Below are 60948 nucleotides of genomic sequence, written 5' to 3' on the forward strand. Positions count from 1 at the left end.
GACAGTCATAGGAAAGAGTCCTTACTCAATTTCAAAGATGCACAGGATCGTGAGTGATAAAGGGTGGAACACTGCCAATCTTCAAAATATTACACGGGTCTTCACCCAAATAGTTTAGAAACATGGGTTTTCGCCCATATGATTCAAACAAAACATGGGTCCTCACCCAAGCGATGTCACATGGTTTAAACATCCGACTAAGATATAAATCATGGGTCCTGCCCAAGACAACATGAAATATGGACCTTTTCCAAAATAATGCAAAGGTAGAGGTCTTTACCCCAAAATCACGAAGAGCAAGGGTTCTCACCTCAAAAGTGCGAAACATGGATCCTACCTAAAAAGCACAGAACAATGGTCCGCACCATATTTGTTGAAAACGGGGGACCTTTCCCAAAAAACTTCATCACTCATAAGGGTCCTAATTCAAAAAAGACCTCAAATTAGCGGTACAATCATCACCTCCCATAGCAGTACTAACCATCTATGTACATCGCGATAACAAAAACCAACGGTCCTCACCGAAGCGTGACACAAAGTCTAAAGGCATAAACTCTAGGCCCGTACCACGAATTTGTAATGTGAAGCCTCACCAACATGAGAGTGTTGCTTCATTCTACATGCAAGTAACATGAGGCCTCGTCCCATACTACAAATGTTACACAGACTCCGACCAATTTATTCAATGTATCATAGTTCCTCCAACTATATTGCATTTGGTCTTAGCTGTAAACAAATTTGGTTATTTCATCTCATCTAGTGCTTGCTTGTAGACCTACATGGGGGCAAGTGGAGGCTAGTTGAATACACAAATTTATGGTACCATGACATCTAAGTCCATACTACATCTAAGAGGTCCTTGTTCCGTGGGTCATAGGCCTCACTGACCCAGGGACCGCCGACCAAAGGGTGTTCTAAAGGCAAAATGCCTTCTTGGAATATTTACACTCATTCAAGTACCCCACTCGGGGCAAAAGTTATGACTATCGGTCCGAACTCATTAGGAAAAGGTCCTATGATGGAAGATCTCTAGTTCAATAAAAAAAAAAAAAAAACTCTACCCAACATTTATTTTTCGAGCTATGTTGTTCGCAAGGAGTAAAATTTCGAAATTTTCGGCGAAATTTCGCCGAAAATTTCGTTTTTTAGGGGTATGGAAATTTTAAGACCATACCAAAAAAATTTCGAAAAATTTCGAAAAATTTCGCCAAAATTTCGCCGAAATTTTCCGAAATCCTCGAAATTTCGGCGAAATTTCGATGTAGTGTTCAACAAAACCAAAACCAGATCTATATGGGTGGGAGTCGCGGGGTGGGAGGCGTGGGTTTTGGGCGCGGACGGTGGTTCTGTGCGAGGTGGGGGAGGAGGCGAGCGAGCGGCGCGAGGCTGGCTGAGGGCGGAGGGATGAGGCGAGCAGCGCTAGGCTGGCTGGGGAAGGAGAGAGGAGGCCAGCAGTGGGTTTTGGTTGCGGGAGGTGGGCGCAGATCTAGTGGCTGGGGAAGGAGGGAGGAGGAAGGAGAAGAGAGAGAAAGAGGAAGGAAAAGAGAGAGAAGGCTACTGGAGGAAGAAGATGAAAAGGAAAGAAAAAAAAGTGGAAGTCACGGCCAACGAGGGAAGAAGAGGAAAAGGAAAGAAAAGGAAAGAAAAAAAAAAGAAGAGAAAAGAAAAAAAAGAAGAGAAAAGAAAAAAAAGAAGAGAAAAGGAAAAAAGAAAAAGGAAAAAAAAAAAAAAAAAGAGAAAAAAGGAAAGAATTTTTTTTTTTTTTTTTAAGGTAGATTGAGATTTGGAGTTTTTAGACAATTGGAAAGAAAAAAAAAAGTTTGGGATTTTATTTGGGGTTTGATCTGGTCTTTTTGGTGTTTCGTTTAGTTGTAAACATAAATTATGAAAAAGAAATTTATCTCATTATCATGAAATTTCATTTCCTTAATGTTTGGTTTTCTAATTTTGATAATTTGTAAAATTGAAATTTTAGATAAACCGTTGTCGTCGCTGCTGCCATCGGATTGGTTCTATTTTAACCCAATTCGGCTTAATTTAACTATCAAATATCATTTCCAAGTTCCTTTGAGTAAACTTGTCACTTTCTGTTGCCATATTGGTGATTTATTCGTGTAATTTTATCATGTAATTATTAATTAGTGAAGTATTTTTTTAACAGTCTTGTCTCTGGCGCGCATTATATTTATCACATATCACATGAAATCTACTATATTATTTGATTTCTTCAATGTTTTTTATCAATGTAGTAGATAATATGTTAAATAAACATACAGTCAAGTTTCATTCAAAATTTCCATATTTTAATAGCAATTTTAGTCATTTTTGTCTAATTTTATCGAAATCGAAATTTTAATCGAAATTTCCACGAAAATTTCCGTCGAAATTTCCATCGAAAATTTTCTCGAAACCGAAATTTTACTCCTTGGTTGTTCGTAAAATAAATGGGGGCAACAAGGAGGGGACCTTGGAAATATTTTAAAGGTCTCATTCCTTTGGAAACAACCCCCCCGCAGCACAATAAAAATAAAAAAAAAAGTTCTCACAACAAATTATTGGACATAGGTCCAGACGTGGTTTCTCACCAAGAATGGTGGACAAATGGGTCCTTGGTTTCTCACCAAAAATGGTGAACCAATAGGTCCATGGTTCCTCACAAAAAAAAAATGTTATAACATCCAAGAACAAGGTTCAAGCCATCCAAAGACAAAAGGGAGCGGACCTATAGGTCTGGTACCTCCCATAAACAAAGGAGCGGACCCATAGGTTTGGTATCTCCCATAAACAAGGGAGCGGACTCATAGGTCCGTTACCTCCCATGAACAAAGGAGCGGACCCATAGGTTCATTACCTCCCATGAACAAAGAAGCAAACCCATAGGTTTGGTACCTCATAAAAATAAGGGAGCAGACCCATAGGTTTGGTACCTCCCATAAACAAGGGAGCGGACCCATAGGTCCGTTACCTCCCATGAACAAAGGTGCGGACCCATAGGTCTGATACCTCTCAAAAATAAAGGAGCAAACCCATAAGTTCGGTACCTCCCAAAAACAAGGGAGCGGACCCATAGGTTCGTTACCTCCCATGAACAAAGGAGCGGACCCATAGGTCCGATACCTCCCAAAAATAAAGGAACAAACCCATAGGTTTGGTACCTCACAAAAATAAAGAAGCGGAACCTTAAGTTCGGTACCTCCCATAAACAAGGGAGCGGACCCATAGGTCCGGAACCTCCTCCCATGAACAAATAAACGGACCCTTGATGTCCTATGCTTCTCGGTGTTATCATCTCAATGTATTTACTCTATACAATTCAAGCAAAATAAAATAAAATTTTAAACATGCACAAAAACAAAATGTGCAAACAAGACAAGAAATCAAGAAACCATGAAGATCTTCGGGTCCGAACCATCTCGGTGGTACCACCGGCTTTCATCGGAGCGACGCTATCAACGTCCATGAAGGTAACCACCACCTTGGAGGGGGACCCATTACTATTGACCCCCAAATCATCGGAAGTTTTGGATGAGAAATTAAAAATAAGATGGTTGTAGGAAAGTTGGAGGTCAAAGTCCAAGGAAGAAGAAGAAAAGGAGGAAATGATCGAGTGAAGCAAAAAATTTCGGAGCCATGGAAATTTTCGGACACATAAGGTGGAGGAAATAATTTTGGACCTATATAGTGTGCCTTTTCGGGGGTTGGCATGGAAGATTGAGTTGTTAAAAATACATCTCTTATAAAAAGTTCAAGGAATGTATTTTTGGGGGCAATTATGGGACCATTTATAAACTTTACATGGGACCTATGTCACTCATTTGGAATGGGTCCGGAGAAAATAAGAAGAAGGCATAAGGCCCCTAGACATTACATGAAGGCGGGGTGCCTTAACTTAAGTGATAGGACCTATGCTCTTATAAATCTAATGGGATCTATAGACAAGATTATATCACCTATAACATTAGGGGTATGAAACACCATAAATTGGAGGACCCATTGAACACAGAGTAAGAGAAACAACCCCCACACTCATGATCAGTTAGGAAGGTCGGATGCTTCCAAGAACATGGATACATCCGAGCCTATGGATCTATCCGATCCGAGCTCGCGGATGTATCCGAGTTTCTATCTAATCTCACGGATACATTCAATTGAGAACCCGTTGAGGTATTTCCCAAATTAAGACCCACATGGGGCAAGTAGAGGCTAGTCGGATACACAAACTCATGGTACCATGGCATATAAGTCCATACTACATCTAAAAAATCACGGTTCCACTGGTCATAGGCCTCACTAACCCAGGGATCGCCGACCAAAAGGGTGTTCTAAAGGCAAAGCGCATTCATGGAACATTCACACCCATTCAAGTACCCCACTCGGGGGCAAAAGTTATCACTATATGTCCGAAGTCATTAGGACAAGGTCCTATGATGAAAAACCTTTAGTTCAACAAAGAAAAGTCATATGAAATTTATTTATGAAACTAAGAGTCCGGAAAATGAATGGGGGGCAACAAGGAAGGAACCTTTGAAATGTTTTAAAGGACCTAATGTGCATTTTTAAGGGATCGGGGCAATCCCTCATATAAGCAAGTTCAATGCATGGAAAAACTTTTGAAAAGCCCCCGGAAATTTCCTTAACATATATATGCCGACATGGTCGACCAATAGGTCCCTAGTTTTTTTACAAAAAATAGTGGACAATTATATATATAGGTTCATGGTTCTTCAATACAAATGGCGGACTGATAGGTCCGTGGTTTCTCACAAGAAAATGAGTGGACATATGGGTCCAACACTTCCGGCCAGTGAACAAACGAGCGGACCCCCCGCTGTATACAATGAAAATGAGCGGACCCATTGGTTCGATACCTCCCATGAAAGATTGAGCGGACTCCCCGCGACAAAGAAGAAAGGGAGCGGACCCATAGGTCCAGTACCTCCCATGAGCAAATGAGCGGACCTTCTGAGGCGAAGAAGAAAGGCAGCGGACCTATAGGTCCAATACCTCCCATAAGAAAGTGGGCAAACCCTTGAGATCTTATACTCCTCGGTGTGGTCTCAATGTGTTCACTCCACGCAATTCAAGCGTACAAAACAATAGACTACAAACATTCAAGAAAATAGAGCTTGTAAGATACTTCATGAAATACAATAGTACCTCGAAGCATAAAAGATAAGTAGTGGTCCCAATAAAAGGTTCTAAAACACCACAATACAGTCCCAACGGCCATTAACAGAACAAACAGTGCAAATAAGACATAAAGCAAATCAAGAAGTCATGGAACCTGTGGGACCATGGATAAATTCTACATGGGACCTATGTCACAAATTTGAAGTGGGTCCGAAAAGAATTAGAGAAAGGCATAGGGCCCCTAGATATTATATGAAAAGGGGGTACCTTGACTTAGAGGATGGGACCTATGCCCTTATAAATATAATGGGACCAATAAACAAAGGTTCTATCACCCATAACAAAGGGGGTGCCTTGATTTAAAGAATAGGACCCATACTTGTGAAAGTCTAAAAGGGTCCTATGGATGAGGCACCATCACCAACAACGCCGGGGGTACAAACACCATAAAATTGGAGGACCCATTGAGCACAGAGTAAGGGGAACAATCGCCACACACACTTAGGAGGGCTGGATGCTTCCAAATGTATGAATACATCCAAACCATTGGAACCACCCGACCCCATGGATCCATCCAAGCTCGCGGATGGGTCCATGCTCCTACCCAAACTCGCGGATGCTTCCAATTACAAGCACACGGAGGTATTACTATACAAACCACGACTAAAGGGACCTAAGAACTTCATGTTCTACTAGGAAACCAATTCCCATACGAATTAAATGGCTTGAATCCTCTCCAAACAAGGATTCAGGTATAGGAGTTCAATCCAATATGGATTATACTTCCCGGTGATTACAAGTTTAAATCAACTTACAATCCTAAGGCCATAGGGATTAAATCATCCCCTATAAATAGACTCTCATAAGATCATTCAAAGGTACGTAATTCTAGAGCTCTAAGCCCACTGCTTTGAGTTGATATTGATCTTGCTTACTGACTTGACCGTCGGAGAGCCTTTGGCCGACACCACACCGGTGTCACCATACCTCCGAAGGTTTTTCTTGTGTTTACAGGACCCATCGTTTTCTGAGTTTAGCTACTTGGAGAATTCGTGCTACAACAATTGGTGCTTTCATTGAGAGTAGAATCTAGAACTTCTCGTTTTCGGATTTTGCTCTTCGATCTTTTCAAACTCATTTTTTCCGGAACCTATGGCGGAAGAGATGACTTTGGGTGTTACTACAAATGGGCACCCCCTGACGTCAACTACTGTTGAGCTGGCGGCTCAACGAGTGGAAAAAGAGCTTGACCGTGTGGAAGTCCACACCACTGATGATGATAGCCAGCCGGACCCTCCTCGACAAGAGCCCAACGAGTACCAAGTCGCTTTGCGGCGCATGGAGGATCAAACTCATGCGGCCCTTGAGGCTATGAGGAAGGATATTCAATTGATGAGTGAGGCTCTAAGGGCTAGCAATCAAGAGCCCCGCGGAAGAACTTCTCGCCGATCCCATAGGGAACGAGGAAGGAGCCGCGTACGGGGTACAAGTGGAAGAACTCGGCTAACTCGCCAAGAAAAGCAAAAAGAAAAGGTGGGGGAACCCCCACAAGAATCCCTCCGCAATTTGTCTAGGGGTCCTAATCGCCAGGCAAGGAGCCCCCAAGGAGGCAATGAGCAACCAACGGGTCGCGGACCCATCGGGCCTGCTGCAGAAAGCCGTCGGACCGGTCCGATGTCGCCTATCCATGGAACACCCATCCGGGTTCCGGGTATGAGGAATGAAGGACCCTCACGGCAAGGTCCGAACCCGAATATGGGCAGCGTTGCGGATATCATACCACCCCCACGTCGCTCCCCACCTAGGACTACACGGTCCCGGCCCGATTCTTCATACTCATCTCACGCTTCTAGTGGACCCTCGAGCGATACGCGTCGCTCCGAAAGTTTAGTTAGTCACCGAGCGATGGAGAGGATGCTTAATCAGCGGATGGAACAATTTCGCGTCGACTGGAGGGATCCACATGAAGCTTGGTTGGAGAGCGAAATCCTTCGCGTAAATGAGTCCCCCCTTGAGGATCACATCCTCCGAGTTAGAGCCCCGGAGCGTTTTTCTATGCCAAGGTTCAAATACTTTAAGGGAGATTCGGACCCAATGAGTCACATTAGGATGTATCGAAACTCGATGGCACCATATGATGATAATGATGCCTGGATGTGCAAGATATTCCCCTCAAGTCTGGAAGGAGAAAACCTCATTTGTCATAGAGAGGGGGACCTATTGTTATAATGTGATGCCTTTCGGGCTTAAAAATGCGGGGGCAACGTATCAACGACTTGTGAACAAAGTCTTTAAGGACCTTATCGGAAAGACAATGGAGGTATACGTGGATGACATGTTAGTAAAGAGCCTACAAAGACATGACCATGTAAAGCACCTTGGGGAGGCATTTGAACTTTTGCGGAGGTATAACATGAAGTTGAACCCGGAAAAATGCACATTCGGAGTAGCCTCCGGAAAATTCTTGGGATATTTAGTAACTCAACGGGGTATTGAGGCTAACCCAGACCAAATAAGAGCAATCATGGATATGCGGTCCCCTCGCACTGTCAAAGAAATACAAAGTCTAACGGGCCGTGCTGCCGCCCTAAGCAGGTTCCTTTCAAAGTCGACGGATAAATGCCGCCCCTTTTTTCAAGCATTGAAAAGGAGCGGGGGCAGAATATGGAATGAAGAATGTGAAACGGCTTTTCAGGACCTAAAGACATATTTAAGCTCTACGCCTTTGTTATCCAAACCCTCCGCGGGGGAGGACCTATACTTATATTTGGGGGTTTCCAGTCCGGCGGTTAGTTCGGCTCTGGTCCGAGAAGAGCAAGGGGCACAACACCCGGTATATTACACGTCAAAGGCTCTCCTCGACCCAGAAACTAGGTACCCAAAGATGGAAAAATTAATTTTGGCTTTGGTAAGCTCCGCTAGAAAGTTAAGGCCATATTTCCAGGCTTTCAAAATCATTGTGCGGACCGTTAAGGACCATTTTGCACGGACCGGATGCATCCTCGCGGATAACAAAGTGGGCAATTGAGCTAGGGCAATACAACATAGTGTACCAACCACGAACGGCTATCAAGGCACAGGTCCTAGCCGACTTCATTGCCGAATTTACTCCATCTGAAACGGAATCGTCGGACCCAATCAACCCAAATTCAGAATCGGACCCAACGGATCCTTATGCGTGGCACCTTCACGTGGATGGGTCCTCCAATAGCAAGGGGGCAGGCGCCGGCCTAGTTTTGCGCACTCCGGATGGATCCATAATGGAGCAGGCCTTGATATTAGGATTTCGGGCAAGCAACAACGAAGCTGAGTACGAGGCTCTCTTGGCAGGCTTAAGACTAGCATCCGAACTACAGGTCCGTAAATTAAATATATTTTGTGATTCTCAATTAATCGTGAACCAAGTGTTAGGTGAGTATGCGGCACTCAATCCAACCATAACTCTCTACCTCACTAAGGCCAAAGATCTTCTCCAAAAGTTTCAAGAGTTCACACTCACACAGGTCCCTCGTAATCAAAATACCCATGCCGATACTCTGGCAAATTTGGGATCTTACTTAAACTACCAACTTCGTCGGACCATTCCTGTGGAGTACCTGAAGGAGCCGAGTGTTCACAAGGTGGGGGCTCCATGCCTACCTATAGCTCCAGCACCCTGTTGGATGGATCCAATCCTTGATTACATAAAGAATGGGACACTACCCCAAGACCGGGCGGAGGCTAGAAAATTACATTTAAAAGCGGCACGGTACGTGGACCATAATGGCAAGCTCTATCGTCAATCATATTCAGGACCTCACCTCCTTTGTCTCCACCCGGATCAGGTACGGTACGTTCTCGCAGAAATCCATGGGGGTAGTTGTGGGAATCATGCCGGAGGCAGGTCCTTAGCGCAAAAAGCCCTAAGTGAGGGGTACTATTGGCCAACAATGCACCAGGATGCAAAGGAGTTCGTACAGAAATGTGACAAATGCCAAAGGTTTGCCATTATCCCAAAACAACCGACAGAGGACCTAACCCCGCTTCGATCCCCTTGGCCGTTCATGCAATGGGGCCTCGACATCGTCGGACCCTTGCCAGATGCCACCGCCCAAAAAAGGTTTTTGTTGGTTGCTACCGATTATTTCACAAAGTGGATTGAAGCCGAGCCCCTTGCAAAAATTCGAGATAAGGAGGTAAAAAGATTTATATGGAGAAGCATCATTTGTAGGTTCGGAATCCCTCAAACTTTGGTGTCCGATAACGGCCTTCAGTTCACAAGTATGGAGATCACTGACTTTTGTAGATCTCTGAACATCAAGAACTTGATGTCGACACCCCGGTACCCTCAAGGAAACGGCCAAGCTGAAGCCTCCAACAAAACTATTCTTGACACGTTGAAGAAGAGGTTGGAAAGTGCCAAAGGCAAATGGCCCGACGAACTACCTGGGGTCCTATGGGCATATAGGACCACCAAGCGGAGACCCACATGAGAGACTCCTTTTTCTTTAGCATTTGGAGCGGAGGCTATCATACTGGTCCAAGTAGGGATGCCAACCCTTCGCACGGAGGACAGGACCCTTCAGCAAAATGCAGTAGAACTTCAAACGGACCTGGATCTATTAGATGAGCGAAGAGAGCAAGCACTGGTAAGGATTGCCGCCTATCAACAGCAAGTACGGTCCTATTACAATAAAGGCGTCAAACCAAGGACCTTTCAAGAGGGAGACCTTGTACTCAGAAAGGTGTTTCAAAACACGAAAGTCCCGGGCGCTGGCAAGCTAGGTTCTAATTGGGAAGGGCCATATCAAGTAATTGAAGTAGGAGGCAAAGAGACCTACTTACTCTCAAACATGGATGGCACCCCGATTAGAAAAAGGTGGAACGCCATCAACTTGCGTAAATACTACGCATGAGGGGCCCATAGTCCCCAAATAAATGCAAAAGAATGGGTGTTCACCCGAACGAAGGAGGGGATGTATTCATACTACACTCCACGAATGGAGCCGCATTCAACCTCAACGGCCGGACCTATCCTCAAGATGTACGGTCCTAACGAATCGTAGAAACGAACGGTCCTCACCAAAAGCAATGAAGTAAGGTCTAGGATAAATACTCTAGGCTGGTACCTTCAATTTGTAATGTGATCCCCATAGGAAACCTATAGGTACACGAGGAGATCACCCTACATGGATGTAACATGGGTCTCAGCCCATACTTCAAAATTGTAACATAAGCTTCGGCCATTTAAATTAATGTATCATAGTTCATTCAAACTATATTGCATTTGGTTTTAGCTTATAACAAGTTTTTAATTGTGTCGTTTGTCTAAATAATTCTATTGCTAACCCACCGGGGGCAATGGAGATTGAGATGAATTCTACAAATTTCATGGTACCATGGCACCTAAGTCCGTACTACAATAAAAAGGTCCGAGGTACCGCGGGTCACAGGCCTCACTGACCCAGGTACTATCGACTAAATGTGTGTTCCAAAGATGATCAGTCTACTTGGAACATCCGCAATCTTTTAGAACCCCACTCGGGGGCAACATTTGTTACTATCGGCCCGAACTCATTAAGGGCAAGGCCCTATGATGGAAGGTCTCTAGTTCAATAACAAAATATTGTCAAAATTTATTTTTTCGAGCTACGTACCTCGTAAAATAAATGGGGGCATAGGGGAAGGAACTTCGAAAGTATTTTTGGGTCCTATTTGTGCCCACAAGAAAGCCCCGGATGCATTTATTTAGCAAAATTATAAACGACAATTAATATCAGCAAATTTAATTGTCGAGGTTAATTCTTGCAAGTTAATAAACTAGTTCGAGCTGGCGAGCCGATTGAGTTTCGAGGTTCGATCCTCCGTGCAAGTAAGATTTTTTGCTTAAAGGGACCTCGAGATAGCTCCGAAAATCTTCCTTAGTACGGCCCGACTTGGGAGGCTCTATTAATTCAACGGTTATCCTCCGTGTTGCAACGGACCCATGAGATCGTTATTTTTTGCAAATAAATGGGCGGACCCATAAGGTTGGGATAGTCGTCATGCTTTGCTTACATCACATAAATTAAGCATGTGAAAATGTGAAGAATCCAAAGGAAAATAACTTGAAATTGTAAGTGCATTGGTACCTTGAAATAAAGGGTCCAACAAATAATTCTCAAATACAAACAAACAATACGGCCCCATCGAGCATGAACAAAATAAAAGTCTAGCATACAGGAGATCAAGGTGCTATAAAGGACTTCGGGCCCGAACCATCGGAGGTGCCGGCGGTATCCCTTGCCGCGGATGGGGTCCTATCATCATCGGAGAGTTTCTCCTCGGAAGCATAGGCGGTGGCATTAGAGTTCAACTCGGAGCCCTCCAAGTCCTCGGAGGTATCCACTTCGGCGGCCCATTCTTGAATTTTATCTTCATCCCAACCATGTTTGTGGGGCTTGCCAACCATCCGGTAATAGTAACCCATATTAAATTCATCCACCAAAGCCTCATCAAGTTGTTTTTGATAAAAAGCTTGCATGGAAGTTTTGGCCCTTTCAACGGCATCCTTAACGGCGGCCCTTTCATGCACCGAGCATTCTTGAATTCTTTGAGCCATCTCCTCTTCCTTCGCATGCAAGGACCCTTGAGCTTTGGCTAACTCTTCTTTCAAAGATCGGATGGTATCATTAAGCTCTAGGATTTTGGCGGACCGATTGTCAAGTTCCGACCGGACCGTTACGAGCTCTCCTTCAATCTTAGTATGAGCAATTCGGTACTCCATGGCAGAACTTTGGCATGAATCAATTTCTAGGCGGTAAGTCTCAAGTTCGGCTCGGTCGTTTTCCTTGGCATCTTCCATGGCTTCGATGTATCTATCCATCATGGCTCCCATCTACACAAAACAAAACAACAAAAGCATCACTCCAAAGTAGATTAACAACAAGTCTAAAGAACCCAAAACAAAGAAATGGTTTCGGGAAGAAAAATGGAACGTACCGAATATCTGAGTGCATATAGCTTTTCTTTCGTTTCGGAGGCATCATACCTCCGCAGCTCGGAGGCATCAAGGGGGAGAACGGACCCTTTCATTAAAGCCATAGCCACCGAATCATCCGACAAGCCGGATGAATCGCATTTCACGGCCCCATCCTTAGCTATGAAATGGGGGCACCAAACCTTTGAAGAATGGAGGGGAGGATGGGACCGGATGGGGGAAGCATCCCCCGCGAATCCCCCGTCATCTTTCAAGGGCGACGGGCCGGCGGTAACATTCTCATATGGACCGTCTAACCCAAACTTTGGAGGCCCATCTTCAAGCATAAGTGTGGTGGTATCTTCATCTTCAAATTCGTCCACTAAAGGACTATTCTCTCCAACGGGGCGACCCTTATTTGCATTAAAAAGGATGTATTTCTCCGGTACTTCCTTTCCCTTTGCTCAATCGGCTCCTTGTTTTGGCTTTTTAATACGGCTCCTTTTCTTGCGATTCACTTGGAGGGGTGGTATCATTAATTCTAACTCCCCAATTTTAATGCCGTCACATGATCCCTCCGAATTGTTGGAAGCCGGACTATTCTTTTTTCCTCTCTTCCTCTTCTCCCCCGCTTCCCTTGGTTTGGGCAAGGATCCCATCGAATCAAATTGGGGAACAAGCATCTCCGCCGGAATGTCACGCCTTGACAAAGGGGTGACGGAGTCTAACCCGCCGGGGGCATCACGGTCCGGATGCAAAATCCATCTAATGTCACGATGTTCCGGACTCACCACATGATACAATAAATCAACAAGGTCCGCCCGGTAGCATTTCACAAAGTTCAATCCATCGAGGTCCATTACACCCTCCGGATTGAAAGTAGACGGGACCGGGGTGTCGTACCCATCAACCACGTCTCCCCAATTTCCGGAAACAATCACCACATCATCGGTATGACTCCCCTCTTTACGGTCTAGATTAGTAAAAAGATTGGGCCGCTTGTTTTCGCGCCCCCGAAATGCAACATACACCCGGCCATTTTCATGGGGGCACACCCGAAACAAACTCCAAAATTCAGCCAAACCCAACTCAATCTCATAAAATCTAGTCAATTTTTCAAAACCCAAAAGCAATTTATAGGAATTCGGAGTATATTGACAAGGAGCTAACCCGTATAACATGAAAAACCTCCGTTGGAATCGGGAAAATGGAAATCTAGCTCCAATCCGAAACAGCCAAGGGTAGAACTTGATGGGTCTCGCACCATTCACCACCTCACAATCAACTTCGGCTTTTCCGGTAGGATCGACTTCAATGGAGATGTCTTGGGGGCGATTTGGATAATGCTTGTCCAAAAATTTCTCAAGAATTCTTGGGTCTTTCAGCCCAGAAGCAGTCTTCGGATTCACCATTGAATACCGAAAATTATGTGGGATCCGTAAGAAAAAGATAAGGAGCAGCCGCTGGAGCAAGCAGCGGAATGGGCGGCGGTCGACGCACAGGCCGAGCAACGATGGCGCCAATGTGGGGCGCTGCAAGGGCGGTCGGAACTGAAGTGCTGGGGTCTTTGAAGTTTTTTTTAGGAGCAGAGAAAATTGCAAGGGAGGAGCAGCCGCCGAGACTAGCGGCGGGATCGATTGGGGTCAGCGGCGAGACCGGCAGCGACGGGCGTCGGCGGTAGTCGGCGTCGGCGACGGCGGTATGTGGGCTGAGCAACGATGGCACCGGTGTGAAGTGCAACAAGGAAGGCCGGACCTTTGGGTTTATGGGTCTTTGAAGTTTTTAAGGAAAAAAGGAAAGTTGAAGAATAAAAAGATGGGGGATGGTTCAAGGTTCTAGGAAATTTTATAGGAGGTGTGAGATAAGGAGATAAGGAGGCTTTGGAGTTTGAAATTCAAATAAAAGATAAGGTAGGGTTTCAAATTCAAAAGTTAGGATATGAGGACAAAGACCCAAAGCAAAAGTATATATATATATAAAAAAAAAAAAAAAAGGAGGTGAAAATTTCGGAGCTATGATGCACAAATCCGGAGGGGCGGCATGGCATGTTTAGTCAAGAAAAACACATCCCTTCTAATGGGTATTCAAGGGATGTATTTTTGGGGGCAATTGTGGGACCATGGATAAATTCTACATGGGACCTATGTCACAAATTTGAAGTGGGTCCGAAAAGAATTAGAGAAAGGCATAGGGCCCCTAGATATTATATGAAAAGGGGGTACCTTGACTTAAAGGATGGGACCTATGCCCTTATAAATATAATGGGACCAATAAACAAAGGTTCTATCACCCATAACAAAGGGGGTGCCTTGATTTAAAGAATAGGACCCATACTTGTGAAAGTCTAAAAGGGTCCTATGGATGAGGCACCATCACCAACAACGCCGGGGGTACAAACACCATAAAATTGGAGGACCCATTGAGCACAGAGTAAGGGGAACAATCGCCACACACACTTAGGAGGGCTGGATGCTTCCAAATGTATGAATACATCCAAACCATTGGAACCACCCGACCCCATGGATCCATCCAAGCTCGCGGATGGGTCCATGCTCCTACCCAAACTCGCGGATGCTTCCAATTACAAGCACACGGAGGTATTACTATACAAACCACGACTAAAGGGACCTAAGAACTTCATGTTCTACTAGGAAACCAATTCCCATACGAATTAAATGGCTTGAATCCTCTCCAAACAAGGATTCAGGTATAAGAGTTCAATCCAATATGGATTATACTTCCCGGTGATTACAAGTTTAAATCAACTTACAATCCTAAGACCATAGGGATTAAATCATCCCCTATAAATAGACTCTCATAAAATCATTCAAAGGTACGTAATTCTAGAGCTCTAAGCCCACTGCTTTGAGTTGATATTGATCTTGCTTACTGACTTGACCGTCGGAGAGCCTTTGGCCGACACCACACCGGTGTCACCATACCTCCGAAGGTTTTTCTTGTGTTTACAGGACCCATCGTTTTCTGAGTTTAGCTACTTGGAGAATTCGTGCTACAACAGAACCTTTTGGCTCGGACCCTTTGGTTTTCTCAGTGGCATCCTCTAGGGTGGTAGAATCGACATCAAGTGGTTTTCACTATAAGAGGACTCATCGTCAACAAAAGGCTTCTCCTCGGAGTCATCATTGGTTGCACTAAAGTCAAAGTCTTTAAAAATCCTCAGGCCGCTAAGTAGAGGTTTTTTTTCAAAGCCATGCTCTCCTCTTGGACGGACCCATAGTGCGCGCGAACCGGTAGCAAGATGGAAGATTGGAAGGAGTCCTATTAAAAAATACATCTCTTTCAAAAGATTTCCAAGGGATATATTTTGGGGGCAATTGTGGGACCATGAAATATTCTAGCATAGGACCATGGTTTATTCTAGCATGGGACCTATCCATTCTCATAAAGAAATGAGGGGACCTATCCGTTCTCATGGGTCCATTGGAAAAGGCATGAAAATATAGGACCCATGGTGTTAGAAGAATACGACCTATGTTTTGAGAGACCTACAAGTTGTGAACGTTCTCCAATAACATGCAAGCAAAGGGACCGGAGGTATAGATCACCACGAGTTGAAGGATCCATTAAATATAGAGCAAAGGGCAACTACCCTCACACTCACTTAGGGGGTCAGATGCACCCAAACACGGGAATACATCCGAACCCATGGATCTGTCCGTGCCTAGGGGCCGGACCTATCCGAGCTCGCGGATATATCCGGGTATGCACCCAAAACTCACGGAGGCATCCAAGTGCGAACTCATGAAGGTATTTCCATACCACCCGCGACTAATGTATGGGACCTAAGAACTTCATGTTCTACTAGGAAACCAACTCTCATACGAATTACATGGCTTAAATCCTCTCCAAACAATGATTCAAGTATAGAAGTTCAATCCAATATGGATTATACTTCCCGGTGATTACAAGTCTAACCAACTTACAATCCTAAGGCCATAGGGATTAAATCATCCCCTATAAAATAGACTCTCATAAGATCACAAAAAAGTAAGTAATTCCAAAGCTCTAAGCCAATGCTCTGAGTTGATAATTGATCTTGTTTTCTAACTTGACCGTCGGAGAGCCTTTGGCCGGCACCACACCGGTGCCCTTTTACCTCCGAAGGTTTTCTATGTTTTCAGGACCGAAGATTTCTGGACTCAAGCTAATTGGAGATTTCGTGTTACAACATGTATATTTGTCACAGTCCGCATTAGCATGATTCTCCCTCTTCCTCTTATCCGCAGCCCCATATTTCGTTTAGGGGCTCCATCCTCTTGATGATTCCTCCGTGTACTTTTATCTTTCTTCCTCACATATGCTCCTTGTTTCTCATCATCCCATCTAATGTACTTCTCCACCTTCATTAGTGTTTGAGTGAACGTGAGGGTTCCTTTTTTAACCAAAAATCCATATAATGCGGACTCCACAGGTAGTGCCCGCCTAAAGGCCATAGCCTCAAGGGTCGCATGGGTTTGATCCTCCACGCCCCGCTAAGCGACTTGGTACTCGTTAGGCTCTTGTTGAGGAGGGTCCGGCTGACTATCATCATCAGTGGTGTGGACTTCCACACGGTCATGTTCTCTACCAACTTGTTAAGTCGTCGGCTCAACAGTAGTTGACGTCAGGGGGTGCCCATTCGTAGTAGCACCCAAAGTCATCTCTTCTGCCATAGGTCCTAGAAAAAATGAGTTTGAAAAAATCAAAGAGCAAAATCTGAAAACAAGAAGTTCTAGATTCTATTCTCAATGAAAGCACCAATTGTTGTAACATGAATTCTCCAAGTAGCTAAACTCATAAAACGATAGGTCCTGTAAGCACAAGAAAAACCTTCGGAGGTATGGTGACACCGGTGTGGTGTTGGCCAAAATCTCTCCGACGGTCAAGTCAGTAAGCAAGATCAATATTAACTCAAAGCAGTGAGCTTAGAGCTCTGGAATTACGTACCTTTGAATGATCTTATGAGAGTCTATTTATAGGGGATGATTTAATCCCTACGGCCTTAGGATTGTAAGTTGATTTTACTTATATCACCAGGAAGTATAATCCATATTGGATTGAACTTTTATACTTGAATCCTTGTTTGGAGAGGATTCAAGTCTTTTAATTTGTTTGAGAGTTGGTTTCCTAATAGAACATAGACTTCTTAGTCCCTTTAATCGTGGCTTATATGGTTATACCTCCATGAGCTTATAATTGGAAGCATCCACGAGTTTCGATAGGAACATGGACCCATCCGTGAGCTCGGATGGATGTATGGGCTCGGGTGGTTCCATTGATTCGGATGTATTTATACATTTGGAAGCATCCGGCCTTCCCAAATGTATGTGGCGATTGTTCCCCTTACTATATGCTCAATGGGTCCTCCAATTTTATGGTGTTTATATCCTCGGTGTTGTTGGTGATGGCACCTTGTCCATAGGACCTTTCTTAGACTTTTACGAGCATAGGCCCCATCCTTTGAACCAAGACACCTCCTTTGTTATAGGTGATAGAACCTTATCTATTGGTCCCATCATATTTATAAGAGTATAGGTCCCATTGGATTAATAAGAGTATGGGTCTCATCATCTAAGTCAAAGAATCCCACTTTCATGTTATATCTAGGGGCCCTATGCCTTTTCTCTTATTTTCTCCGAACCCATTCCAAATGTGTAATATAGGTCTCATGTAGAATTTATCCATGGTCCCACAAACTCCTTAATATATTATGGTGGTATGCTGCTGAATGAGTCTGGGTGATTCCATAATTTTTTGTAAGAAAGTGTAAAATAGAAAAAATTTGCTCAAAATATATTAAGGTAGTTAACTCAGCAATGGAGGGTAGTCGAAATAGCTTATGTTTTTTTAGTAATTATCTTTAAATAATAAGGCTAATTCTTTCTATCTTATGGCTTACATTATAACATCAATGCACATAATATCAACTTTGACGAAATTCACGTCATCTTACTATCGTTACAATTATCCCAATTAGTTGGACACTAGTGCTTATTGAAAAGATAAGTTGACAATATTTAAAAAAAGAAGAAGAATAAATTTGTGAAATAATTTCTATTGGACCGGGAGACGCACATGTGCCTTGTTATGGCGGTTTAGTTTGTGTTAGCCAAGACGGGAAAATTCAAGTGAAGGAGCACTTATGACATTATTTATCAGCAATATCGACCTTATTTATAATTTTATCTTTATTGCGCGAGGGCTTGCAGGAAGCAGGCGGGTTCGTTTCCAAAAACAAGTGTATAAATTTTGAAAAGATGTATATGCGACTACATGGGGATGAGGTTGTAGAAATGAATGGATCTTTTATTTCAATTTTCTCATTATTGGTCCATCCGGACTAATCCCTCAAATTTAAATATAGGGCAAATTACACGTAAGTACTTCAAGTATACATTGTTTTTCAAATTGGTACCCCAACAAAAAAAAGTTGCTCAGAGGTACCTCAACTACCATATTTTGACACCCAGGTACCTCCGTCAACTTTTCCGCCATTAATTGCCTACGTGGCGCACTGACATGACTTAAAAAAAATGCCACGTAGACAAAAAAATAATAAAAATAAAATAAACTTTTAAAAATAAAATAAATAATTATATAAAAAAATTAAAATACTCAATAATTAAATTAACAAAACAAAAAAACAAAGAAGCAAAAATAGCCCTCATGTAGATCGATCACCTCTTCCTCCTTCTTCTTTTTATAATTATCAAGTGAGGACTTTTCAATGCTAATAGTTTTCTGCACCTAATGGGTTAAAAACTATTGGCTTCTGCACCTAATAGTTTTCTTAGGCACCGTTGATTTTAGTTTATTGACATGGATCAGAGATTGGTATATTGGGGATGTCTTTTTAATTGTGGGTTACTCTGGTTACTATTAAGCTTGTTTCTCTATTCAAATATGGAATTCCAAAATGGTTTAATTTGCTGTTATTCAAAGTAACCATGCTTTTCTATTTTTTTTTTTCTTCTTCCTGTTCGTAAGTGCAGATCTCCCTCACCTCATAAATGCAGATCAAATCAAAGAGATCTCCCCCGAAACGAAGCCGTACCCAGCAGAAGCAGATCTCCCGCCCACCCCATCTGCACTTATGAGATCTCCCTCGCAAATCTCAACTACCCAGTAAAGAAAACCCAAAAACCTTTCAACAAAAGAAATGAATTTGGGAATTAAATCAAGAAAAAAGAAATAGAAGTCAAGCACACCTACAGCCCGCAACGCCCCACCCCACCCTCACCGGCGAGTCCTTTGGTTCCGGCGACACCTCCTCGCCGATCCGACGACCCCTTCCCTTTCTCTCCTTAAAAATCAATCAAAGAAAAATTCTGTATTGTTTACAAAATTTATTTAAAAAAAAAAAAAACCTAGATTTGAAACAAGAAAAGAAAATGCAGAGCAACCCAAATTTGATCTAGTGGAGGGTCTCGTCCTTCTAAGCGACGACTTCGGCGGACCTCGGAGGTGAGTTGTCGATGAGTGTGGGGAGGAAGGGTGGCTAGGGGCAAGGGGTCTCGGCTGTTTTTTTTTTCTTCTAATTTTAGACGTTTGAAGTTCTTAGTGTTCTTGGTGTTCTTGGAGTTCTTGGGTTTATTTTTTTCATAGAAAGAAAAAAAAAGGGATAATGATAATGATTTTTTAATTTTATTTTGATTTGGGTGGTTAAGGGTGGATGAAGATGATGATGATGATAATGAGAGTAGCAGAAGAAAGAAAAAAATAATTGGGGATTGATTGAGGAATCTGCGATCTGCATAATGATGGAGATGTTTTTTTTGTTTTGTTTTTAATTTTTTAAGGGTAAATTACAATTATATACCTTAAATATACACCACTTTTCAACTTGGTATCTTAAGTTCAAAAAGTTGCATTAAGGTACACTAACTACGAAATCGTGACAATTAGGTACCTCCGTTAGTCTGATCGTCAAAAAGTCTGTTATCTGTTGACGTGACATACCACTAAAAAGTTTCATTTCAATTTAGTACCTCAACTTTACAATGTTTTTCAAGTTCATACCTCAAGTTAAAAAACTTGCAAATAAATAAATGTTTTCTAATTTTTATCTAAACTTCACCCCAACTTTTGACCTATCAAATCTTCACCAAAACCAACAATCTTATACTCATTTTGAAGCTATGAATCTTCTCTTTATAACCATATAGAAATAATTCAAAAAGGAGCTATGAAACGCGAGATAAGTAGTCATAAATTAGGCTAGCCGAAATTGCCAATTTGTTTGAAAAATTTGACAATTTCGGGTAGCCTACTTTGTAACCAATCATCTCGGGTTTCATAACTCCTTTTTGCATGATTTTTATATGGTTGTAAATATGAGATTCATAGCTTCGAAATGAGTATAAGATTGATAATTTTGGTGGAGATTTGATGAGTCAAAAACTAGGGTGAAGTTGAGATAAAAACTGGAAAACATTTATTTATTTGCAAGTTTTTGAATTTGAGGTATGAACTTGAAAAACATGGTAAAGTTGAGGTACTAAATTGACATGAAGCCTTTTAGTGGTGTGCTACGTCATCAGATAACGACATTTTTGACGGCCAGACTAACAGAGGTACCTAACTGACACGGTTTCGTAGTTAGGGTACCTTAATACAACTTTTTAAACTGGAGGTAACAAGTTGAAAAGTAGTGTATAGTTGAAATATATAATTGTAATTAACCATTTTTTAATAATTATTTCATTTTTAAAAGTTTATTTTATTTTTATTATTTTTTTGTCCACTTGGCATTTTTTTAAAGTCATATTAGTGCGTCACGTAGGTAATTAACGGCTTAACAGACGAAAAAGTTAACAGAGGTATCTGAGTGTCAATAAATGATAGTTGAGGTACCTCTGAGCAACTTTTATTTGTTGAGATATTAATTTAAAAAATAGTATATACTTGAGATACTTACGTGTAATTTGCTCTTAAATATATATACCTAGTCTATTTAAATATGAAATTCAACTCAGTCGTTGGATAGCTAAATTGAACCGCCCCAGTATTAGTGAATTTGATGGATAGTGAACCCAATGACTTTTCATCAAGAAATTTTCAAGCACAGACAAATGAACTCTTGACGAGTAGCAAGTAGCAAGCAAATTAAGGTACAATTCTGTTGTACGTGTCTGACTCAACTACTCAGCTCAAGTATCAGATTTTTGTGACTGACGTGGTAATGGATACTTGTGCAAGATTAGGCGGGAGTCCACCCTACGCACATAACACGTCAGCGATGACTGGTTCATTAATTTCTTCAATTGAGATCTTCTTGTCGGAGTGCCCAACTGTTTGATTTGATTCATCTTCTTCTCGCTCAGTTCTCCAAATTAACGAATTAAACGAAGAGGGAAAATTAAAATTATGGGATCGTTGAAGAAGGAAGAGGAGCTGGAAGAACTGGGGGAGGAGTCAAACGAGGCCATATTGTATGTAAATGGAATTCGTAGAGTTTTGCCTGATCGGTTGGCCCACTTGACCCTTCTAGAGTACCTCAGAGGTTTAATTCTTGATCAATCTGTTTTTTTTTTTTTTTTCCTTTCTTCTGAACTTGTAATCTAAATTGGGTTTGTCCAATTTTGCTTGTTTGGATTCTTGGCTCAAACTAGTTTGATATTGTGCTGCTCAGGCTTAGTTTTTGGTTCGATTTCATTTCTTGCGTGACCCGTGGTACACCTAGTTCGTGATTTCAATTGGGTTTCCTGGAAATTGTTGGATAGAAAAAGCTCAAATTAGTTGTTACCATGTGGATAGGCTCATCATTTTTCTCATTAATGTCCTTAATAGAAGCAATAAAAGCTTTAGGTTCTGTATGTCAAGTACACCTAATTAGAATCTGCATTTCCTTTTTTGGCAATAAAGATATAGGTCTGACGGGAACAAAGCTTGGCTGTGGTGAAGGTGGTTGTGGAGCTTGCACTGTTATGGTTTCCCATTATGATAAAAAACTGAAGAAATGTCTGTGAGTCTCTCTTTCTCTTGAATAATCTTGCACATGTGTCTTACTTGTTATTGGAGTTCATACATTCGGTTCAACCGAAATTATTGTTATTATTATTATTATCTTTTTATGGGAAATTCTTCTTTCAGGCACTATGCTGTCAATGCATGCTTGGCTCCTCTATATTCTGTAGAAGGGATGCACATAATTACAGTGGAAGGACTAGGGAACCACAAACAAGGCTTGCACCCAATTCAAGTAATATTTGTTGCCTTTCTCTCCCGCTCCCCCCTCCCTCCCCCCTCTTGTATGTGTTCTTGTTTAATAGTACTTGCTATTATAAAGGTATGGTTAGTTTAGCTAGTATCTCTTGCTTCATACAAGAGGATTGAGTTGTTTAGGTAGAAAAAGGACCTCTTACTGTGTGCCAATGATCTGAAAAAGCGAAATCAAGGCATGCCTTGAGGCACAGTGACAGAGGGATGCATGAGGTACAGTCTACAGTCATTGAATCCCTTCTATAAACAGGGAACACTCTGCCAGATTTTTGATATAAATCACCCAAAATAAAGTTTATACGTTATAGGGATAAATGAAATGACAAAAGATATAGTAGACCTAGTAGGTAGTGTTTGTTTTAATCAATTTGTTGTGGTGATTATACAGGATGAGTTTTTTTCATATATATATTAAATTTAATTACTTTTTGGGTATCCAACAATAGTCATATTATTTGGTTCCAAGTTTTCCTTATCGAGATTCTTAACTATATCTATTTCTTTTTCTAAAGGAATCATTGGCACGATCTCATGGCTCACAATGTGGATTTTGCACCCCTGGTTTCATTATGTCCATGTATGCATTGTTAAGGTCTAGTCAGACACCACCAAGTGAGGAGCAGATTGAAGAATGTCTTGCAGGAAATTTGTGTCGATGCACAGGTTACAGACCAATTGTTGATGCTTTTCGTGTGTTCGCCAAAACTAATGACAAACCATACACTGATATGTCTTCGCTAAACCTGGAAGGAAGTGTGTTTGTGTGCCCTTCAACTGGTAAGCCCTGTTCATGTGGATTGAAAAGTGAGACTTCATGCACCATTCATGAAAGTGGTACTTGTGATGAGAGGTATGAACCTGTCTCGTACAGTGAAATTGATGGAAGCGCATACACAGACAAGGAGTTTATTTTTCCTCCTGAGCTATTATTGAGAAAATCGAATTATTTAAAGTTGAGTGGTTTTAGTGGGCTAAAGTGGTTCCGGCCCCTGAGAATTAAACAAGTGCTTGAGTTAAAAGAAAAATACCCAGATGCAAAGTTATTGGTAGGTAATACTGAGGTAGGAATTGAAATGAGGTTGAAAAAAATTCAATATCGGGTTTTGATTTCTGTTACACATGTACCTGAACTCAGTATATTGGATGCGAAGGACGATGGCATAGAGATAGGTTCTGCAGTAAGACTTTCTGAACTACTTAAAGTTTTTAGAAAGGTCATAAAAGAACGTGCAACACATGAAACTTCTTCTTGTAAGGCCTTTGTTGAACAATTAAAATGGTTTGCTGGGGTGCAAATAAGAAATGTTGCATGTGTGGGTGGAAATATATGTACAGCCAGTCCAATATCAGACTTGAACCCCCTTTGGATGGCTGCTAGAGCAAAGTTTCGAATTATTGATTGCAAAGGGAACATTAGAGTGACGTTGGCAGAAAATTTTTTCCTGGGTTATCGTAAGGTGGATCTGGCAAGTGGTGAAATTTTACTCTCTGTATTTTTACCTTGGACTAGGCGTTTTGAGTATGTGAAAGAATTTAAGCAAGCTCACAGAAGGGATGATGATATTGCAATTGTGAATGCTGGAATTCGTGTTCATCTTGAGGAAAGAGGTGAAAATATGGTTGTTTCTGATGCATCTATTGTTTATGGTGGAGTAGCTCCACTCTCTCTTTCTGCAACAAGAACAAAAGATTTTCTCATTGGAAGGAGTTGGAACCAGGAGCTATTGCAGGGTGCTTTGGAAATCCTAGAAAAAGATGTATTGCTCAAGGATGATGCTCCTGGTGGGATGGTGGAGTTTCGGAAATCTTTGACAGTTAGCTTTTTTTTCAAATTTTTTCTGTGGGTTTCTCATCAAATGAAAGGGGAGCAATGCATTAAGGAGAGTGTACCATTATCCCATCTCTCTGCCATACAATCATTTCACCGGCCACCTGTTATAGGGACACAAGAGTATGAAATTAAAAAACATGGGACAGCTGTTGGGTCTCCTGAGGTTCATTTATCATCAAGACTTCAGGTGATACTCACATGGCAATATTATTTTTATTTTTTCTGATATACCAGTTATTCGTATTTGTAATTTTCTGGAGCCTATATTAATAAGTTTGTGATTGACAACCTTGATTCCTTGTCTTTTATTTTTCCTTGCTTATTTTGTTATCAAATATATGGTCTAACGAGCTAGAAAAAAGGGACTTACTAGATCATGTGTGCTCAGGTGAAGGTTGTTTTGTTGAGTTTGTCATAACTCATAAGTAGTTCTTGAAAAGTTGCTGCAAAATGTAAATGCTTGCAAGTTTGCAACTCTATTGTCATGACTCATGATTCACTATTTTTTTAGAACTTTATTGTCTAACCATTTTTCTCAGAAGATTAGAAAAGGTTTTTTTTCATGGTAAACATGCCTAAATGATATCTGATATACAAAGAAAAAGCCCATTGATATTCTTTTCGATAAGTAACAATCTTTTTCTGAGGGGAATCTTGAAGTGCAGAAAAGGGCATCCTTAAAAAAAGAAAAGACCATAAAGCTATCCAAAAAATTTTAAATAAGAGGAAATGGGGATACTGCCTAGAGCAAACATCTGGTCAAATAAATTTATCAGAAGCATGAGGCTGGGATTAGTCCAAGGTAGCTATGATCACCAAAAGTTCAACTCTTCCTTTCCATGTTGTAGCCTACATCATACAAGTGGAACATCTTTCCAAATTGTCGTTATATAGGCTGATTATTAGGCATTTAGATTTGGGGGTTACAAACAAGGAGAAAGGGCCTAGGCGTGCGGAAAAAGATAAAAGTCTTCCTTAAGAAGTGGTTGTGGAGATACCCTTTAGAGCAAACTGTTTGTGGAATCGGGTGATTAGGAGCAAGTATGGAGCAGCTGCTAATGGTTGGGATGCTAAATGATAAGAGATGTCATATGTAGGAAGTCCTACACTACCATTAGCACTAGGGCCTCTTTTGGAAGGCTGGAGGGGGCTGGACAGCACAAAACAGTAAAAATAAGTGTGAGGCAGTTTTCCTGGTGGAGGGAGAAGAGGTAGAGATGGCCAGATGTTTGGGCAAGTGTACAAAAGAGCTCAGGACATTTATACCCTTCAAACACATGGGTTACCTCAGGACATAATTTCTGCACTGATGATTTGCTTTGGCCATCTCTACCTTCTTCCTCCACCAGAAAAGCTGCCTCACAATGGGATTTTTACTGTTTTGTACTGTCCAGTCAGCCTTCCAAATGAGGCATGGGGGAAATACATCGGATTTATGGGCAGAGAGAAAGAAGCTAGCATAGATGGATGACAGGAAAAAAATTAAAAAGGAATGAGAGAAGAGAAGAATATTATGATATAGGAAGGTACATTTAGTTTGGAGTCAAGAGAAGAAACTATGATATGGAAGGTACATTTAGTTTGGACTGCAATTTTAGCTAAGGTTGTTCTGTTTTTGTCAGATTTAGGGTGTTTTTACATCTCAACAGCTTCACGGTTGTTTTTCCTCGTGGACCACTGGTCCACTTTGTACATCTCAAGTCTTATTAATATACTTATTCTGTTTCCTATAAACAAAAGGTTTTGGAGCAAAGAGGAGATTAATGAACTGGGATAAATTTGTCTGGCTATTGCAAAATGCGGGCACCCTAGGAGGCTTGTTAGTTATTCTTGTTATTATGAAGTCAGAGACAGTGTTAAAAGTCCTTTGTCAATTTGGTTGAGGAACAAATTTTCAATTTGACATTCTTTACTAGTGATGTAACTTTGTATTTGATATGGCTACTCCTTCCATGGTTCTTGGAGGTTTCCAATGCCTGTGGTCTCTCTCTCTCTCTCTCTCTCTCTCACTCCCTTTGTTGTACTGTAGATGTGTTGTGTGAGTTTAATATTGTAAAGTGGTCATTACCAGCTGTAATTCTCAGAGGTTGGAGGATCTAAAATCACTTGAAGATCAGCTTCTTGTTGGCAATATTTTCCCCTTTCTAATGATAATGAATAGTGATTCAATATTATTTTTGTGCACAGTGCATGGGTTTTTGTTTGTAGAGAGTAGCAGTATGATGTTGGTACTGATATGATAATTTCTACTAGGTTACAGGAGAGGCAGAATATGCTGATGACACACCATTGCCTCCTAATGGTTTGCACGCTGCTTTAATATTGAGTAGAAAGCCTCATGCCCGTATACTTTCAATTGACGATTCAGGAGCAAAGCTATCACCTGGGTTTGCCGGCATATTTTTAGCTAAGGATGTTCCAGCTGATAATAAGATTGGACCAGTTCTTTATGACGAAGAACTATTTGCTTCAGAATTTGTCACTTGTGTAGGTCAGGTATGATGGTTTACAAATCTCTCTCTCTCTCTCTCTCTCTCTCTCTCTCTCTCTCTCTCTCTTTCTTCCCTTGAGTTGGCCAAGAATCAAAGGGAATCATTAATTGTTGAGAACAGTGTTGTGGTATAAGATGGAGCCATCAGAATATGTCACTTCATGCTCTGCAGTATTCGAAAGATAAATCTACAATGCTGAAAAGTTGACTCATCATGAATATGCCATGGAATATATATTGGACATGAATCAAAAGCTATGCAGGCATGCTGGAATGATTCCTTCTATGGTATATTCAGTGCTGTGTTATTGTATATTTTATGCAGGTTATAGGAGTGGTAGTTGCTGATACACATGAAAATGCAAAACTAGCAGCATGGAAAGTTCATGTTGAGTATGAAGAGCTCCCAGCCATCTTATCAATCCAGGATGCCATCAATGCTAATAGTTTCCATCCTAATACAGAGAGGTGTTTTAGGAAAGGGGATGTGGATCTTTGCTTTCAATCATGTGAATGTGACAAAGTGATAGAGGGGGAGGTTCGAGTGGGAGGACAGGAACACTTCTATTTGGAGCCACAGTCCAGTGTGATATGGACATTGGATGGTGGCTATGAAGTTCATATGATCTCATCCACTCAAGTATGTTATAAACACTTCATAGATTGCTGCTTGAAACAATTTGGATTTGACATAAGTGTCCAATCCAAATTAAAATCTCATTAAAAGTTCATATAGTTCTATCATATATAGCTGGTTCACTTATAGTTTGCAGGGTTATTTGATAGTATGAAAAAACATTGTAAAACTGGTTGAGAGTATCACAAGAAGATGTGTATGAAAAAAAACTGAATTCGTACAAAGTATATAAAAACTTCAAAGAAAAAAAAAAAGAGACTTGTACTTGTTTTAATTTAGTCGATATAATGAAATTCATCTTGGGCATCCCTTAGATTTAGGGCTTACTATTTTTGATAGGCTGCCTTCATCTTTTGAACAGCTCCTCATTGATGACTGACTGTATTGAGCTTGCTCGAGGCAGGCTTGTAATTGTGTAATTGTTTTCTTTTCTTTTGGGCCTTTCCCATTTTACCACCAAAAAATAAAATAAATAAAATAATCCTCTTGCCATATTGATGTGCATTTCTTTACGACTACTGTTGATATCTTATGAAGATATACAAAGTAATGTGATTATATGGTTTTGATGCATCATGTTCTAGCATCCATGTCATATCTCCTGCTTTCTCCTGCTCTTAGTTGTGTACTTCTTGTACTGCTGTCTTAAAATAGCTGACCACGAGCAGTAGATGGCTGCCTAGAAGCAAACATGATATCACCAACAAATTCTCTAAATGCCCTTGGTTACAGACAAATCCAGTCATAGTCAGCTTCCTACCTCTCTTCATGTTAATTCTGGCATCATAACACTGGTTGCTTGTATTACAAATATTTCTGTGATGATTGCGGATTTTTTTTGTCCAAAAGTTTGTTAAGGACCAGTGTCAATCAAATGTCTATGATGTTTGTTTTAAGATTGATATTAACTGAACTGTAACACAAAATTTTAAATGTGCAGGCGCCTCAGAAGCATCAGAAGTACGTTTCTCATGTTCTTGGTCTGCCAATGTCAAAAGTAGTTTGTAAAACCAAGCGTATTGGTGGTGGTTTTGGCGGCAAGGAGACGAGATCAGCTTTTGTTGCTGCAGCAGCTTCTGTTCCATCATATCTGTTGAATCGTCCAGTTAAAATTACATTAGACCGTGATACGGACATGATGATAACTGGGCAACGCCATAGCTTTCTTGGGAAGTACAAGGTTTACTTCTGTTGCTATATTTGGATTTTGCCTAGAGTAAAAAACTTCTGTTTTTTCCACTTTGTTTTAGTTATTCAATTTGTTTGAAAAATGAAAGAAAAGCTATTAAGAAAAATAAGAAAAGATTTCTCATGGAGCAGCAAATATAGTGGGACTTAGTATCTAGTAGTAACAATTTGGCCTCTTGTATGGTTCCTTTACCACATTGCAACAAAAAATTTTGTAAAATGATTTTAGTCTTGTAAAATTTTGTAAAATGATTTTGTAAAGAGAATGTCTTTCGAGGTGGGGGAGAAATAAGGAAAGCTCCCTTTTCTTCAAGGAAAGGAAATGGAGAAGATGATGGAGAGGAGAAGGGCCTTACCTCCTGCACATATTGTATTTTGTTATACAAGATAATTATGCTATTATTGTTTTGGTAGATTTTGCTTTTTTCTTTGTTAAAGTTACACATGATGGAATATATAATTTGATGTAGGTGGGATTTACAAATGAGGGAAAAGTGTTGGCATTAGATCTTGAAATCTACAATAATGGTGGAAATTCACTAGATTTGTCTCTTCCTGTGCTTGAACGTGCCATGTTTCACTCTGATAATGTCTATGAGATTCCAAATGTGAGGATTGTGGGAAGGGTTTGCTTCACGAACCTTCCAAGTAACACTGCTTTTCGAGGATTTGGTGGTCCTCAAGGTATGCTTATTACTGAAAATTGGATTCAAAGGATTGCTGCAGAACTCAAAAAAAGCCCAGAAGAGATAAGAGTAAGTTAAGGAATCTTATCAGGTCGTGAGCGTATGTTGCACGGTTGACCTTCAGTTCATAACCACTCCTTTCCATCTTATGTGACCTTGTACTATAACCTACTTTCAGGAAATTAATTTTCAAGGTGAAGGATCAATATTGCACTATGGCCAACAACTACAACACTGTACACTGGCCCCACTCTGGAATGAACTAAAGCTATCGTGTGAATTTTCAAAAGCTCGCAATGAAGTTGACCAATTTAATACTCAAAATCGGTGGAGGAAGCGTGGTGTTTCCATTGTTCCAACAAAATTTGGCATATCCTTTACATTAAAGCTTATGAACCAGGTAATGTTTGCAAAATGTGATTGTTTCCAGATGTTAGTTTATTTTTCTCTCTATAACCTGTAAAAATGCAATTTTTTAACAAATACAGGATTTCTGAGGATTTTATTATATTTTCTCTCTATAACATGTTACAAAGAGCTTTCTCAGCTACAGGATTTCTTAAGAGTTTATTCTAGTATAAGATGTATGGCCTGGCATATCCTGCCTCTTTGTTTTGAGTTTTTTTTTTTTACTATTATTACTTACTGAAATGTATACAAACTTTTTGCCATAAGCATCCTACTTAATGTAGGACTAAAAATATGAAGGAAGAGAAGATAGACTCCGGCCTTTGGCATTGCACCAAAGGTGTATTGGAATCACTCCAATAGAAACTAGACAAATTTCGGCATCTCACTGAAGGAGGCTTGGAATCACTCCAAGTCAACTCATGCTTCACATACAAGCAGAAACTTTGATTTCTTTCACCATTAACTTATTAATTTCAAAGATTACAAAGTAGCCCTTTTATAGAGCCATTGGTACATCAATCATTTAAAAGACCCAAATTAATGCACTTAGGAATCCTAAAAGACATAACTTATGACAACTAATACATTGATTATAGGACATAAAGAGACTCAAGACAATGGACCTAAAATAAATGTGTAAATTGCATTTATTGAGTACATAGACTCTTCACGAGGTGGTGCTTGGAACTTGGATGGACTATACTTTGAATTTTGCTCCTGGCCTCCTGCATTACTACTTAGAATGCCACCCTAAGATGTCTCTGACTTTTGAGTACATAGACTCTTCACGAGGTGGTGCTTGGAACTTGGATGGACTATACTTTGAATTTGGCTCCTGGCCTCCTGCATTACTACTTAAAATGCCACCCTAAGATGTCTCTGACTTTATTTTGGCTTCTTTCCAAATATATCCCTTTTAATAAAATGGCAGTAGGATCCTACATATTCACCTGGCCGGTAGCCCTCTCATCCTAAAACACCCAACTCCATCTGCTTTGAAACAGGAGAGTTGCCATTTGGCTGAAAAGGCCATCCAAGTTGATTTTATAGATATTTTGAAGGCTTTGGATTGTGAACAGCCTATGTCGGATTTCTAGTTTGGGTTGCTTATTTTTATATCTTGTTATCAACGTTGAGATGCATTTACCCCTTCCTCTCACTGTGATTTTAGAAATCCTACTACCGCTACATACGTGAGTTAATTTTTGTTTCATTTTTCTTGCAATTTCTATTTTTCATATCAAAATTCAGGCCATTATTATTATTATTTTTTGGTTATTCATTTCTTAATTGGTAACACCCCCTAAGTTGTTTCATGAAAGGCATCCTTTTCATGAAAAGGATGCAACTCACTTATTGGATTGTTGGAGGAATTTGCAAATCATGCCGAGCTGGAAGTTGTAGACGATTGTCCAACTTATAATTTGATTTCAAATCTTTACCTTTTTTACAATAGGATATCATTTTTATCATTAGTTCTCAATGATGTTATTGATATCGCCCTTTCTTGTTTTGTTTTTTCTTTTTTTGAAATTTTCAGCCACTTTGATTGTATGGTCAGATTTGTTTTTAATGACTAGACTTATTTTTCCACTGAGACAACTTTATTTTTCTCCTTTTATTTCTTATATGCTATTTAATCATGCTATTGCAGTCTTGATAATGTATTGTTAAATGACTCTTAGGCAGGTGCTCTAGTTCATGTCTACACAGATGGAACTGTTTTAGTCACCCATGGAGGTGTTGAGATGGGGCAAGGTTTACATACAAAAGTTGCTCAGGTTGCTGCTTCTGCCTTCAATATCCCTCTCCGCTCTGTCTTTATATCAGAGACAAGTACCGACAAGGTATTTGACAGTGTTTCATTACATTGAAGTGAAAAAGGGCACTTTGGTATATTGGTGGGACCTTGATTATTGTTCCTGGTGAATCAAGTATTAGAAAGGGCTAGTACTCACATAATTTCTGGGGTACAACTGTACAAAGGAGCCAACCTGATAGTCTTTAAATCACCACGGAATAATGTGAGATCAAACTACAGTAAAATGTATGGAAGTAATCAACAAATATTTTGGTGTATTGATCGACATGTTAAACGTGTCACATGGGAGAGAAGCCTTGTGAACACTTTATTTGAATCTTGTATTTTCCCAAGTAGCAAATGGTTGCTTCCTTTTCTACTATTTCAAGATGCTTTAGAATTTGTGTTAACAGGAATACTGCTTGAGTTGCTGCTAGTACCTTGGGATAAATTTGATAAGTTTTATGGAATGTATCTAGTAAAGTCAAGTCTGTAATTCTCTGGAAATTAGGACAGGATTGCTTGAATTAATGTCTTATCAAATTCTCTGGTCATTTTCAACTGATTTAGATACCCATTCCATTTGTAATATTCTATTATTTGTATATGCCTAAACAGCTGATGCCCATGCTCATATTTTGTTATTTTTATGTTTTCTGCCAAATTAGGTTCCTAATGCATCACCAACAGCAGCTTCTGCAAGCTCTGACATGTATGGAGCTGCAGTTTTGGATGCATGTGAGCAAATTAAGGCACGTATGGAGCCTATTGCTTCAAAACACAATTTCAGCTCTTTTGCTGAGGTACTATTCCCGCTGTCATCATTTCTGCTCGCAAAATACTGCATGCTATAATTTGTGATTCTTTTCTTGGAAAGCAGAGTTTATTTCCTTCTTTCTTTTTAGGAGTAACTGACTAGCATTTAGGATGTTTTAGAAGTAACGTACAAGGAGTGTACTCAAAAAATTAAAGAAGGAATATAACACCTTCAATGATCTAGAAGTAAATCAATAAAACTGTGAGGACAATTAGAAAATAATTGATTTCAGCTTGTTATGATTTGGACCATCAAATAATTGATAATATGCCACTAAATAAGCTGAAATTGATGACCAAAAAAATTTATATGATCAGAATGTTTATTTACATGAGGTTATGAATTGCAAAAATCTGAATTCTGAGGATGCTCTATAGTAGTTTATCAATAACAAACTTCAGTGAACATTGCTTCCTTTTTGTAACTGTTGGCTCCATTTTTTCTTGATCAAATGCATAAGTGTTGATTAACTTTATACAATGTGTCTTCTGATAGTTTGTTATAGTTGTTATTGTTGTTGTTGTTGTCGTTTTTACCCTATATCAAGTTTCTCTATGTTTATGGCATTTCTTTGCTTCCAAAAAAAGTTTCTCCATGTTTAGACACTTATATTGAATCAGAATACTGGAAACAGCTTGCTCCAAATTCCAATTAACTTTATCTATTAATGCTCACCTAAGGGACTTAAAATGAGGGACAAGTGAGGGATGACGCATCTAATGGTTAGATTTAAACTCGACTGTTAATTCATTGAAGTAAATCCAACCCTTGAATGTGTTTTCCCTCACTTGTCCCTCATTTTAAGTCCCCTAGGTGAGCATCACTCTAACTGTATCATATTTGAACTAAAAATGGGTGTTGTACTTTTTCATTCTCCGTTTGACAGATATGATTTTACATCTCCCACCAACGAAGTATTTTTTTTGTCGTGTTTTTGATATTTTCTTTAGGCCACACAATAATCCAAGGGTATGAAGCTTTACCTAACAGTTTCATGTTAAGTATGATTCGACCTCTTTAGTCTGTACTGTATGAAACCAACCAAATGCTTGAACATGATTGCTTCTCTCTTCAGTTGCTTCACAAGAATGTTTCATGTGGTTCATAGTCTTTGTCAAGTATCCAAATGAGTTTTTTAAGAAAGCTAATTAAGTTAATGAAAGATGCTTTTGCTAACATAGTTGTATTGCATGTGAATTGTAGAAAGTGAATAGGTGAGAAAAGTACTGCTTTTGAATCTTATAGATATTCTGTGTTAGTTTTTATTCATGCGTTAGTTCCATTAGTGGTTGTATACTTGTATACGGGTTCTTTTATGTAAGCAACCTTGCACTGAGAATTTCTGATGATAAGCAAATTATTTTGCCTTCAAATTTCACAATTATTCTCAGCTGGCGAGTGCATGCTATGTGGCACGGATAGATCTTTCTGCTCATGGATTTTACATCACACCTGAAATTGACTTTGATTGGACGACTGGTAAAGGGAACCCATTCAGTTACTTCACCTATGGGGCTGCATTTGCTGAGGTTGAAATTGACACTTTGACTGGAGATTGTCATACTAGGGTGGCAAACATATTCTTGGATCTTGGATACTCTCTCAACCCAGCAATTGATGTTGGACAGGTGCTTCTCTCCCTTTTCCTTATCAGTTTTATGCAAATGTCAAAATGTTTTATTCATTTATTGATAAACATCTGTGCAGAATATGGGAATTTTAGCACTATCTCAAGCAACATTTAGGGTTGCCCATTGTCTAAGATCTGTTGCAATAGGAATCATTTTTGTAAAAATCAAGCTACATTTAGCACTTTCAAGTTACATTTAGTAAGCCCATTATGAGGTCTGTTTCAAAAGGAATAGTTTTCCTAGAAAGCAAGATATATTACAGAAATAGACCTTGAGAATTGACATAAAACAGTGCTAGCACTTGTTTTCAATTAGAATTAATGCTAAATACTGCATTATATATATGCATGTATGTATCTTAAGATTGTTACTTGAAATGGCTGCAAGTAGTAACAACTGGAAATGCTTGGCTTCATGCAAGAGATTGTTGAAAGCCTCTTTTTTGCACTTACAGCCATCACATGAGGTGGATATACCCCCACAAAACAGAAGTACGAAAAAGGCTGAAAATATATTCGATAGTTTGCATGTGCTTGTGTTTTCAAAATAGGTATACACAGAACACTATTCATCACTTATACATGGCAAATGCTCTTTATAAGAGACCATGAAATAAAATAAATATGTATTCCATTATGCAATGATTCTGGAAGGTTTTTCTTTTGCATGTGTTTTCAAAATATGTCTGCTTAGGGATGTACTGTTATTGACCACACAAATTTGTACACATGATGTCATGACTAGCATAGCATAAACCAACTTTGTTTTGAGTGCGCTTTGGGGAAGAGCTGTAAGTTTGATTTAGTGGACCAAAATTATCACCCAAGGGTTTCCAGTTAATTACACATCCAGCTGGACATTTTTTTGAACTTGCTAACATCATTTGGGTCTTAAAGCAATGTACAGGCTGTCATACTTATTGGATGCTAGTTTATGCTAAACATGTAAAGTACAAAATATGCAAGCATAGAAAGTACTACAATAATACAGAGATTGGTGACAGCTTCAATTGTTTCCTCTGGATATGTCAACAATGGTTTCATGTACATTTGCAAACATTTCATAAATAATTGACTCATTTTCATTACTCAAAAGGGAAGACAACTTATACTATATTAGACATTGGTAACAAAACAAATCTTCCACTTAATACAAATTGGTAAGAAACATTAGATCGGTTGACCACATATATTGAGTGGAAAAGTTCTCTGGTGTGTTTTGTTTCGATATTTATATATAAAAAAATAAATTAAAAAAAAAAAAAAGAAAGGAAAAGATCTATACAATTGCTATACAGCCGGCTATGCTTTATGGAACAGAATATTGGGTAATTAAGAAACATCATACCCATAAATTAGCATGGCTAACGAAGGATGTTAGTCACACTCATTGAACCAAATGTTTCTCCTCACCCATCTGACCATCTGAACATCCTTCTGTTAGCTGGTCAACATCCTCAAGTTAGCCACACTCATGAATGACTGTAGTTTGGCTAACTTAAGGATAATAAGGTAGATGGGCAGAACAGTTGAAGAGAGAACAATGAATGAAGACATGCATTTTAAGCTAGGGTCACACCGATGAGGATAATGGGGAATCGCTAAAGATGGTTCAATTACATTGAAGTGTATCAACTAAAAAGTGATTTAATTCAAGTTTGAGTGAGAAAGTTTATGTTGGGTCAGAAATGATATTAGTGGAAGTTATGGAAAATGATATAGTCATTTGGGTCAAATGGTGAAAGTTCATGTAACTTGTAAGTTGCTTGTATTAGGCTAATAGCTGCTACTGATTTGTAGTTTTAGTTGGTAAAACAATTCAGTCTATTCTTGGCCTCCTATTACTAAAGCCATCTAAAATAATGAACATGCTAACAAGTTCTTGATTCAGTTTGTGAATGCCAATCTTGCTGTTTATTTAGTGTCGTTTTATGAAATTGGGGAAGGAATGGTTGAACTATGGGGAAATATTTCATTTCGACTACAATAATCCTAGATTAGTTGTTCTATTAATGTTCTTTCTCATGGTAATAATATTATGCTTTTGTTTCCGGTGCAGATTGAAGGAGCCTTCATACAAGGTTTGGGCTGGGTAGCCCTAGAAGAACTAAAGTGGGGTGATCATGCTCATAAGTGGATCTCACCAGGTTCCCTCTACACTTGCGGGCCTGGAAGTTACAAAATTCCTTCTATGAATGATGTCCCCTTTAAATTTAGTGTATCACTTCTGAAGGTATGCTCATTCTCCCTGTAAGCGCATGCTATCGATTATTATTATTCTCCCTCCCTGGCTACCTATATTGATTAATTAGCTACCGCTATTATGTTCTTGCTAGCAAATACCACTATTTTTGGTTTTGGATCTTCCTAATAATTCCTGCAGGAGGTTTTGGACTCATTTTTCTTTCCTTTTTTTTTTTTTTTTTTTTTTTTTTTTCTAAACCTTCAATAAAAAATATTTATTCTCTTCATAAAAAGTAGGAGGTAGAAGAATCAATAAATATTTCTTTTTCAGTTCATCCCTGGAGTTGAATACCTCATTCAAGAATTGTTTTTGATCTAACCCGTAGGAATCAATACAAAAGGCAAAACCCTTATGATACACTAGATCCGACCCTCCTTCCTCCCGAAGATTTAATTCTTTGATTTCAAGTTGTATATATACAAATAGAATTAACTTTGGCTTCCCAGCATAAGTTATGATTCACTTTTTAAACTTAAATCAAGTAACAGTCTTGACCTGTTTGTGGTTTTATTTTCCAATTGATAGGGACATCCAAATGTGAAGGCCCTCCACTCATCCAAAGCTGTTGGTGAGCCACCATTTTTCTTGGCTTCAGCTGTCTTTTTTGCCATCAAAGATGCCATTATAGCTGCAAGAGCAGAAGTAGGGTGTAACGAGTGGTTTCCACTTGATAATCCCGCAACACCTGAACGAATACGAATGGCTTGTTTAGACGAATTTATAGCACCATATGTTAGTTCAGATTTTCGTGCCAAGCTTAGTGTTTGATTGCTTGTTGCTGCTTTTCCATATTTGCTGATATACTACTGGCATGCACTCAGATTATGCCGGCCAGACTGTACAGTTTTTTTATTTCTTATTTCTATTATAGACTCATTCATGCTTAATATGCATGCAATGTGTAAACCAGAAATATCAAATAGAAAACTTCAACCGTTGTTATCCATTGTGATGATAATCATGATTAATAATCAAAAGTAGTAATTATAAGGAGAATGGTTAGACAAGTATCATGGAACCTTAAGATTACGTTTGGTATCCTACTCAATTTTTTTTTTAAAAAAAAATTAAGATTTTTTTTTAAATGTGAGTTTTCAAAATTTTAAAACTTGTTTGGTATGAAATTTGAAAACAATTTTTAAATTTAAAAAATTATGAGAGCTAAGAAAGAAGTGTAAAAAAAAAAATGATGTTTTATCATTTTTTTTTAAAGGCATGTTTTTGAAAATTGTCTATTAAACATGTTTTCTTGACTAAAACTTATTTTTTTGTTTTTTTTTTTAATATAGTTCTAAAATAGAATACTAAACAGGTCCTTAATTTTCTCTCGGTTCAATTATTATAATCTATTATTAATGTACACAGCAGTTCTTTTTCTCAATTTGTATCCCGCTATTTTTTTTCTTTTCTGAAAATGTCATCATCAAAGGCAAAATAGACTTGGTCTTTTTCGCTGTTTTTCATTAAAAATAATATCAATTAGGCATTTTGTGTAACATATGATGGGACAGCATGAAGTTTTCAAGTAGAAAATAATACAACAACACCATCCGGTGATGTTTTGTTATAAGCAGTAGAATATATTACATTCTCTCTATTTGGATCTTCAAAATGTGAATGTAAGGAAAAAGCCTTGTCATCTTATGCGTTTCATGTTATGTAATATAGATTTTAGCTTCTTCACTTGTCTTGTGCATTGCATGTCACAACATTGCTAGAGACAGATTTGGTGATATGATGAAGTCCCAAATTTAGTGCAGGCTTCAGGGTTTTAAAAGATATAGTCATAAGCGAGTGATAAACTGAATTGTTATTACATCATGTATGACATTTTCTTATGAACATGGCATGAAACTGATATGGGTAGTTGGATTTAATTTTAAATTGTGTAATACAACTTTTTTTTTTTGTTTGTGTGTACTACAACTTCTAAACATGTTATTTCCTGTCTCTAGGATATAGGCAATTTGATATAAAGTATAATAGCTGCCTTATCTTCTTCACCAAGAAAAACAAAAACTACAATATCTTCATGTATAAGCAATTTATTTCCTTCTTTGTGATGAATTTGGCAGCTGGGAAGCATCTTTGGCATGGCATTGATGCAGAAAATATAATAATTCAATTTGTGGAGACTATAACGTGTGTCCAAATATGCGTGTGCGTGTTTGTGGAGACTGTAAAAAATGTAATTGCCTAGCTTCTGTTTTTTCTTTTCTTTTCTCAAGGATATATATGATTTGCAGAAATTTGATTAATCTCTCACAGGATATATATCTTTGGGGAGAAGGTTGGAGAATTGGTATTTATACTTCATACTCCAAACTCCATCAAACTCCACTGTTTATTGAATTTTATCAAAGTCAATAACTTTTTCAATACCGTCAAACTTTAATGGACTCTTTAAAAGTCTTGATTGAATACCTACAGACTTTTATAGACTTTTTAAAAGTCTTAATTGAATACCTACAGACTTTTATAGACTTTTTAAAAGTCCTATTTGAATACCATCAAACTTTAATGGACTCTTTAAAAATCTTAATTGAATACCATCAGACTTTTCAATTCCATAAAAATCCATTAAAATCTTAATTGAATACACCCCCCTAACTTTGAAGTTGAATAACCTTTTTATGTATTAGTACGTTACTATTCTTGTAGTTTTCTTTTCTTTTATTGTGACTGGTACATTAAAGAAAAAATTAATCCCCATTAGAATCCAGAGTATATGCTTTTTAACCTTCATCCATAAAAGAAGAATTCTTTGTTAGGCTATTAGCTAGAAATTATTTTAGTTGACCTGTTATTTTTTTGTCTTATTTTTCTGTTCTTTTCTATTATTAGAGTACGGTATTTGAGTTAGTCTAACTTTTCACTATTAATTAAATAATTATCATATCTATTAATCCATTTGGAGCAAACTATCTTCTTTTCAGGGATGCCAAACTGGGCGGCAGTCCAAAAGATCTATCTTCACATTGACTTTATCTTCTCCAAATAAATGCATGTTGCCATTGCAAAATTAGTCAAAGTTTCTTTGGACAACAACTATGATTTGCTTTCATAATGCATTACGTCATTATAAATTTATAATAATTCATTATGACTAATTTTCTTAGAAAACATAAGTCACACAAAAACAATGGAAAACAGCTTTATACATCTGTAATCGACAATGAAAATGAAAGCGTCTAGCTAAATCATTCTATTATCTTCTCCAAAAATTATTTAGTTATTAAATACTTTAGCATTATATGATTTTCACGCTTTGTAGTTGAATAAGCAGGAAAACGTTAAACTTAATGTTTGGGAGGTAATTTTCTGGGAAGCCTTGAACAGGTCATGCATGTGGTTCATTAGATTTTTTTTTTTTTGGAAGGAATGTGGTTCATTAGATTGATATCAGCATATTTTTCTGCTACCTTTATTGTATAGCATGACCATAATAGTTATATTGCTAGAAAATAATGCACGTTTTTGGTATTTTTGGACAGTGAGCTTATTGGCTGTTTAAACTTCAGTGAAAAAGATTTACTACCTAAAGGCTCGTGCCCAAAATTAGATAACATGTCTTAACTAATTACATTCAATATGAATTGAAAGAAGAGAAGGAAAGATGTTTTATAACTTGAAGGAAGAAAATGAACTAATCATAAAGGATTGATATCTAAAACTTATTCTCACTAATCTCACCATTTTTGTGAGAATTAAAAGGCATAAATTTTCTATTTCAACTCATTATAATTAGTCCATCTTTCTCCTTCAAGTTTCTTGAATACACATTGAATTTTGTCATTTAATCCTAGCACCAATGAAGCCAAAATGATCAATTAGTAAACTGGTAACTATTCTCTATGATCCACCAGTACTGATTCTATTTTTTGAGATTAATTGAATATGTGAAATTCAGATGCAGATAAAATTGAATTTTTACTTAAACAGCTGCCAAAGTTGCTAAATTCCAAATTCCAATGGAAAGTTCCAAGTAAACCTAATCTCAACTACTTCCTCTTACTAATTCAGAGAATTGCTCACGATTCTATGTCAAACCTTGTGTTTTTTTTTTTGGGCAAGATGTTAAACCTTGTGTTTATATGCATTTATTTTGAATGTTTCTTGACTATAGCTAGTTTTGCAAGTAATGAGACTATTTCAAGAATAGTGGGATCCCATAACCCATTATCCAATTGTTAATGGTTGAAAAAGGAAATGGAAAAATTTGCAGGACTTTAATTATTGTTTTGTTACAGGCCGGTCAGAAACTTCATATATATATCATTAAACAATTGCTTTGGTGGTTGAACTGATCACTATATAAACTGTGAACCTCTACTCAATAATCATTCACAAATAATCCTTTGATCTTTAAGCTATAATAGTCCCAAAATTGTGGGGTGTCTGAGTCCACAGTTATGCTGAAAATGGCCAATCTTTGGCCTAGCCTGCTGTTTTGTGCCTTGGCTATATGCTTGATAGCCACCAATGTAGCCGCTAGTGATGAGAAATCTTATGTTTATGGATCTCCACCGCCGCCAGCAACCCCGGCTTACCACCACAAGTCACCCCCACCCCCACAGCGGCATCATCACAAAACTCCACCAACCCCACCTTATCACTACAAATCACCACCATATTATTATAAGTCCCCACCACCTCCATCACCATCTCCTCCACCCCCATATCTCTACAAGTCCCCACCTCCTCCATCGCCGTCACCTCCCCCACCATATGTTTACAAGTCACCACCACCACCATCTCCATCACCACCTCCTCCTTATGTTTACAAATCTCCACCACCCCCTTCTCCATCCCCTCCACCTCCCTATGTCTATAAGTCACCACCACCCCCATCTCCATCACCTCCCCCTCCTTATGTCTACAAGTCACCACCACCTCCTTCTCCATCTCCACCTCCCCCTTACATTTATAAATCACCACCACCACCCTCACCATCACCTCCTCCACCATATGTTTACAAGTCACCTCCTCCTCCATCTCCATCACCTCCCCCACCTTACATTTACAAATCACCTCCTCCTCCATCACCATCACCTCCCCCACCTTACATTTACAAATCACCACCACCACCATCTCCATCACCTCCTCCTCCTTATGTGTACAAATCTCCACCACCACCTTCTCCATCACCCCCACCTCCCTATGTGTACAAGTCTCCACCACCACCTTCTCCATCACCCCCACCTCCCTATGTGTACAAGTCTCCACCACCCCCATCTCCATCACCTCCCCCTCCTTATGTCTACAAGTCACCACCACCACCTTCTCCATCACCCCCACCACCTTCTCCATCACCCCCACCTCCCTATGTGTATAAGTCACCACCACCTCCATCTCCATCACCTCCCCCTCCTTATGTCTACAAGTCACCACCACCACCTTCCCCATCCCCACCTCCCCCTTACATTTATAAATCACCACCACCACCCTCACCATCACCTCCTCCACCATACGTTTACAAGTCACCTCCTCCTCCATCTCCATCACCTCCCCCACCTTACATTTACAAATCACCACCACCACCATCTCCATCACCTCCTCCTCCTTATGTGTACAAATCTCCACCACCACCTTCTCCATCACCCCCACCTCCCTATGTGTACAAGTCTCCACCACCACCTTCTCCATCACCCCCACCTCCCTATGTGTACAAGTCTCCACCACCCCCATCTCCATCACCTCCCCCTCCTTATGTCTACAAGTCACCACCACCTCCTTATGTCTACAAGTCACCACCACCTCCTTCTCCATCCCCACCTCCACCTTACATTTATAAGTCACCACCACCTCCTTCTCCATCCCCACCTCCACCTTACATTTATAAATCACCACCTCCTCCTTCTCCATCCCCTCCTCCACCTTACATTTACAAGTCACCACCACCACCATCTCCATCACCTCCGCCTCCCTATGTCTACAAGTCGCCACCACCTCCTTCTCCATCACCCCCATCTCCCTATGTGTATAAGTCACCACCACCCCCTTCTCCTTCACCTCCTCCTCCCTACGTGTACAAATCCCCACCACCACCTTCTCCATCCCCACCACCTCCTTACATTTATAAATCGCCACCACCACCCTCACCATCACCTCCTCCACCTTATGTTTACAAGTCACCACCACCCCCATCTCCATCACCTCCACCTCCCTATGTTTACAAATCACCACCACCACCATCACCATCACCCTCACCTCCTAAACGCTACTACTACAGGTCTCCTCCACCACCTGTTTCTTACTAAGCAAATAGAATTTATGTTCACTTCGTGTAAGTGTCTTTTATCATCAAGTTTTTCATTTACTTCTCTTATCATTGCTCTTCTTAATTCATTAAATATATGTAACCTTTTGTGATTTTCCAATTTACTAACGTCTTGTTTTGCATTAATTGCAGGTTATAGATTGGTGAAACAAATAATTGCAGCAACAGAGACTTTTATCATTGTGACTTGTTTGCATGCGATCAATCAAAACGGGACCAAGAAAGCAATTTGAGAATAATAAGAGGGTGCAATATGGACGTGGTGTACGTGCTTTGCAGCTTTCATGCAATTTATAGTTTTATTATTTTGTTGTCGTCATAAAGGAATAAGTTACACACGATTTCTTTTATGTTGGTCATTTTCGGTTACATAAACCGAGATTTAATGTAATTAATTGGATATCATTTGTTCATAACGTATATTTTTTATTTTTTTAAAAGTGTTGAAGATTGTGAAATTAATAAAATGGAGCCATAATTAATTATTCCCCAAAGCTCATTCTCTCTCTCTCTCTCTCTCTCTCTCTCTCTCTCTCTCTCTCTCTCTCTCTCTCTCTCTCTCTCTCTCTCTCTCTCTCTCTCTCTCTCTCTCTCTCTCTCTCTCTCTCTCTCTCTCTCTCTCTTCATTCCACATCTCGGATTCCTAAGGCCCCAAACTGATTTGGATGCTGTGGGATCGAGCAAATTTCCACATAGCTGTTGAATTACTTGAATGACATACAATCAAGAAATTAAATACTAAGAAACAATATTGCAACGCTCTCCGATACCTTACTTAGTGTGATGTACACGAATCAAAGCCTAAATTCACTTGAATGGAAGTCATGCACTTTGGAGCTTGGTTGTAACTATTTATTCAGCTAGTGCTTGGTCTAACTATTATAGAGACGTGCTATATATATTCCAAAACTAACCGGTTAGATACTATATTTTAGTAAATTAAAGAAAACCCCTTTAAATTCACTTTTCTATTATAAAAACTCGTGCTATGTTTTTTTAATGAGTAAAACCCTTTGACTACTTGCCAACTCACCAAATTTTGATTTTTAGATTTCTTAGTCAGCATTTTTTTAATATTCACATATGATAAATTTCCAAAATACCCTCAATCCAATTTTCAAACGTTTTTTTTTCCTAGTTGACTCTGAATTTATGAAGCGTCTTGTTTATCTTTTTATATCTTGGGCCTTTAAATGCTGCTCATTCAATTCTTGGACGTTTATTTTTTTTTCTTTTACATTTTAAACATGAATTCCACCAAACTTCCATATGTCTTGCAATAATAATCATGCACACCAATTTATCTAAAAAAAAAAATTCTTAGAAAAATAAAGCAATATATATTCTCATGCATCAGCCTCCATAGATACATACATCCAAAGAACTTGCATAAACTATGTAAATGTCACCATTTACACCTCAAATTTCAGCATACCTACAATTCAAACATACACGTATACCTATTGTTAGGAAACCTTCTTAGTTTAGGACTTTAGGTTTCTTGTCCTTGTGGTTAATGTTAGTCTTGTATATCAAGCAGTCCTAATTGCTTTAGGTAACACGTATAGGACTGTATATATATGTACTTTATTCATAATGCAATTATCAAGTTTAACCTTTCTACATGGTATCAGAGGTTCTCACGAACTTTGTGGGCTTTTCTCTTTTCTTTTTGAAACCCTAGCCCCCCTCTCCTCTTTTCGACACCCTTGCCCCTTTTACTTCTTTCTTTGTTTCCATGGCGTCTGCATCTGCTCCCTTCTCCTCTTCTACTCCCTCGGGTCCTAATGTGGCTCAGTTTTTGAAGCTCTCTGAGACTAATTATCTCCTTTGGGAGAGTCAGATGCACCCCTTTCTTATTGGGCATGGTCTTTTTAAATTTGTTGATGGTTCTTATTCCTCTCCTCCCTCTACTGTGGCTATTCCTGCCGATGCCGCCACTGGTGCTGCTGCCTCCCTTGCTCCCAATCCGGCCTACAATCTTTGGTTTCAACAAGATCAGTTGGTGGTTAGTTATCTCCCTTCCACTCTCTCTGAGCCCGTGCTCTCTCTTGCTGTGGGCAAATCCTCTGCTCGTGCTATTTGAGACTGTATTCGTCAGCATTTTACTCAGGCTTCCATTGCCAATTCCACCAATCTTCGCTTTCAGTTGTTGTCCATGGAAAAGGGTTCTAAGTCCGTTTCTGAGTTTCTTCAACACGCTAAGTCTCTCGCTGATGCTCTCGCTGCCATTAATGAACCCGTGTCCAACACTGATCTTATCACGGCGGTGCTTCGTGGTTTGGGCTCTGACTTCTCTATGTTTGTAACAGCCATTCTGAACTCTCCGCCTCTGCCTGCTTTTCCTGATCTGCGTGGTCGTCTCCTTTCTTTTGAGTCACACGTCTCTCGCGCTGCTGCCCCCTCCCCTTCTCAGGCACTTCTCACGGTCCAGCCTCCGCGTGGTTCTCGCCCCTCTTTTGGCCCTCCCAATCACTACCAGGGGCCTCCCTCCAACCACTATGGCCGCAGTGGTGGTGGTGGTTACTCACGGGGTCGTGGGGGTCGCGGCCATGGTCGCAGTGGTCCCTGGCACCACCAGCCTGCGTGGTTCTCTCCCCCGCCGCTGCCCTCCTCCATGCATTCCCATGCTTCTTCCTCCGGCATCCTTGGTGCTCCTCCGGTGATTTGGTGCAATTTTTGCAACTCACCTGGCCATAATTTCACCATGTGGCCGCATCGTCCGCTTCCTCCAGACTCTCCTTTTGCGGGTTTTCATTCCTCTACTTCCTCTGGGTCCGGCTATCCTTCTACTCCCAGTTTTGCGCCTTCCTCTTTTGATCAACCATGGTTTACTGACACTGGCGCTACCCATCACATGACGAGCAATGGTAGTGTCTTGACTGACACTACTCCTTACAACGGTAATAACACTGTGCTTCTTGGTAACGGTGATGCCTTGCCCATAACTCAAACTGGTACCCTTCCCCTCTCTTAGGTTCTTCCAAGTTTCTATTGAAGAATGTTTTTCACGTGCCTTCTCTTACTAAAAATTTGCTCTCTGTCGCTTGTTTTACAAAAGATAATAATGTTCGCATTTCCTTTGAACCTACTCGCTTCCTTATTTCTGACTTGTCTTCTGGTGTTACTCTCTTTCAGGGCCCATGTAAGGATGGTCTCTATCCCTTGTCCGTGTCGTCGCCGCAAGCTTTCGTTGCTCACTCCTCTGCCTTGTGGCACAATCGTTTAGGTCATCCGTCTGCTGTTGTCTTTTCTCGTTTAGATTTAGGTCTCTCTCGCCCTAGTCGTTCTATTAGGCATTTTTGTACGACTTGTGCTTTGGGTAAATCCCACAGGCTTCCTTTTTCTTCTAATAAAATAACGGCTCATTGCCCCTTTTATTTAATTCATTCTGATGTATGGATGTCATCCATTTCCTCTGTTTATGGTTACTGTTATTATGTTTTGTTTACTGACGATTATAGCCGTTTTTCGTGGATTTATCCCATGAAACTTAAATATGAAGTTCTTTCTTATTTTCGCAATTTTTATTTCATGGTCTTCAATTTATTTGGGTGCTCTGTTAAATTTTTCCAGAGTGATGGTGGCATGGAGTTTGTGAATCACTCCTTTATTGAGTTTTGCAACTCTCGTGGTATATTTCGTCGTCTTTCTTGTCCACATACCCCGCAACAAAATGGGCTTGCTGAACGCAAGCATCGCCACATTGCCACTGTTACTCACATGCTTCTTTCTCAATCTCACGCACCCATGCACTTATGGATGGAGACGGCTTTAACTGCCGTTCTCCTCATCAATCTTTTACCTACACCTGTCTGTTCTAGGATGGTCCTCTCCCTATTTTTCGTCTTTTTGGTCGTTTACCCCTTTCTCTTTTCTTCGTACCTTTGGTTGTGCTTGATATCCTTTTCTCAGGGCTTATACTCCTAACAAATTGGCATCTCGTTCCAAGGCTTGTGTTTTTGTAGGTTATAGTGATCATTACAAGGGCTACCATTTCTTGGATCCTCTCACCAACCGGGTCAATATCACTCGCCATGTTATCTTTGATGAAACCACCTTTCCATTTGCTTGTTCACCTTCTGCACCGCCGGCTCCTGACACCGTCCCATTAGAGCTGCGCCCCCTTGGGTTTGTTGCTCCTATTGTTCCCTCGGCACCTGCCCCCATTGAGCCCACTCTCCCGCCGGCAGCACCACCATTGGACCCTCCCTCTCCGCTGCCTTCTCCAGGCAGTGCTTCCCTGTCTGACGGTTCCTCCTCTGATGGTGACCCTGCTGCTCCGTCTCCTCCGCGACACTCCATGACTACTCGTCTTCAAGCAGGCATTGTCAAACCCAAGATTCATATTGATGGTACTGTCCGCTATCCATTGGCAACTGCCTTTGTCGCTGCTTACTCTTCCCAGGTTTCGGAGCCCTCTTGCTTTACACAAGCATCTCGTTCTCCTGAATGGCGCCTTGCTATGTCTGACGAGTTCAATACTCTTCTTAAAAATCGTACTTGGAGTCTTGTACCTCCTCCTGCTCATATCATGCCCGTCGGCTGCAACGTTCTGATGGTTCCATTAAGCGCTATAAGGCTCGTCTTGTTGCGAAAGGCTATCATCAACAACATGGTTTTGATTATGACGAGACCTTTAGTCCCGTTGTCAAGCCCGCTACAATCCGTTTGATTCTTAGCCTTGCCGTGTCTAAAGGGTGGTCTCTTCGTCAACTTGACGTTAAGAATGCCTTTTTACATGGCTTCTTGGAGGAGGATGTCTATATGGTTCAGCCGCCTGGTTTTGTGGATTGCAATTATCCTCATCACGTGTGCAAGCTGAACAAGGCTCTTTATGGTCTCAAGCAAGCTCCGCGAGCCTGGTTTCATCGGTTTAGCTCTTTTCTTCTTCGCAATGGTTACCAGCAAAGTAAGGCCGACCCTTCCTTATTTATCTTCAATCGACCTTCCTGCTTCATGGTGTTACTTCTCTATGTGGATGACATTGTGTTGACTGGCAACAATCCCTCCTTTGTTCATCAGTTTGTTTCCACTATCGCACGAGAGTTTGAAATAACCGATCTTGGCTTACTTCACTACTTTCTTGGTATTGAGGTTAAGCGTTCTTCCTCTGGTCTTCACCTCTCTCAGACTAAGTACGCCTTGGATCTCTTGCATCGCACCCACATGGAAGATTGCAAACCGTGCTCCACCCACATTGCTACCAAGCCGCAACTTTCAAACAAAGATGGCTCTCCCCTGTCCGATCCCTCTGAATTTTGCCATTTGGTTGGGTCCCTTCAGTATTTGATTATGACTCGGCCTGATATCTCGTTTGCTGTGAATCATATTGCTCAATATATGGCTGCTCCATGTGCTACACATCTTATTGCTGCCAAGAGAGTCCTACGGTACATTAAAGGTTCCCTTTCTCTTGGTATTGCTTTCCGCCCATCCACAGGTCCTTTCCAATTGTGTGGCTTCTCTGATGCCGATTGGGCCGGCTGTCCTGACACCCGGCGCTCCACTTCTGGTTTTCTTCTTTATCATGGACCTAATCTCATTTCTTGGAGCTCTTCTAAACAGCCTACAGTGTCGCGTTCCAGTGCTGAATCCAAATACAGGGCCTTGGCTCATGCATGTGTTGAGTCCATCTAGTTATCCTATCTTCTTCTTGAGCTTCACCAGCTGCCCTCTTCCCCGATTGTTTTGTATTGTGACAACTTAAGCACCACTTACATGGCTGCCAATCCTGTTTTTCATGCTCGCACAAAGCACATCGAGTTAGACTATCACTTTGTCCGCGAACGAGTTAAGCTTAAAACTCATCAAGTGCATTATGTTCCTTCTGTTGATCAGCCCGCTGACATTCTCACCAAAGGCTTACATAAACCACGGTTTCTTCTCCTACGGTCCAAACTTGTCTTCTCTCCGCCGCCAAGTTTGAGGGGGGATGTTAGGAAACCTTTTTAGTTTAGGACTTTAGGTTTCTTGTCCTTGTGGTTAATGTTAATCTTGTATATCAAGCAATCCTAATTGCTTTAGGTAACACGTATAGGGCTGTATATATACGTACTTTATTCATAATGCAATTATCAAGTTTAACCTTTCTACACCTATAGTGTCAAATAGTGCCAATCAACAACAATTTTTGTCTTTCAACTAGCTAGTGACACTTTTCCTAAAAAAACCAAACTAGTGATCGACACCATGCATGATGTTAATTTACCTACTATATCATTTTCATTCAAATGTATCAAGTAAATACGCATATCCAATCTAATTTTTGTAAACAAAGATCCTATACAACCCAATTTACCTACAAATGTTTATAAATAAATAATATACACACAATCCAATTCACCTACAACTCTTTATAAACAAAGAACCTACAATCCCCGACAAAAAAAAAACCTACAACCCAATTTACCTTTAAAATAAAGAACCTACAGCCCAGTTCATTTGTTAGTAAATAGAGCAGTTGTTGCATTTTTATAGTCAATTTGGTGCCGTATGGCAGCTTCATGATTTTGAAATTAAGCGGTCGTGGCAGGCACCTCAAGCTGAACCATTTTCAATGAGTATTGGCCGGTTCTTCTGCTCATTGGCTGAGGTACGTATCAGGCTCCAGAAATTATCTATAATTAATTTGTAAATATAGTTAATTTGTTTCGTGTGACAAAGTTTGTTAGTTTATCACGTACTAGTCTTAGAACTGTAGGTTATTATAATGCATGTGGGCCAGCAAATATATATATTTTTATATATACTATCATGCTAGCTCCCTCTCACATGCGAGACTTTTTCTACCATATGCATCAGAATCCAACATATGATATATATATATATATACACATAAATGATCACCCGCTCGTTATAGAGCGGAGAATTCTTCGCTCACCCAACCACCTGTTCACCATAGAGCGGGAAATTTAATGATCATGACGGTCCATTTTTTAGGTTCATTCTTAAGGATCATCATTGTAAAAAATCAACCAAATCGATAATTGTTTGGTCTTCCAAACTTTGTAGACATCCATATATATACATGCAGACTCATTCAAGTAAGGATGTCCTTATTTTAAGAAAAGTAAGAACATATTCTCTGTGTAACACTTGGAAATGCAATTCGATGATCGGAACCGTTCTTTCTCAAGGGTCATCCCTGTAAAAAAATTAGCCAAATCGGTGATTGTTTGGTCACCTAAACTGTGCAGACAAATATAGTCTCTCAGATAAAATTGAAATGATGTTTGCTATAATAAACTAGCTAAACAGTTTTTGATCTGACTGATTTTTTGCAAGGGTGACCTTTGAATGATGTTCTAAAATATAAACGGTTCCGATCATTGGATTGTAGGTCCAAATACAATGTTCTTACTTTTCTTAAAGTAAGGACATCCTTACTTAAAAATTTTCATATATATATATATTGGGTTAATGCAGTTGTAAGAATTCGATTTAAATCTCCTGCTCTGATAAGTCATGATAAAGAGCCACTCTTCCTATAAGTTTAAGCAAATTTATTGGTCATGATTAGGGACAGAGCCAAATTTAATCTCAAAGTAGCACTTTAAATATCACAATGAGAAAGAACCTAGCTAGATTTATCAATTAATTTCAAGGGGCACTATAGAATAAGAGCTGTTGCCACCAGAAGCTCAACAAGCCAGATGCATGTGTAGAAAAACTTTTCTTTAAAATCTTGTAAGAAATACATGAAACTATGAGAGCTGCCTTGAGTCAACAGGAACACATGTTCCCACTAGACCCAAGGTGGATCTGTCTCTGATCATGACAATTAACAAACACGACCATGCCTGGAATGGCAACTTAATGGATGGTGTCAATATATGGTGGCAGTCATGGGATGAATTGCTTGATTTTTGGGGCACAATTTCCAGCGTCCATGCTTGTATATAGTATGAGATGATGCAACGTAAAATGAGGGGACAAATACTACGAAAATAAAGGAAAAAAGGAAAGATATAGACAGTCTATATTTAGAAATTAAGTTTGCTATTTATAATTTTTTGTCAAAATAATTCCTTGATTTTGGAGACACAAGTTTCAATGTTCGTGTGCCTACATATATATGTAGGGCTGGGATTTTATGCCGAATTACCGAAATTTACCGAGAGCCGACCGCAAAGTGCACCGAAAATTACCGAATATTGAGGTAACCGATACCGCCATTTCGGTATTAGTTCCGAACCGTCTATTTTGGTAACGGCATCGGCTTATGGAATACAATACCGGCGGTATACCGATACCGAATACCAATTTAAAAAAAAAATAAAAAAATCAGTTTTATACATTTATTTGATTAATTTTATACCGAAACAGATTTTTTTTGTTGGTTTCACTCTCGAAGTCTCTGTCTCTGTCTCACTCTCGAAGTCTCCTTCCCAAATTCCCAACCACTACAGCATATCGCCATCTCCAGTGACCACCACTACAGCATCTCCGACCACCACCACCACCATCTTAGACCCCAAACACGACCCACCACCACCTTAAACCACCAGTTCAGCCACCGTCGCCTCCCTCTCTCCCTTTCTCTCTTTGTCTGACGACTCTCACCAATCACCACCTCTCTCTCTGTCTAACCAGTAAGTTCAGTAACCATTGTCGCCTCTCTCTCTGTCTAACCACCGTCGTTACTCGTCGCCTCTCTCTCTCTGTCTCACGGCCCAATCACCCACGCCACGCCAATCTGAAGGTAATTGCTCAATTAGGGTTTCGAATTGGGGTTTTTTGGGTTTCAATTTATTGGGGTTTAAATTTAGGGTTTCAAAGTTTCAATTTATATTTTGTTTGTTAGGAATTCATTAGGGTTTCAATTTAGGGTTTCGAATTAGGATAATTTCTCAATTAGGGTTTTAAAATTAGGGATTAATTAAGGGTTTTGGGTTAGGGTTTGTAATCTGCATATATAAATGGCTTGAAATATAATTGATCTTCATGGTTTCCTTGCAAGGTTGAAGCTTCGTGTTGCTTAGTGCTTAGTGCTTAGTGCTTAGTTGCTTACTGTTAAGAGATTGAGAGTGAAGCTGGCTGGTGGCAACGATCAGGTATATGGATTTCAATATTTCATGGCTTAGTAACTTAGTTTGGCTTAGTTGACATAAATTGAGTTTGATTTTGAATAAATTGAAGTAATGGGATTGTGTAATGTGAATATGTGATTTTGATTTTGGGGTTAAGGGTTTGTGCTGCTTGTTAATTGTGCTTTGATTTTGGGATTGTGTAATGTGAATATGTGATTGTTAATTGTGCTTTGTGCTTGCTGAAATGTTAGTATTAGTATGACATATTGACTAATTGACATGTATTAGTGTATTAGATTACAAGGTTGTATGATTTGCATTTTGCAAGGTTGCATTTTTCCACCTAAGATTTGTGTCTCTGTTTTAGGATATGATGGATTCCTCTAGCCAATCAAATACACTAGGTGCCTCATTAGGGTCTGTACCACAATCCCAAACACAAACACAACCTTCACCCCAAACACAACCTTCACCCCAAACACAACCTTCACCACAAACACAATCTCAACCCCAAACAGTCGCTGAAGTGGGAGGAAAGAGGAAAAAGGGTAGTTCTATTGTGTGGGAACACTGCAAGAAAATCCAAAAAACAGATGATAAGGGGGTAAAGCATACCATGGGGGTTTGCAACTATTGCCAAAAGGAGGTACCTGCTGATTCTAGGAAGAATGGGACCACTGGGTTGAGAAGTCACCTAGATAGATGCAAGCTTAGTCCTTTTTATGATAAGGGGGATCCTACTCAACCTTTATTGACAAATGAGACAATTGGTGCTCCTTTGGTTCCTTGGTCCTTTAACCAGCAAAGACATGAACAAATGCTTGTGCAATACATCATTATTGATGAGCAGCCCTTTAGGACAGTTGAGGGAAAAGGGTGGAGAGCCTTCATCAAAGATCTTCAACCTAGGTTCAAGATTCCCGATAGGAAGAAGGTGGCTGCCCTAGTGTGGGATTTGTTCTTAGTGGAAAGGGCTAAGATATTAAATGTGATAGGTGACCAAAGGGTAAGTATCACAACCGATACTTGGACCTCGATCCAAAACATCAATTATATGGTAGTCACTGCCCATTTCTTGGACAGTGACTGGAATTTGCATAAAAGGATCATTAATTTCACTAAGATCACAAGTCACAAGGGGGAAGATATAGGGAGGTGTCTAGAGGGGTGTTTGAACAGTTGGGGGATAAAAAAGGTGTTTAGCATTACAGTGGATAATGCTAAGACAAATGATGGGGCTGTTGAGTACATGGCCAAAAGGTTCAAGGCATTAAAAACTTTAATGCTTGATGGCAAGTACTTGCATATGAGGTGTGCTTGTCACATCTTGAATTTAATTGTGAAGGATGGGTTGAAGGAGCTTTATAGCTCAATTGAGAGGATAAGGAATTGTGTGAAGTACATTCACTCATCCCCAGCTAGGTTAGACAAGTTTAGGCAATTTGCCATCTTAGAGTGCATGGACAAGATGGCAAATGTGCCTATGGATGTTTCTACAAGGTGGAATGCCACTTATAAGATGCTTGACAGTGCATTCAAGTATAGGATGGTGTTCAAAAGGATGGGGGATGAATCGGCTCCTTTTGTGAGTTATTTTAATGAGTATGAAAAGGATGCATCAAGAAACCTAGTTAAGAGAGTGGGGCCCCCGGGAGATGAGGATTGGGACAAGGCAAAAGCCTATGTGCATTTTCTTAAAAGATTTTATCAAACAACATTGAAACTTAGTGCCACCAAGACTTGTACTTCACCCATAATTTGGCAACAAATGGTTGGGTTACAAAGTGAGATACTGAAAAAAGTGAGTGATGTAAGAGATCCTACATTGCAAAGGGTGGCTTCTTCAATGATGGCCAAATTTGACAAGTATTGGGGGAGTTTTGAGATAATAAACAAGCTTGTATTTGTAGCTGAAGCACTAGACCCTAGACTTAAATTTGAAATGATTAAAATATCCTTCTCCAATATTGGAGCCGATCCATCTAGGGTTGAAGAAGTTGTGGGTGAGGTTAAACAATGCTTGCTTGCTTTGTATGATGAGTATAAAGGGAGTGGAACCAATGAGAGTGAAGCTGCCCGATATGTAGGGGGTCGGGTAAGGATTGAGATGGCTGATGATGATGTAGAAGAAGATCTAGGAGCCGAAATGTGGAGAGTCCTTATACAACAAAGGGTTGAGCAACGACTTGTGGAAGTATCCAATGAAGTGGATAAATACTTGTTGGATCCTTTTGAGAGTGCAACAGCGGCTGATTTCAACATCTTGAATTGGTGGAAAGTGAATGCAACAAGATATCCAATCCTTGCAAAGATTGCCAATGATATCTTTGCAATTCCAAGTTCTACCGTTGCTAGTGAGAATGCTTTTAGCCTAGGAGGGAGGATTGTTGATCCTTTTAGAACGTCATTGACTCCAAAAATGGTAGAGGCATTAGTGTGTACTAATGATTGGCTTAGAGCCGAAGAATTTAGCTTCTACAAGGAACCAATGGACAAAGAGGTTGAATTTTATAGGGATCTTGAAGAAATAGAAGCAAGTAAGATTTTGGTGTTTCAAATTTCAATGCAATTTAAATTATATTGATTGTTCTGTTATGTGTCTAAGTTTGTAATTTATTTTACATGCAGCCTCCACTTTGATTCAAGCAAGTGCAAGTGCAAGTGCAAGTGGACCCAGTGCAAGTGGACCCAGTGCAAGTGCCATGCCTCCTTCTTCTACTACTACATGATTAAATCTGAGGTACTTGCTGGCGTAATGTTTTATTTAATTTCTGTTGGGAGATAGCATAACAGTGGTTTTCCATCCATTTTATGCATTTTTTAAGTAGTTTTTTTGGCTGGCACAGACAACAGATTTCATGGTGGCCATTTCTCATGGGTAAGCATACTTATCCCCTTTTTGAATGTTGCAATAGTTAAATTCTTGGATATATGCATGCTTGAATAAGACCTTAGAATTGCCATCTTTGTTCAGTTTCATGTATTTTGGTTAGATTAAATGTCCATCCATATTACTGACTTTTGAATGAGTTCTGGTGTTTATGTTTTCCTTAATTTTTATGCAGTGCAGTTTCATATATCTTGGTTGGAATTGATGTCCATAATAATGAGGAATAAGTTATTTCAGTGTTCCTTAATTATCATACAGCTTCATCATCAACCTATAGTATTTCTAAATACTTGTATTACCTAAATTAGGAACTCACCTTCAGCAACTCAATTATGGTATTAATTGGATTCGGGATTTGAGAGACAGAGGGAACTGAAAGGGAAAATTATATAACTCAGTGACCAAAATAAAAATTTAACAATAGTAGTTCTAAATTCATAAATTAAGAGAGATTACCTTGCAGTGGGGATGTGAGAGAGTAAAGAAAAAGGAGAGCAAGGGGGAGAGGTTCTGTTGCTATGGCTTGCGTGTCATTTGGAGAGAAAAGAGAGCAACAGAGACAGGGGAAGGGATGGCTGGTGTAGTGGCTGACATTTGTGAAGACTAAACTGAACAGAAATGAGAAATATATTTAAACCCTAGAAATTAAAGAGAAAAGCGAAAAGTGAAAATGAAAAATGAATAGAAATTAACCATAGATTCAACTTACCTGGGTCTTGCAGCTCCTAGAGAATGTAAGAACTGAACCAAAAAGAAAATTTAAAGAAGAAGAATGAAGGGGTAGGTCTCAATAAAAAAAAAATGGAGTAGCTGCCGAGCTGGGGTTGGGCTGCCACAATCTACTTAGGAGATAGCATAACAGTGGTGTGATCCTTGATGGATTGGGTTGCTTACCAGCTTTTGATGTCATTTCTTTTAACATTAATACAATACCCCTTTGTTTTGAATTGGTTGATGATTGGAAATTTGGGATAGTGCTAGAGTTAGGGTTAGGGGTTGGATGCGATTTGGGGTTTATCTGTGGGTTTAAATATTGACACATTTACACAAACTAAGACACTTGTGCAAACACACTCACATTTGGTTTGGTGCAGAGGTTGATTTCTGATGGTTGTTTCATTTGCTGCCTTCCATCTGCCATTTTCCAGCTGCAGAGGTTGATTATTTCTGTCTGCTGCCTTCCATCTGCCATTTTCCAGCTGCAGAGGTTGATTTCTGATGGTTGTTGAACTTGTTTCATTTGTATAATTTAAGTTTTAAACTTAAGTTTGTAATTTGTAATTTGCAAGGTTGTAACTTAAGGTTGATTTCTAATGGCTGTTTCATTTGTATGATTTCTGATGCCATTTTCCTCCTTCTAATTTGTTAATTATTCACAGGTTAAGTGTATGTGTGTGAGACTTGGATTTGTTTAGGTATTGATATGGAATTATGGATGACATATTGATATGTGATTTTGAATATTTGTTTAGGTATTGGTATTGTATATTGTATATTTGTATGGAATTATGGATGACATATTTGTAGAACATATTGCTGCCTTCCATCTGGCCATTTTGAATCCATAGTTTATTTTGGTTGAACAGCATTTTAGGCTTCAAATTGCAAATTTGATGAGTGTTTGCAATAAACTGCTGCTATCGAATGGGATTAGGCTGTGCAATTCAGGTGTTCGGTATTACCAATACCGCCCGATGCCGCAAAACACCGTACCGCACCGATAAGTGCGGTTACCGCATTCTAGCGGTACGGTATCGGAGCCGAAATACAAGAATTCCGACCTCCTTCGGCCGGCATGCGGTATTAAAGGTTCGGTACGGTTCCCGTACCGAACCCACCCCTACATAATAGCGCATGTCAAGAGGCTAGCATGCAATAAACTAAACGCAAGCTCATAAAGATTTTCTAATGATTTGCCAAATGATTATTTAAGATAATGCGAGGTTAGCTGGGAAGCCTAGAAACTGGTCATTTGAGTCTCATATATCAACTTGAAAACGTATCGGTGCTACTGCTAATGATAGCTGCATTGTAACGTACATGCATTGACCAAAAAAGTTATATATATTGCTAGAAAATATATGACAATGATATGCTACCAATTAATAGCTGGCGACAGTCATTAGTAAATGATTTGCTACCACCGTCATGTAATGAATTTTTTACATACCCCCAAAAGTTGTTAAATTCCAAATTAATTCCATTGGAAGGTTCCTAAGGAAACCTAAAACAAGTTTCTTTATTGTCGGTGGCAACCTGCAGCAGTCAGCCTATTTCACTAATAGAAGATTGAACAAAAATAAATAAATTTTAAATTACAGAAAGTTTAATTTCTAACACTGTACAAGCCTAAAAACCAAAAAAAAAAAAAAAAAAAGGAAAATACACTTGCCAGGCTTGCTTCTCAGGTCCCCACATCCCTTACTGATTCTTATCTTGTCCAATATAATTTCAAACTTGAGCCATTTAAAAAGTTGTATTTAATTATTTATGATGTGATGCATTCAGCAATCAGCATAGAGTTGGGTCAAATTAATATTTGGATTTTTGCCGTCTGCGGGTTGATCATAATGGTGCCTCTTGCATTTAATAAAAATTCTCAAATGTTTTATCAGCCTAAAGATTTATGCAATTTATTTGATATCTAAATAAAATATATAAGGCAAAGATATAAATAAATATATAGACTGAAATATTAAATAATATTTCATGTCGTGTACACAAGAAGTTTTCTTACATGAAACGTGGAACGTCTCAATCCCATTGACTGTTGATCCCTATTTGTTTTGGAGCTACTGTCTAAAATTCATTGACCAAGAAAGAATGGCTGGGTTCACTAGCTTGTCACAAATACATGATTGGATTATGAGAAAATTAGGATATGTCAATATTTAAATTCTTTTTTGTTTTTCAATTTTGTCTAAATTCCAATTATTTTTTTCCATCTAAACGGCCCATCATCGTTAAATTTGAGTCCATTAATTTATTAGAACCTTATTTATTTCTGATAATTAGTATATATTTATACAATATATTGATATATCTAGGTACAAACACATCAGGAAATGAGCAACCCATCACTCTGCCATAAACTGAGAGGCGTTTACTTCTCCTAAATTATGAAGCTTCCATTTGAAAAGTGAAAAAACAAACACAGAAAACAAAAATTAAGCTGAAAATTAATATTAGTAATTATCAACTAGCTTAGTGGAGGGAACCAATTGTGTGCCAAAGAGTTTTACTTGCGAGTCTATCCTCTGCACCAACCGATCTTATATTTCATAAACCCTAACAATTATTGATACTGTGTATAGTGCTACAGATTCACTCAATTTAAAACACCGTGTACAATTATTAATGATAAAAATTTAAGATTTAAAGTTTAGATATTAATATTATAAACGTATTATAATTTTAATAGATTCCTAATATATACAATGTTGGTATACCACCCTAGCTTGTATGTAGTTGGAAGGAGGGAGGAAGGGAGACACGTGCATATATATGTCATTGTTAACACATATGAAAGATATACAAAAAATAATTAGTGTTGAGTTTTTTCAAATCATGCTACGTCACTAGTAAGTCTAGAATTTGACAAAACTAGAGAGCTAGCCATACATATATAAAAACTAGAGAACAAAAAGGCATACGTAGCAAGAACAAATTTCAATGTTAGAGGCCGGCAAGAAGATTTCAATGCCATAACACTTTCATTGTTTTTCTTGTTGTGCGTTAGAAGTCTTTAATTAGTTACATTGTAGTACGTAGCATTCAAGCTCGCATTTTGACTAAATATAAATGCATTCTCACTCGTAGATCGATCACCGTTTTTCATTAACACGCTTTTATGTTTTCACTACTCTTATATACCCAGCCGTACAACACCATAATTCCTACTCTGCAATTGACTTGTTCATGGCCACCATGGAAGAACAATGTTGAATATACATTGTGGGTTCCCACAATCACTCTTTGATTGGCATATATTTAAAAACTTGAGAAAATTACAGATGTGGTTCACTTATTTTATACTTAGTTCAATTTTAGTTCATAATCTTTTTTAAGTTCTGTTTTGGTCCACTAATTGATTCATATATTTGTTCAATAAAGGTTCAGATTTCTGACTTTAAATTCTTTGAGTTACGTTTTCTTTAATTATAATTGAAGTATAAGTTATATTTCATCATTTTTTAGTCATAGGAATCAATTTAGAGTATTAAAATCTAAGAGAATTGAGATTGGGTGAAGTTTGAAAAATTGGCAGTTTCGAGTACCATACTTTGGGATCAATTATCTTAAGTTTTAGAACTCCAATTTGAATGATTTTTATATGGTTGTAAAATGAAGATGCATAGGTTTAAAACAAGTATATGTTTGCTGAATTTTTGTGAGATCTGATAGGGTAAAAGGGAGGCAAGATTTGAGAAAACAAATCTGGATCTTTATTGAACAAGTAGAACAATTAGTGGATCAAAACAGAATTTAAAAAAAAATCGTGGACCCAAATTAACTAGTTATAAAATAAGTAGAGTAAATCTGTAATTTCTTGTTAAAAACTTCGAGTACAATTTGGAAGAAAGTTCATACCATATTTTATATCACTCCTGTTATGTTGAATAAACAAAACACCTTGGCCAAAAAAAAAAAAGAATAAACTAAACACGTCTTATTCAAAATGATTAGAAAGACTGCTATAAAAGGGCCAGCTCTCACACCCTTAACCAAACAAGTAGAATCAAGAACTACATATTTTGGCAATAAGAGCTGAAATAATATTGCCAGAAATGGGAACCTTGGGGCATTGGCCTACAATGTTATTTCGGGTGGCTTTGTGCCTCTTAGCCACTAGTGTGCTTGCCAATAAGCCTTACACTTATGCTTCACCAACGCCACCACCCGACCACACAAAGCATTACCACAATTACCCACCTTACCACTACAAGTCACCACCACCACCACCTCCATCACCATCACCCCCTCCACCTTATCACTATAAGTCTCCACCACCACCATCTCATTCCCCACCTCCTCCATACATTTATAAGTCTCCCCCACCCCCATCACCCTCACCACCTGGTCCATACATGTACAAATCTCCTCCACCCCCTTCCCCATCACCTCCTCCTCCCTACATCTATAAATCACCACCACCACCTCCTTTCATATACAAATCTCCACCTCCACCATCTCCACCACCACCTCCTCCTTACGTTTACAAATCTCCACCTCCACCATCTCCATCACCACCTCCTCCTTATGTTTACAAGTCTCCACCACCACCATCTCCATCACCACCTTCTCCTTATGTCTACAAATCTCCGCCTCCGCCATCTCCTTCACCACCACCTCCTTACGTCTACAAATCCCCACCACCGCCATCACAATCACCTCCACCTCCATATATCTACAAATCTCCACCACCACCATCTCCATCACCACCTCCACCATACATCTATAAGTCCCCACCTCCCCCTTCACCCTCACCACCTCCTCCTTATGTGTACAAATCTCCACCACCACCATCTCCATCACCACCTCCACCTTACATCTACAAGTCCCCACCTCCCCCTTCACCCTCACCACCTCCTCCTTATGTGTACAAATCTCCACCAACTCCATCCCCATCACCTCCTCCTCCCTACATTTATAAATCACCTCCACCACCCTCACCCTCACCTCCACCACCATACCATTACAAGTCACCCCCACCTCCATCACCATCACCATCACCTCCCCCTCTTTATGTCTACAAGTCACCACCACCACCATCACCTTCACCTCCTCCTCCATATATCTACAAGTCCCCACCTCCACCTCCACCATCACCTTCCCCCCCACCTCCTTACCACTACAAGTCTCCACCTCCACCTTCTCCATCACCACCACCTCCATACTAGTACAAGTCACCTCCTCCATTGAAGTCTCCACCACCTCCCCAATATTACTATAGATCACCTCCACCTCCAAAACACTACTAATTAAGCTTGCAAGGCACAACGGTTACATGCAGCCACTAGAAATAATGATCTCTTTGAATAACTACTTCGTTTTTTGGACGTTGGGAACCATTTTCTTAGCTTTGTTTCTTTTCATGACAAAAAATTTAGTGCATGTATTTGTGGATAATAAGGGTCTAACAGAACCCTTCCTGTATGCTCTTGTAAGCACTCATAATTGTACTACTTCTATAAAGAAATGAAAGCAAAGAACATTTCATGTACGTAGTCTATTTAGAATTTTATTAATATTTATGAGTACGTACTACTTTGGATTTAATAAGTTATGTGCTAGCTTCCTGTTGAAAACTCAAAATTATACCATTGATTAATTAATATAAGATTATTATTAAAGGATTGAGGGAGCATTTTAATATTATAATTAAGTTGATCTTTCTAATAGCTAGCATATATGTCAAACTATTAAATAGAAGTAACAGCCAAATTTATAATAGATTTGGTACATGGATTTTTCAAATTCTATCAACTGGGCACGCCCACGCAAAATTAAAGAATAATTTGAGTTGACTTCATGTAGAAATTAAGTTTACTGCAAATCATGACTCAACCAACAAATATTTTCAACGTCATCCATTTGTTATAATTCCCACTCGATCTCGATACTTTGCTGGCATCTACAAATAGTTTACAGAAAATTGATGGGCACTTTATATGTTTTCTTTTAATCCAACAATATTAAGATCGATAATAAAAAAAACTAA

At 39.4% G+C, this 60948-nt stretch overlaps 4 protein-coding genes across 4 annotated transcripts; 3 read left to right on the plus strand and 1 right to left on the minus strand.

The window, feature by feature from the left end:
• Nucleotides 1-11335: 11335 nt before the first annotated feature.
• LOC147299630 (uncharacterized) lies at nt 11336-13853 on the minus strand. Its single transcript, XM_086229648.1, has 2 exons — nt 12091-13853; nt 11336-11986 (listed from the first exon to the last, which is right to left on the minus strand). Exons 1-2 carry the CDS (start codon nt 12412-12414, stop codon nt 11336-11338), a joined length of 975 nt encoding a protein of 324 aa, XP_086085774.1. The 5' UTR covers nt 12415-13853.
• Nucleotides 13854-21282: 7429 nt separating this feature from the next.
• LOC147299631 (xanthine dehydrogenase 1-like) lies at nt 21283-36967 on the plus strand. The gene is made up of 14 exons (XM_086250245.1): nt 21283-21569; nt 21932-22031; nt 22160-22268; nt 22801-24306; nt 26373-26615; nt 26936-27250; nt 28188-28427; nt 28906-29190; nt 29300-29521; nt 31218-31379; nt 32002-32136; nt 33542-33778; nt 35840-36013; nt 36551-36967. Exons 1-14 carry the CDS (start codon nt 21434-21436, stop codon nt 36791-36793), a joined length of 4107 nt encoding a protein of 1368 aa, XP_086106371.1. The 5' UTR covers nt 21283-21433; the 3' UTR covers nt 36794-36967.
• Nucleotides 36968-40422: 3455 nt separating this feature from the next.
• On the plus strand, nt 40423-42776 carry LOC147299632 (uncharacterized). The gene is made up of 2 exons (XM_086228783.1): nt 40423-42311; nt 42438-42776. Exon 1 carries the CDS (start codon nt 40438-40440, stop codon nt 42283-42285), a length of 1848 nt encoding a protein of 615 aa, XP_086084909.1. The 5' UTR covers nt 40423-40437; the 3' UTR covers nt 42286-42311; nt 42438-42776.
• A 16199-nt stretch (nt 42777-58975) lies between these two features.
• LOC147299633 (uncharacterized) lies at nt 58976-60441 on the plus strand. Its single transcript, XM_086229668.1, has one exon. The coding sequence runs from the start codon at nt 59015-59017 to the stop codon at nt 60125-60127; it is 1113 nt and encodes a 370-aa protein (XP_086085794.1). The 5' UTR covers nt 58976-59014; the 3' UTR covers nt 60128-60441.
• The last annotated feature ends 507 nt before the right edge of the window (nt 60442-60948 follow it).

Source organism: Dryas octopetala, chromosome 1 (genome assembly GCF_963921425.1).
Source record: "Dryas octopetala chromosome 1, drDryOcto1.1, whole genome shotgun sequence".
Classification (NCBI taxonomy): Eukaryota; Viridiplantae; Streptophyta; class Magnoliopsida; order Rosales; family Rosaceae; genus Dryas; species Dryas octopetala.

What these genes read in the sequence shown, in the direction of transcription:
- LOC147299630 (XM_086229648.1), bottom strand. Translation starts at nt 12,414, where the DNA reads ATGCTTGAAGATGGGCCTCCAAAGTTTGGGTTAGACGGTCCATATGAG. An exon ending in TATATGCACTCAGATATTCG is followed by an intron (nt 11,987 to 12,090) that starts GTACGTTCCATT and finishes TGTTTTGTGTAG; the next exon opens with ATGGGAGCCATGATGGATAG.
- LOC147299631 (XM_086250245.1), top strand. Translation starts at nt 21,434, where the DNA reads ATGGGATCGTTGAAGAAGGAAGAGGAGCTGGAAGAACTGGGGGAGGAG. An exon ending in TTGTCACTTGTGTAGGTCAG is followed by an intron (nt 26,616 to 26,935) that starts GTATGATGGTTT and finishes TATTTTATGCAG; the next exon opens with GTTATAGGAGTGGTAGTTGC. An exon ending in CAGCAATTGATGTTGGACAG is followed by an intron (nt 33,779 to 35,839) that starts GTGCTTCTCTCC and finishes TTTCCGGTGCAG; the next exon opens with ATTGAAGGAGCCTTCATACA.
- LOC147299632 (XM_086228783.1), top strand. Translation starts at nt 40,438, where the DNA reads ATGCTGAAAATGGCCAATCTTTGGCCTAGCCTGCTGTTTTGTGCCTTG.
- LOC147299633 (XM_086229668.1), top strand. Translation starts at nt 59,015, where the DNA reads ATGGGAACCTTGGGGCATTGGCCTACAATGTTATTTCGGGTGGCTTTG.